The sequence below is a fragment of the Micromys minutus genome (genome assembly GCF_963924665.1).
Source record: "Micromys minutus genome assembly, chromosome: 1".
Lineage (NCBI taxonomy): Eukaryota > Metazoa > Chordata > Mammalia > Rodentia > Muridae > Micromys > Micromys minutus.
Window position 1 is genome coordinate 141,071,712 of NC_137969.1, and position 72,089 is coordinate 141,143,800.

The 72,089-nt window shown below is 37.0% G+C and overlaps 2 protein-coding genes across 3 annotated transcripts in view; both read right to left on the minus strand.

The window, feature by feature from the left end:
• Positions 1 to 10,046: 10,046 nt before the first annotated feature.
• LOC308420583 (UDP-glucuronosyltransferase 2A3) lies at positions 10,047 to 37,144 on the minus strand (the record flags this gene model as incomplete). The annotated part of the gene is made up of 6 exons (XM_080916674.1): positions 10,047 to 10,341; positions 12,649 to 12,868; positions 13,259 to 13,346; positions 14,747 to 14,878; positions 16,606 to 16,754; positions 36,424 to 37,144. The coding sequence occupies 6 exons, from the start codon at positions 37,142 to 37,144 to the stop codon at positions 10,047 to 10,049; spliced, it is 1,605 nt and encodes a 534-aa protein (XP_080772800.1).
• Positions 37,145 to 55,420: 18,276 nt separating this feature from the next.
• Positions 55,421 to 72,089, minus strand: part of LOC308432151 (UDP-glucuronosyltransferase 2A1) — a gene marked incomplete at both ends in the record, with an annotated part of 23,457 nt that continues 6,788 nt past the window's right edge. Inside the window, 6 exons of one of the 2 annotated variants that reach the window (XM_080931879.1) lie at positions 55,421 to 55,700; positions 57,637 to 57,856; positions 58,377 to 58,464; positions 59,509 to 59,640; positions 60,828 to 60,976; positions 68,399 to 69,028. In XM_080931879.1, the coding sequence (XP_080788005.1) occupies positions 55,421 to 55,700; positions 57,637 to 57,856; positions 58,377 to 58,464; positions 59,509 to 59,640; positions 60,828 to 60,976; positions 68,399 to 69,028 (1,499 nt within the window). The remainder of the gene's footprint in view (positions 55,701 to 57,636; positions 57,857 to 58,376; positions 58,465 to 59,508; positions 59,641 to 60,827; positions 60,977 to 68,398; positions 69,029 to 72,089) is intronic. The other variant, XM_080931880.1, reaches the window with a different exon arrangement.

Consider the following 72,089-nt stretch of genomic DNA (forward strand, 5'->3'; position numbering starts at 1 on the left):
AATATAATTAAATTTTTAAATAAAATTGAACTGAACGAGTAAAAACAGAACTGGAAACAATTCATGAATTTCCTGCTTTCCTTACTGAGACTTGATTGATAGATTGCCAATAGGCATTTTCTAAATATCCTTGAAGGAGCCCACAAATTGTATAATGGTAACAAGTTTTCTTAATACCCTCTATGAGGGGCCTCTTCATTCACAAACCGAGCTCAGTTCTTTTGTTCTTTCCTAATTTGCATTGACCCTCTGCTTATTAAGATAGATCCATTGTTATGAAATGATATCTTGTTAGACAAATAACTTTTGGTTAATTATTACCAGTTTATCTCACAGTCATTGACCTTAATTTTTCTCTAGTCATGGTGCTTCACTGTCATCATGACTCAGCATTCTAGCTCAAATACTTGAGTAATACAAAACTTACTCTATTTTTGCCTCCCAGGAAAACATGAGAAAACTCTGAGAGAAGACAGATGTAAATTAGATCAATGTTATACATTATATAATCTTACAGGTTGAGCTATCAAGGATAAGTATCTGAGGGTCTATATAGCTTCTTTTCTTAGTTCCTATTTGATAAAATATTGATACTTGATGGGAATTAATTGATTTCTTTATCCAACATTGACATAATTACTGCAGAAATGAAAAGAAACTATGCTATTGTATCAATTGTGAATATATTTCTGGAAAGCCTATAAATAACTATCAATGTTACATCAGAAAAATGTCCAACTCTAAGTTCATCTCAGAATTTTCATGTATCATACTCCTTTCTTCAAGAGTTGCCTTTCCAATAGGACTGCATGCTTCTCTGACCTACTGTGCAACCCTGCTCTCTGGCATTAGTTCCAGCACCAGCTCTGCTAGCTGGGAACTCCATTCCCATTCTCTGCTGCCACCCCATGGTCCCAAAGGTAGCAACCCTCCCACAATTCCCTTGGAGGGTTGTTACCACACCAGGTCCATGCATCCTAATTCTGTGGCCATCTTGGTGCATCCTGACACTGCACCTTCTCTTGAACTCAATTAAGTCACCACATGAAGGAAAACACCACACAATAAACTCTGATTCAATTGATATAAGTTTTGTATCTAGAAAGCATGAATCATTCTGTACACACCCATCTCTTATAAAATATTCATAATAACCTATATCCATGTCTGCCTTCATGTTCCTTCTAGATCCCCCCAGCTTTCTCTGACTCCTACCTCTCTTTCTAAAAATTTGTTTGCACTTAGCCTTTCTTCTCATACAATTACAGGTCTGTCCTCTTATAATTCCAACCACACATGTCTGTGATCCAGAGTAGCATATGTGTGCATGTATATATTATGGTACTCATTTTCTGTAAATAGCAGTCAGACAATTAATCTTAACAAGACAAAAATATCTTAAGTTATCAAAGTGTGGCTCTGGGTGTTGTTTTATGTCAATTGGTTCCAAATAGAGTAATTTCATTCTTTGTGAAACTCCATTAAGGTTTTCTGTAACAGTATTCCTAACCCTTTCATATGCCGTGTTTTATATTTTGTTCTAATATAGAACAAATTCCTTTGTAAGGGATAGGCAGGAAATGTGGGCAGGCAACAGGGGCAGACTCAGGTAAGATATGTAACAAGCAGGGCAAAGATCACAAACTATAGACACATTAAAAGTTTGGTAAGAATTGTAGAACATTCAAATTTGGGCTCCCTCTTGTTCTAAACTACAAGAGAAAGTCTCTCTCTCTCTCTCTCTCTCTCTCTCTCTCTCTCTCTCTGATATTGGCACAGGTATTGTATAAGGTAGTAGACTTACAACATTTGGGATGCTAATAAATGCAGTTTGAAATAATATTATATGGCTTACCTATTTCTATTTTTTGTTCTCAAAGTGTAAAGCAAAGGTAGACCCTCTATCAGTATAAACAAGTTATCAATCCATTATATGGAATTCTACTAAACACAAAAAATTTTGTATCAACTATTTAAGATTATGTGTTACATGAGAAATATATTTAACATACTCAAGGGAAAAATAATATACTGAGCCAAACAATTCCTCATAATTCAACGAGAAATGGATATTCTTTGAAACAAGAAATATCAAAGAAAGTCCTTTACTGAAGCATATTTCAGTAAATACAATCATAAAAATAATCAGATATATGCACCACAATGTTCATAGCAGCTCTATTTATAATAGCCAGAAGCTGGAAGGAACCCAGATGTCCTTCAGAAGATGAATGGATACAAAAATTGTGGTACATATACACAATGAAATACTACTCAGCCACCAGAAACAATGACTTAACCAAATTCTTAAGAAAATGGCTGCATCTAGAGAATATCATCCTGAGTGAGATAACCCAGTCACAAAAGAACAGACATAATATGCAGTCACTGATAGTGGGATGCTAACCCCAGAGGCTTGCACTCCCCCAGAAACATCTCACAGACTGTATGAAGTCCAAGAAATAAAGAAAACAAAACAAAACAAAAAAAATATTTACAAAACAAGAAAACTTTAACTATTTCCATGTTACATTTTGTTTTACATGTACTTTAGCTCATTGTAACTATTAAGTTTTCAAGGCATACTATCAAACCTTGAAAAAAATCAAGTACTGACTAAAAAATATATTCATATAGTTTTATGTAAAAATTATGTTAAATCTGAAAAAAGTACTGACAAAAATGTATAATTTTAAGCAAAAAATGTTTAAAATCTGTACATTTATCTTTGTTTTGTAAAATAAAGTTGTTAGAAAAATAATCTAAAACAAAATTTTGATAGTAGAGGAAGCAACACAAAGATAATGGAAAATAGCCTCAAAGTGTCCAATACAGAAAAGAAACAAATCACCAAGAAGAGAAATAAAAGAAATTAACAAACATATACAGGACAACAAAATGAAAAAATGACAACTGTATATATGTATTTATATACAAATAACCACACAGTGAGTAACAGATAAATTCTTTAAGGACTTTCCATTGTTTATATATAATTAGATGTGTAATGATGGGAGTGAATGGGTAAGTAATAAAATAAATAGCTACAGTACTGAAATCTGTGAATTTTCTCTTCTCTGATTGATAGTGTTAACCATTTGTAATTTTTTAATTTCCTAGAAATTGACAATTTACTGTATAACATTATTTTCAATACTTTAATTGAGGACATTTCTATCCTTGAATTATATCTAAATATGTCTAATTGTTTCTTTGAATATAACCATCTTTTTTGAATTATTTGTGAACCAATTCAATCTTATTGCTTAAATTGTATCTAGTTTTTTAATTTACATTCTATTTCTACTTATGTTTCAAATGTCATCAAATCATACTAAAAATTTTTAAGTTATTACTTTTTAATCTGCCATTGGTGGATATCATTTCTTTTCTGGTGTTGGTGAGCCATTATTCCTATGGCTCACAATCTTAGCATACTATGACAAAGATCATTTCAGTTCCTGTGAGAAAATATGTTCAGTAGAAAACTCAACAGAACAATTGGTAGATATAGAAATATAGAAATATTTCTGTCTGCCTGTGTATCTAATCTAAATCTATCTATACATATATGTATGTACAATAAATATTGTATATAATATTAGAGACTTATCACTTCAGTTCATAAGTTCTTTCTACTTTCAGTTCATAACTGAGACAGAAAACTTCCTTCCTCAGTTCCAATATGATACATGTGTACATAGAATGATGATTTTTTAAGAGAAAAATGACCTGTCAATATTGACTCTATAATAGACATTTACCTAATATTTCATAAACAAAATTCAAGCTTTGCTGATATTTCTAATTATCTATCTGGACAGCAAGTGAATGGTTACCCATGTGGCTGAAGAATGTGTCTAACTGTGAGCTCATCAGTCCCAGAATTTTCGCTGTTCTTTGTTTCAGTATTTCAATTTTAGAAACTCAGTGCTTCTTGCGTGTGTTTGCTGAAATGCCTTGATAGCAAGAGTAATAACAACACTGGTAACTTTAACTAGTGAGAATTTTGGAATACTATTTGCCATATTATATTATTTCATTCAGCTTTAAGAAGTGTTTTGATCAAAACAAGTGGGGGATTCTTGATCAAAAAGCCTGGTCTGACTTTTAAGTTGTGAATGATGTGCAAAATAGGAGGAAGATTAATGTTAAGTGGGACATCAGTGAACTTAGTTTATGAAGCATAAGATGATATAATTTGTCTCAGAATACATAAAATATAACTATTTCCTTAGAATAAGTTATATGCACAATATTTTGTCTTTTAAAATATATTAATAATATTAAAGGGTACTAGTATATTCTTGTTTCTGAAAAACCTATAAATATGAATTTTACACATATTTACTGAAAATATATTTTTAAAATTTTAGTAAAATGTAAAAAAATATTTTCTATTACTGATCAGAGTTGTTATTATTATTACTAAAAGTCATTCCAAGTGTATTCTTTCCCTTGAGAAGTTCAGTGGGTTTTTCTTCTGTAAACTCTTTTTTTAATTAATAATTTTATTTTTTTTACATTTTAAATGATATCCTCCCTTCCCTATTACCTCTCCCCAATTTCCTAATCCCATCCCCCTTCTTCCCTCTCCCATTTGCCTATTAGAATGCTCCTCCAACCATTCACCCACTCCTACTTCACTGCTCAAGCATCCTATTATGTGGACACATCGAGCCTTCACAGAACCAAGGGTCTATCCTCCCACTGATGTCAGATAAGGTAATCCACTGCTACATATGTAACTGGAGCTATGGGTCCCTTCATCTATATTCTTTGGTGGTTTAGCTCCTGTGAGCTCTGGGTGGATGGTTAGTTCATATTGTTCTTCTTGTGGGGTTACAAATTCCTTCAGGACTTTCAATCCTTCCCTTAGCTCTTCCATTGAGGTCCCCAGGCTCAGTCCGATGGTTATCAGTGAGTATCTGCATATGTATTGGTCAGGTACTGGTAGAACCTCTCAGAGAATAGAAATATCAGGCTCCTTTGCTCAGAGCATGTTCAGAAAATCTCAATTTCCTTCCTTCACTGGTAATTTTTCATTTACTAACTGATCAGTCCTCCCTGATTCCTAACTCAGCACTTAATTATTCAAAGAATCTATATTAGAATTGGTTAGTTATTAGTGTTTATGCAAAAGGAAAATGTGTATGTATGCTAAATACTTTTTTTAAAAATAGAATTACCTTGCAACAACTAATACACAGTGCAGGGATAAATAAAATTCTCTCACTTATCTTACACATCCTTAGATCATCCAGTAGCTCTTAAAAGAATCATTCATATTAGTGATTCCTCTGAGTCATCATTAATAGTTCTATCGGTCTCATATGAAGGAAAAAATAGTACTTCCCCTTGGAGTCCTTTAACCAAGAGTGAATAATATTTGGATTCTTTACGCTCCCTGGGTCTTCTCTCCTCTGTTGCATGAGTCTGAATCTCTTCCTACATGAATATTCTTTCTGTCCTCATGTCTATCTGTGTGTCTTTACTGAACAGCACAGCAGACATAAAATGAGAAGTAATGGGATACTTTAAAGAAATCTCTTAGTGTATTACAGGAGAGTAAATCACTGGCTCTAACTGATCTCAGCTGACTCTGACAACAAAGATTATCACGCAGATCATTAGTTATCAACTACTATCTATTTGTGATTACTTTTAATCTTTATGGTGAGTTTAGAAAATTGATTTTAACTGCTGTATTTACTTCTTTCAGCAAATGATACACATACACTGACAGGGTCAGAGAATCAGGGACTAGACAAGGCTGCCACTCTCCCAACACATATTCACTATAGTACTGGAAGTCCTGGCCAGAGCAATTAGACAACAAAAGGAAGTAAATGGGATACAAATCTGAAAGGAAGAAGTCAAAATATCACTCTTTGCAGATGACATGATAGTATGCTTAAGTAACCCCAAAATTCCACCAGAGAACTTTTGCAGCTAATAAACAAGTTCAGCAAAGTGGCTGGATATAAAATTAACTCAAACAAATCAGTTGCCTTCCTCTACTCTAAGGATAAACATGCTGAGAAAAAAATTAGGAAAAAGATACCTTCACAATAGTCACAAAAAACATGAAATACTTTGGTGTAACCCTAACTAAGCAAGTGAAGGACCTGTATGACAAGAACTTCAAATCTCTGAATAAGGAAATTGAAGAAGATCTCAGAAAATGGAGAGATCTCCCATGCTCATGGATAGAAAAAAATCAATAACGTAAAAATGGCCATTTACCAAAAGCACTCTACAGATTCAATGCAATCTCCATCAAAATTCCAACTCAATTCTTCATAGAATTGGAAAGAGTAATTTGCAAATTCATCTGGAATAACAAAAAAAAAAAAAAAAAAATTCAGGCAGTAAAATCTGTTTTGAACAACAAGAGTTCTTTTGCAATGAATCACCATCCCTGACCCCAAGCTATATTAAAAAGCAATTGTGTTAAAAACCACATGTTATTGGCACAGAGATAAGCAGGTAGATCAGTGGAACAGAACTGAAGACCCAGAAAGGAACCCTCACACATATGGTCACTTGATCTTTGACAAAGGAGCTAAAACCATTCGATGGAAAAAGAGAGGCCTCTTTAACAAATGCTGTTGGTTCAACTGACAGTCCGCATGCAGAAAAATGCAAATCAATCCTTTCTTGTCTCCTGGTACTAAGCTCAAGTGCAAGTGGATCAAAGATCTCCACATAAAACAAGGTACACTGAAACTATTAAAAGACAAAGTGGGAAAAAGCTTAGAACATACAGGCACAGGGGGAAATTTCCTGAACAGAGCACCAATGAACTATACTTTAAGATTAAGAATCAATAAATGGGACTTCATGAAATTTCAAAGTTTCTGTAAGTCTAAGAACACTGTCAAGAAAACAATATGACAAACAACACACTGGGAAAAGATATTTACTAACTCCACATCTGATAGAGGTCTAATATCCAATACATACAAATAACTCAATAAGTTAGATGCCAGAGAATCAAACAATTCTATTAAAAAATGGGCTACAGAGCTAAACAAGAATTCTCAACTGAGGAATACCCAATGGCATAGAAGCACCTTAGGAAATGTTCAATATCTCTAGTCATCAGGTAAATGCAAATCAAAACAACTCTGAGATTCCACCTCACACCAGTCAGAATTGCTAAGATCAAAAACTCAGATGACAGCTAATGCTGGTGAGGATGCAGAGAAAGAGGAATACTTCTCCACTGTTGGTGGGGTTGTAAGCTGGTACAACCACTCTGAAAATCAGTCTAGACATTTTTCAGAAAACTGAACATAGTACTGAAGACCTATCTATTCTACTTCTGAGCATATACCCCAAAGATATTCCAATATATAACAAGAACAAATGTGTCACTATGTTCATAGCAGCCTTATTTATAATACCTAGAAGCTGGAAAGAACCCAGGTGTCCTTCAGCAGAGGAATGGATACAAAAAGTTTGATACATTTACACAAAGGAGTACTCAGCTATCAGAAACAATTACTTTATGAAATTCATAGGCAAATGGATGGAACTAGAGAATATCATCCTGAGTGAGGTAACACAGTCACAAAAGAACACACATGATATGCAGTCACTGATAATTGAATACTAGTCCCAGAAAGCTCTGAATACCCAAGAAACAACTTGCAGACCATATGAATCTCAAAATAAAGGAGGGCTAAAATGTGGTAGCCTTAGTCCTTAGGAAATAAAAAAAAGAAAAAAAATGTGTATTCATTATATATTATTATGTGACAAATTTTGTGAGTTATAATATTTTGTAAAATAAATAAAATAATAAATAAAAATTATCTGCTTTAGAGGACAAAATGTAAGAGTAATAATTAATAAAGTGGATTACATAAAACATATAAACAAATTATTCTATCCACTCATAATTATAGATTTCTTAGTATGTAGGCTTAAACTAGAGGCCACAGAATGTACACACAAAATAACTACAGAAAATTATTTCTTCTTTTAAAATTGGATATATTCTTTACTTACATTTCAAATGTCATTCTCTTTTCCCTTTTCCCCTCTGGAATTGCCCATCCCAACCTCCTCCTCTGTCTCTATGAGAGTGCTTCCCATCCATATACTCCCTCCCATCTTCCTACCTTGGCATTCCCTGACACTGGTATATTGAGCTTTCACAGGGCCAAGGGCCTCTCCTCCCTTCCTGCTGTTGATGCCTGATAAGACCATGATCTGCTGCATGTGTTTCGGTAAACATGGGTCCCTCCATGTGTACTCTTTGGTTGGTGGTTTAGTCTCTGGGAGCTCTTGGGGATCTGGTTGGTTGATATTGTTGTTCTTACTATAGGGTTGCAGACCCTTTCAGCTCCTTTAGTCCTTTTTTCTAACTCCTCCATTGGGGTCCCCATTCTTAGTCCAATGGTTAGTTGAGATCATCCGATGCTGTATTTGTCAGGCTTTGGCAGAGCCTCTCAGGAGACAGCTACATCAGGCTTTTATCAGCATGGACTTCTTGGCATCAGCAATAGTGTGTGGGTTTGGTGATTGTATATGGAATGGATCCCTGCAGTCTCTGGATGGCCTTTCCTTCAGTCTCTGTATTTCCTTCTATGAAAATGTTTCCCTATTTTAACAAAGACTATAGTCTTCCAACTTCTTGAGCTTCATGTGGTTAACATTATCACTGGAAATGTGAATGGCCTGCATTGCTTAGAATAAGTATACAGGATTATGTCTTACTTACAAACAAAGTTATTTTTGTAGATATTTTTCAGTCATGGTAAACATTTTTTAAGAAGCAAAAAAGTTACTTGAGATGTCAATATTAATCTAGTTTTTTTTTTACCTAGCCAGATAGTTTGTAAGAAGCAACAGCCAAAAACAATAATAACAAATAATAACAATAATAACAAAATCAAAGATTTTTCTGACACTCCCTCATATTCTGATCTAACTCTGTCATTACTTTGGCCTTCACTCTTATTTCTAGTCTCTTTTCATTCAGGTAAGAACTACATAATAACAATTATCTAGCAAAGAGATAAGTGAATATATAAATAAATTAAATGACCTAGGGACAGAGCTCAGTGATAGAGTACTTGCCTATAATGTTAAAATCAAAAGGATAAACGAAAAAAAACCTCGGTTCAAACATTGGACAGATGAATAAATAGGTATGTAAATATTAAAATGATTATATTTACAAAGAATTTTCAATGAATAACTTTAAATCACTGAGAAAATCTGTACTAGACTGTGCTCTGACATCTAGTACTTGGTTATTCCTTTGACCACAGTGTAAGCAACATTATCACCTTGTTCCCAAAACAAAGGAATGCCAGCCATGAGGAGCCAAGGAGGATGGCTTCATGTGTGCCATTCGCTACACCATGAGTTATAAGTTTGGGTAGCCTAGGATCAGAATGAGGGTCTGGGTGTTAGCCAGACCCTGACAGTTTTTGTTGTATTTCCTTTTTGAACTTTTTGAGATAGAAAGTAAATTCTTAAGTGGGCTGTGGGATGAGGATCTAGGAGGTATTAGGGAAAAGGGAAAAATGACCAAAATGTGTTTCATAAAAATATTTTTAAAAGATAATAAAAAAAGAATTTATGCTCTAAGATCTGTAATACTAGAGAAATAGAGAAGCTCGTTTTTATTAGAAAACTATCATCTCACAAAACACTAAACTCCCTGGTTGACGATAGATAAACCTGTGACACTGACTGTAGGAGCTCCTGACATACTTCAATAATATGTTTGTCATGTGCCTTCCCGAGGTCTAGCAGCCCAGTGTTATTCATCACTCCAATTCTACAGATTACATTTAGAAGTCACAGTTCCCATGTCTGAGGAGAGTTGAAAGAAAATGACAAGACTGTCTACAAGACAGAAGAGAAGAATGGAACACATCAGGTTTAATTATCATGGTAAAGATTTACATTTATTTCCAGTCTAAAGCAAAATGGCTTATTTGAAAATAAGACTAAAGAAGGTTGCAGGCTTCTTGTGGTTAGAATTAATCTGTCACTCAGGATTTCCTCAAACCTAAAAAAAAGACTTAGTTCTTCTTCTTTCTGTTCCCCCTCTTCTTCCGTTCCCTCTTACAACATTTTCGGCATATAAACAAACAACATTTGATAGTGATGAATGTCAGAGTTACAACACAGGCTAGCAGGAACATGACCACATCTAGCGAGTGGTATTGAAACCAGCTGAGGTCATGGGCTGCCACACGAAGGTGCTTGGCTCCTTTGTGTCGCATGACAAATTCAATCCAGAAGACAGCTCGGTCCAGGGGTTTCACTGGCTGATCATGGTGGATTCTTGATAACCGCATGGCATTCTCTTTATAACTAAAAGATAAACACACAAAATCATTTTGTTGCTTGTTTATGGAATATCTGAAACCATAAGTAATATAAATTCAGGAATTGCTTAATACTTTTTTGGACTTTGTTGGCTTCAGGGATCTTCAGGATTTTAAAGGAAAAGTTGTAAAAGCAATCTGTTCTTAAGATAATGTGATCAAATCTTTTTGAAAGAATTGCAAAATCAAGAAACTGTAGTGCCCAAGACTGTTTAAAATAAATATGGGGACACAGACATGTATGTATACATGCCCACTAGCACTAGCATCTAGGTAGTTCGTGCTACTTGATACAGAGACGAGGCAGTCAGCATGTCAGTCATTTCAGAGTTCAGAGTCAGCATAAGTTCAGTCATTTCTTTCACTCCTTAATGTGTTAGGGGAATGTTAGTTACACAGGGGAACCTCCTTCAGAGAGAGCTAAAATCAAATATCTGAATTGCATCCAGAAAGCTGAGAGTGAAGGTTGCTTACAACAAGGCAACCATTTTGGCATCTGTGGTAGCCGATTTCATTTTAGTGCCTCAGAATGATTCTTTCTGACTCTGCTCTCCTTAGTCCGTCACTCCTTCTTAGGGTAGAAGTCACATATACATCATGGCTGGCTGTCTTCTATGCTACTGGCCAGAGACCACACTGGATTATAGGTGTTTTAGTTATAGAACCTACCCTCATTTCAGTCTCTTGTTCTTGGTTCAGTGTTAGAACAAAACTGAAAAAACAAAAACTAAAAAAAGTCTTGGTTTTGTTTTGTTTTTGTTGTTGTTGTTGTTGTCTTTTGTTTTTATTTCAATGAACTACAGACAGAGTTAAAAAATAGTTTTACAGGGTCATCCAGCTGAACATCAGGGAAACTTTATTGGTGATAAAATACTAATATTCTGAAGTTGTTTTTCCAACAAGATATTTTCACTTATACCTAGGAATTGCGTTTCAAATTTACATATATTTGGTAGAAGATGTTGTGACTCTAAACCTTAAGAGTTCCTAGTCTTATAAGCAAGGTAAGGCCATGTACAATTTATTTCACATTTTAGTCACTAAATAGGCGCAAAACTGTTTCCTGACTAATTAACGTAATTACCACTTATATGAACAGTTAGAATGTACCCACTTTCGCTGTATAGTGGACATGATGGGTGTGCAGTACACACACGGAGAGAAGGCCACTCACTAGGTCCTTTAATTCCACCTACTTCAGAAGGGTCTGTTGCTCACTACTGTGCACAGCAGCCTAGCTGGCCTGCTTTCCGGATTTTCCTGACTCTACTTTCACTCTAGAAGCTCGGAGATGACAGACAGAAGTTACAACACTGAGGATGCCAACAGCTCTACATACTTGCATAGCAAGAGCTCACCTCACAGTGTGCCCCCTTCCCAACTCTCTACTGAAACTTATAATTGTTTTTTAGCGTCAGATAATGGAATAAAACACTATGCCCTATGTTCTCAAGTTAAAAGTACTATTTGACTTAGTGTTAACACCAAGTTATTTTAAGTTAAATACTATTTTAGTTCATACATATTCAAACATACATACACACACACATACATAACATACACACACACAACCTTTCTAAAATTATTTACATCATAATTGCATTTGCACAATAATAGATTTAAAATGATAGAATAAATGACTATTCTATGTATTAATGTTTAAAAAAATCATAAAATTCAACTACTCTGATAGTTAATAAAAATGAATCAATTGCCATCAACTAAAAGCTTGCTAAGAGTCTAATTTAAAATATATGTTAACATTTATGCAAAAAATATCTTATTCTAAGATATATTGATATTCCTAATCCTAGTGTTATCTCCAGAAATATATCTTTCTAATAGCCAAAATGTTATGACATACTCAGAGATAACTTACATAATAGTAATTGTTAAACATAACACCACATATTATTTTTGAGAAATAATATTGAGCCTATCATCAGTTCCATTTTTGTACTTAAACAATGTATCTAAGTGCATATATATATAGTTTAAATTGAAACTGCAAGGGAATTTGCATAATCATACCATATTTTACAAACATAAAGGTTGGTATAATCTTCAAAGCAACTATTTTCCCAGTTTCAGGAAATGACTCCAATATATAGGAAAGAAGAAAAAAAAAATGTTCGTCTTCTTTTGTGTTTTTGCTTGTGCGTTTGTTTGGATTTGCCTTATATTATCATGTTTGAAAATAAGACAAATATAAAATCGAAAACATTGGGAAATGTCGAGAATGATGGCAAGGCTAACCAATGGCTGGCAGAGCCTTCCAGGCTGTAATACTTACAAAGGCTCGTTAATGACGGCTTTCACGGCACTGAGTAGATCTGCACTCGTCATCCTGTTGAAGGCGATTTTCACGGCTGCTCCCTTGGCCTCCAAGTGAGCGATGTTGTCAGGTTGATCACCAAACATGGGGACCCCCACCATAGGGACCCCATGGTAAATAGCTTCGTAAATCCCGTTTGCTCCCCCATGTGTGATGAAAGCTTTCACTTTAGGATGTCCTGTTTGAGGGATAGAGTGCCAAGTCAGTGTGGATTTCAAGCTATTATACTGGCAGAAATGCATAGTGTGAGTCACTGAGGAAGGTAATGCTTCCTCCAAAGGTTGGGAACATGAGACATTGGTTCCCTAGAATTAACCCCTTCTTCACTGAGTGAGAATCACTAGGGTGATGGTGTCTGATGAAGGCTGCTTCTCAGCCGTCTTAACTGAGCTCGCTCTTTCCTGAACCAGAGCAAGAAAAATCAAACAAAATTTACTTAATAGATAATTATTTCATTTTATTTGTCTCCACAGTGGGAGTGACATACGGAAATTTAAATTATTCAATATTGTCCTCTGATTTGATGTTGGTTGCCCGACTGTACAGCCTTTTTCACCCTATTACTTACCAAGGAGATCATTCTGTGGAATCCAATTAAAAAGCTGAGTATTGGATCCTAATGTAGCTGGCTTCTTGCCTGAGTATCTCCACAAAACCTGTTGATTTAGAGATATGGTAAACCTGTTCATCTCTGCAACAGCTGCTAGTAATAGTCTAATAAACATAACACCACCACCTTTACTTTTATTATAGGAAAGCTTGCGTAACAAGAATTTAAATAAAGAACTACCTTAATAAATCAGAATATTGGGCTCTGGACATGAATGTCTCACACGTTTGTATCACATGACCTAGTGAACCTAATCATCATGCTCAAAATGCATATTTTTCCAAAAAAGTATAACTAGGTTTAATGCTTGTGGTAAATTTATTTCTTAGCTATGTGATGACTTTCTTCTTTCACTTCATATGTTTTTTCTTATTTGACGCAGTGTCTTCCATTTTCTTAATGTTTCTGCTTCTGTTCTTTCCTATTCCTTTCTGCCCTCCCCCTCTCTTTCTCTGTTGCACTCTGTGTTTTTCTCTGTTTCTTTACTAGTTAGTTGACTAAAATTAACATTTTTTCTGCATAATATTTTCTGTGAATTGGAAAAAATTCATATTACTAAAAGGTAAAAATTTGTAGAAGAAAACTATAGAAACAAACCAAAGTTTTTAGAAGTATTGTTAGCATACTTCACATAAATTTATGCACTTAGTTTAGCACATAAAGAATCCTGTCATATCTCATAAGTAAAAGTATATAGAAAATAGAAATATAGAACTCTCATTATCAAATTTATTAAATATAAATTGAAAATTAATATTGTTGACAATATTAGAACTCTGTATTTGAAAGTATAGAATATTCAATGTGGAAAGAATTGGAGGCTCTAGGTTTCTACTTGTAATTAAGTACACTTTGGTAAAACACTACTAAAATTTATAGTTTTTATTTTTAAGTCTGCTATGTGTGTAACCTTTCCCTTCCTGTGGACCACTTGGCTAAATCATGATCAGAGTCTCTTTTTGCTAATATTCAGTGAAAGCCACAGGATTTCAAGTGGTGTTGGATCATTCTCTATGATCATTTGTGGCTAGTCTTACTGAAATTTGTTATGCCATATTCACTCAATATCCCTGGGGATATCCCTGGGAGGTCTGATCTCTGAGAGGAAGTGGGAAGGATGTGGGAGTGAGGGGAGGCGGTGAGTAGGTGAGTGGACTCCCTGGAGGGAGTGGAAACTGCAGTCAGGATGTCATGCATAAAAGAAATAAAACCCTGAAAGACCACAAAAGCATGATTTCCCCTAGTCTAAGAGTCTGTAGGCAAAAGACCAAGAGTAGCTAAAAAGCACCCTTTATATGTTCAATCAGTATTTACTGAAAGCTTGTATCAGCTGTGTCCATTGAGTAACACACTTCAGCGTCCATCTTAGAGAACTTTGTCAGCTCTTTTCTGGGGTCCATCATAATCTGCTTTGCTCCACGGGATCTCACAGGAGGCCATACCAACCTTCTGTGGAATCTGGGCAAGGGCCGATGCAATGAGGTTGGCTTTCTCTTCTGTCAGGTTTCTAACCATTGACCCCAGAGAAAACACTACAACACCGTGTTCTCCGGAGCTCTGAACAAATTCCTCCATTTCCTGCAAACATAATATTCTTTTTACTAAAAACATGTACAATCCTCACACATGGGTGCCTGTGTTTAGTCCCAGTACTCTAGAGTCAGAGGAAGACAAGTCTCTGAGTTCAAGGAAGGCCTAGTTCCAGGCACACATAGAAACGGATGTTAACAGATAGACACAGAGACAAACAGACACAGACACAACAGACACATGCACACATACTACCTAAATGATGTTAAACTTTTCCCTGAGTGATATTCTTTACTTATTTGGCATTCCCAACACCGGTGAGAGCCATGATTGACATTCATTTGGTCAAAGTTTATTTTGTTAGACTACATGGATTTGAATGAAAGCGCCCATACCTGATTCCTATGACATACAGGTAGGCAGTTTTGTAGAGTTTTGCATATGCAGAGACTCTACTCAGTGAAATATAACACTGTGCTATGGACTCACTTAGCAAACAATATATATAATGTGTATACATTGTATCTACCTATCATTTACATATTCATTCATAAAATCTTATACAGCAATATTCAGCTAAGCTTGGAGACAGCAGTAGCATACAAGAAAAGAATATTCAGATTACTCAATCACAAAAGAACACACATGACATGCACTCACTGAGAAGTGGACATTAGGAAAAGAAGCTTGGAATAGCCTGATATAACTCATAGACCATACGAAGCTCAAAAAGAAGCAAGACCAAAGTATGGATGCTTCCGTCCTTCTTCAAAGGGCGAACAAAATATTCATAGGAGGAAATACAGAGACAAATGTGGAACAGATTACTAAAATAAAGTTTAGGTTTAAATACATCCTTTACAGCTTTCATAAGAATCCAGAACTCTCCAGGAAACACCATTTAATCTTCAATTTTCTGATTTTGTGCTTGATAAATTAGTATTTGTCTCTTCTTTCTCAACTGATAGTTTCTTTCCTACTCTGATAACCTATTACATTCTATTTCTCAGTAACTTCCATTTCAACATACCTAACATTCATGTTTTTTTCTATACAAGGTCTAAGAAAATATATGTATTTATTTTCAGTTCCAAAGCTTCTGGCTTTACACTCATAGAGTCCCTGTATTTCATTGGAGTTTATCTGCTTTATTGCTTTTCCTTGACATTGAAGATCTTAATTTACACTCATCTTTAGGATCTCTCAAAGGTTTTCCACAGCAAAATAATAAATCTTTGGCCCTTTACCATATGTAGATGAAAGGCAAACTCATTATTGTCAACTCGGCCTATTACTTTTTTTTTTTTTTTTTTTACCAAGTATTACTACAGCACTAAAAGTCAGCACAATCATTAATGACTCAGAGTAAGGTCTGAGTTGCACTGATTGTAAAGGCTTTGTACACATACTTTCTCTGACTCATTAAATTCTAAAAAATTGGCAAGTTCTATCATAAAGGCATCTTCCGCTCTATCAATCTGTTGGGGACAAACTCCTGCTTACAAGTCTGTCAGGCACATGAAAAATGCTGTACGAAGGCTCTTTGGTGTTCTTCATGGCTCTTTTCCCCCACAATACAGGTACACAGATACTTTTAATACATCACCACAGCATTTTTTCTCACTCCTAAATTCTTTAGTAAAATCTGGAAAATCCAAAAAGTTTCATCTAAGAATGACTATGATGACAAGAGGAAAATCTACTATACAGAGAACACTAGTTAAAAATCAACTGTGTTATGAAATAATTAAGAGTTGTCTCTGTCATAAACGTACCTTAGGCAAAGGCTTGGCAGGTTTGCAGTGCAGTCCTCCCACAAACTCAAAATTTGGTAGATATGGACGAGGAAATTCAAGATCCCAATATGTTCGGATCAGCCAGATATCAGCTTTCCCCAAAGTCTTACAGAATGTGGTGGGTCTTCCTTGAAAACACAGAAGTTTGAGAGAACAAAATTGGCAATCAGGTTTGTTGTGCGGGGGGTAAAGGGGTAGTGTACGATAAAGAGCCTGGAGTTCAGTGTTTGGTTTCTCACAATTTGACACTGGGAAGAGGAAATCTTTATTGAGCAAATAACTGTCATCAAATTAGACTTTAGGAACACCTTCAGGATTTATTCTTGAGTGATGATTATTGTGTCAGAGTGCAGCTCACTGTGAAGGCACTGTCACTACTGGGAATGAAGACCTAGATGTATAAGGGAGTTGGCTGAGCAAGCCATTGGTAACAAGACATTAAGCACCATATAACATATCAGAAGAGTTAGAGGTGACACTTGATAGACTTGATCTAAATACAATAAAGTATCATATAAAATTCTCAAAATAAAAATAATTAAATTTAAAAATTAAGTAATAAATTTGTTCACTATAGTGTTGTATATGCAAAAAACAATTTTTGCTTAGTGATTATTAAGAATTACACTATATGAAATTATGACAAGCAAAAATTGATAATGCTTATCTGATATTTTCCTGTATTTTGAATTGCATTCTCCCCACTAAGAAAGAAACATATAATCTTGCCAAGTACAAGTCACAGAGCAGAATTGACTGAAAGGATGAAGCTTGAAGTAAGTCTGTGTCAGGTCCCCATTTGCTAGGGCTTGAATCGAAATCACCTTGCAGAAATGGACTGCAGATATGTTGTTACTTTTCTTTTTTTTCCTTTTCTCTATTCCTTTCTTACTTCCTTTTCTTTTCTTTTCCTGTCTTTTTTTTTTTTTTTTTTTTTTTTTTTTTTTTTTTTTTTTTTTTTTTTTAGTTACCTCCGAATTCCACCTGCACAACTCTTGATTCAGAAACCTATTATTATGAAGCCAGCCTGCAAATGTTCCCTCTGTGCAATCTTTGATGGCCCAGCTGCTTGTGAGTTTTCATCTTATGATGATGGTACCTTACACATGCTCTTTAAAGTTTTTGACCCTAAGACCTGTTAATCCAGAAGATCCCGTTGCAGCTTCCGTGTCTGTGCTAAATTCCAGGCTTGTCATTTTGCTGTTCAAATAAATAAATTTTCTCGGGTTAAGAAAATTTGGGACTCTTCCAGCCTACATCTGTGACCACAGCAGGTGCTGTCCTATGGCCCTCTGGACTCAAAATCTGACCCCAGAGAGCTGAGTGCCCAGGAGCACTCTCTCTCCTAAGCCAAGAGATCACAGGATCCCAGGCCTATAGGAGGGACAGGCTTGAGTCAGAGACAGAAAGACCTTCAAATATCAGAGATAAAAGGATGGCAAGACGCAAGTGCAAGGACTTAAGCAATAGAAACCAAGACAACTTGGCATCATTAGAACCCAATTCTCTCACCATAGCAGGTACTGGATAACACAACACACAAGAAAAGCAAGATTTGTATTTAAAATAACATCTCATGATAATGATAGAGGACTTTAAGAAGGACAAAATAACTCTCGTAAAGAAATTCAGGAGAACACAGATAAATAAGTAGAAGCTCTTAAAAAGGAAACAAAAAATTTCTTAAAGAGATTTTAAGGAAAACACAATAAAATAGGTGAAGGAATTGAACAAAACTATCTAAGACGTAAAAATGGAAATAGAAACAGTAAAGCACTCACAAGTGCAGACCCAACACTCAGACCATCTGCCACCAGAAGAGCAGAGATCCAGGGACACAGGCCTGGTGATACTGCACTGCAAGTAGCCTAGGCTCAGAGAGGTCTGGGTTGAGTGCACGGAATGATCCCCCGACACCCGATTGGTTTACAGGAGCAAGAAATCTGACATAGGGATTCAGTTTCCACCCGGAAGGCCTGTGCATGCCGACCAAACACTCAGGCCAGCTGTCACTAGGAAGAGCAGAGATCGAGGGATACAGGAAAGGTACACAGGAGAGATGGGAACCAATCACAGACAACAAGACCACTTATAATCACAGACAGCAAGATGGCAAGAGGAAAGTGAAAGAACTTACCAAATGGAAACCAAGACAACATAGCAACATCAGAACCCAGATCTCCCATCACAGCAAACAGCAGAATGGCAAACACTCCAGAAAAAGAAGACTCAGAATCGAAATCATACATCAAGATGATGATAGAGATCATTAAAAAAGAACTGGAGAAAAAGCATAAAGAAATAGGAGCTTTAAAAGGGAAAACAAGAAAAACACTCAAAGAAATAAAAGAACTAGAGGAAAACAGAACTAAAGAGTTGAAGGAATTGAAGAAGGAATTTAAAATGAAAATGGAAACATAAAGAAAACACTAAAAGAGACAAAGCTGGAGGTAGAAACCTTAAAAAAGGAATCAGTAGTCACGGATGCAAGCATCTCCAACAGACTACAAGAGATGAAAGAGAGAATCTTGGGGGAACAAAGAAATCATGGAAAACATAGACAAAAGTGTCAGAAAAGATGCAAAAGTCAAAAAGCTCCTAACCCAAAATATCCAGGAGATCCAGGACACAATGAGAAGACCTAATCTAAGGATAATAGGAATAGAAGAGGGTGAAGAATATCAAGTAAGAGGCACAGTAAATATCTTCATCAAAATCGTACAAGAAAACTTCCCTAGCCTTAAGAATGATATGACAGTGAGAATAAAAGAAGCCTACAGAACTCCAAATAGAGTGGACCAAAAAAGAAATTCCTCCCAACACATAATAGTCAAAATGCCAAGTGCCCAAAGCAAAGAAAGAATACTAAAAGCAGTAAGGGGAAAAGGTCATGAAACATATAAAGGCAGACCAATCAGAATCACACCTGACTTTTCAACAGAGACTATGAAAGCTAGTAGATCCTGGGCAGACTTCATGAAGACCGTAAGAGAAGATAAGTGGCAGCCCAAGCTACTATACCCAGAAAAACTCTCAATCACCATAGATGGAGAGACCAGGATATTCCAGGACAAAACTAAATTTACACAATATCTAACCACAAACCAAGCACCACAACAAATTATAGGTGGAAAATCCAATAGAAGGAGGGAATCTACATCCTAGTAAAACAAGAAAATACCTAAGCAAGAAAACCAAAAGAAGAAAGACACACAGGCAAAATTCTACCTCTAAAAGCAAAAATAGCAGGAAACAGCAACCACTATTCCTTAATATCTATTAACATAAATGGATTCAATTTTCCAGTAAAATGATATAGGCTATAAGACTGGATACATGAACAAAACTCAGCATTTTGCTGCATACAGAAAACTCATCTCAGAAACAAAGACAGACACTATCTCAGAGTAAAAGTGTAGGGAAAAAAACTTCCAAGCAAATGGCCCAAAGATGCAAGCTGGAGTTGCCACTCAAATATCGAATGAAGTAGATTTTCAATCAAAAATTATGACAAAAGTAAAGGAAGGACACTGTTTACTCAATACACGGAAAATTTGTCTGGAAAGTCTCTTAATCCTTAACATATATGCTCTAAACACAAGAGCACCCATATTCATAAAACAAACCCTACTAAAGCTCAAAAAATACATTGCACCCCATAAAATACTAGTAGAAGATCACAACAGCCGACTCTCAACAATGGATAGATCATGGAAACAGAAAATTAACAAGGATGCAGTGAAACTAGCAGAGGTTATGAACCAATTGGATTTAATAGACATCTACAAAACATTTCATCCTAAAAAAAAAAAAATACACCTTCTTCACAGCATCTCACGGTACCTTTTCCAATATTGACCATATAATAGGTCACAGAACAAGCTGCAATACATATAAGAAGATTGAAATACTCCCATGCATCCTATCAGATCACCATTGCCTAAGGCTGGTCTTTAATTAAAACAAACACAACAAAAACCCATGTAACATATGGAAACTAAACAATGCTCTATTAAATGATAGCAGGGCCAAAGAAGAAATAAAGAAAGAAATGAAGGATTTTCTAGAATTTAATGAAAATGAAAACAAAACATACCCAAACCTATGGGATGCAATGAAAGCAGTAATGAGAGGAAAACTCATAGCTCTGAGTGCTTCGAGAAAGAAACTGGAGAGAAAGCAAGCACTAAAACTTGACAATTCAGTTGAAAGCTCAAGAACACAAGAAAGCAGATACATCCAAGAGGAGTGGACAGCAAGAAATAATAAAATTCAGCACAGAAATTGACCAAATAGAAACAAAAAGAACCATTCAAAGAATCAACAAAACCAAGAGCTGGTTCATTGAGAAAATTAACAAGATTGATAAATCCTAAGCCAGACAAACTAGAGGGTAAAGAGAGAGTATCTAAATTAACAAAATCAGAAATAAAAGTGGAGACACAATAACTGAAACTGAGGAAATTCAAGAAATCATCAGATCCTACTACAAAAGCCTATACTCAAGAAAGCTGGAAAATCTCGAGAAAATGAATGAGTTCATAGACAAATAGCAGATACTAAAGTTAAACCAGCACCAGGTAAACCATATAAATAATCCCATAAAACCTAAAGAAATAGAAGCAGTTACAAAAATTCTCCCAATCAAAAAAGCACAGGTCCAGATGGGTTCAGTGCAGATTTTTCAGCCATTTATTGACAATCTGATACCAATACTCTCCAAAATATTCCACAAAATAGAATCAGATGGAAGACTACCTTACTCATTTTTTGAGACACAATAACTCTCATTCTTAAAACATACAAAGACCCAATAAGAAAAGAGAACTTCAGACCAATCTCACTTATGAACACTGATGCAAAAATACTCAACAAAATCCTTGCAAACTGAATCCAAGTACACATCAAAACGATAATTTAGCGTGATCAAGTAGTCTTCATCCCGGGGATGGAGGGATGGTTTAATATACAGAAATCCATCAACATAATCCACAATATATACAAACTAAAAAAAAAAAAAAAAAAAAAAAAAAAAAAAAAACAAACAAACACATGGTCATCCACTAGATGCTGAGAAAGCATTTGACAAAATTCAACACACCTTCATGTTAAAAGACTTGGAAAGAACAGGAATCCAAGGCCCATAACTAAACATATTAAAACAATGTACAGCAAAACAATTGCCAACATAAAACTTAACTGTGGGACACTTGAAGCAATCCTACTAAAATCAGGGACTATACAAGGCTGCCCACTCTCCCCCTACCTATTCTACATAGTACTGGAAGTCCTGGCCAGAGCAATTAGACAGCACAAGAAAGTCTAAGGGATACAAATTGGAAAGGAAGAATTAAAAATATCACTGTTTGCAGAGGACATGATAGTGTATGCAAGTGACCCCAAAAATACCAACAAAAAATTTCTGCAGCTGATAAACAAGTTCAGCAAATTGGCTGGATATAAAGGATATAAATTTAACTCAAATAATCAGTAGCCTTCCTCTACTCAAAGGACAAACATGTGGAGAAAGAAATTAAGGAAAAGATACCCTTCACAATAGTCACAAACAATATGAAATACCTTGGTGTGACTCTAACTAAGCAAGTGAAGCACCTGTATGACAAGAACTTCAAATCTCTAAAGAAGGAAACCGTGGAAGATATCAGAAAATGGAAAGGTCTCCCATGCTCAAGGATTGGAAGGATCAACTTTGTAAAAATAGCAATCTTACCAAAGGCAATATACAGATTCAATGCAATCCCCATCATAATTCTTCACAGAGTTAGAAAAAGTAATGTTCAATTTCATCTGGAATAACAAACAACCTATAATTGTAAAATCCGTCCTCAACCACAAGAAAACATCTGCTGGAATCACCATCCCTTACCTCAAGCTATATTACAAGGCAATTGTGTTAAAAACTGCATGGTACTGGTACAGAGATTGGCACGTGGATCAATGGGATAGAATAGAAGTTCCAGAAATGAGCCCTCACACATATGGTCACTTGATTTTTGACAAAGGAGCTGTAACGTTCAATGGAAAATGATAGCCTCTTCAACAAATGGTGTTGGTCCAACTGGCACTCAGCATGTGAAAGAATGAAAATAGACCTTTTCTTATCTCCTTGTACAAAGCTCAAGTGCAAGTGGACAAAGATCTCTACATTAAACCAGGTACAGTGAAACTATTAGAAGAGAAATTAGGGAAAACTTTAGAACATATAGGCACAGGAGAAAATTTTCTGAACAGAACACCAATTGTTGTGCTCTTAGTTCAAACAAATGGGACTTAATGAATTTGCAAGGTAATTCGGTAAGGCTATGGACACTGTCAAGAAACGTAACCATAGCCAACAGATTGGGAAAAGATCTTTAACAACCCCACATCTGATATAGGCCTAATATATAGGGCATATACCCCAGAGACACCTTAGTACACAACAAAGATATATGCACTACAATGTTCATAGCAGCTCTATTTATAATAGCCAGAAGCTGGAAAGAACCCACATGCACTTCAGAAGATGAATGGATACAAAAATTGTGGTACATTTACACAATGGAATACTACTCAGCCACCAGAAACAATAACTTGACCAAATTCTTAAGAAAATGGCTGCATCTAGAGAATATCATTCTGAGTGAGATAACCCAGTCACAAAAGAACAGACATAATATGCAGTCACTGAAAGTGGGATGCTAACCCCCAGAGGCTTGCACTGCCCCAGAAACAACTCACAGACTGTAGGAAGTCCAAGAAATAAAGAAAACAAAACAAAACAAAAAATCTTTATACAACAAGAAAACTTTGACTATTTTCATGTTACATTTTGTTTTGCATGTACTTTGTGTTCATCGTAACTATTGGGTTTTTGATGCATACTGTCAAACCTTTAAAAAGATCAAGTACTGACTATTCATATAGATTTATGTAAAAATTATTTTAAAATCTGAAAAAAAGTACTGACAAAAATGTATTGTATAATTTTACACAAAAATGCTTGAAATCTGTACATTTATTTTTGTTTTGTAAAATAAAGATGTTAAAATAAATAAATAAATAAAATTTTTAAAAAAAGGAAAAAAATAAATAAATAGGGCTGCTATGAACATTGTGGTACATTTGTCTTTTTTGTATGTTGGAGCTTCTCTGGGGTATATGCCCAGAAGTGGAATAACTGGGTCTTCGGGTAGTACTATGTCCAATGTTCTGAGAAATCACCAGACTGATTTCCAGAGTGGTTGTATTAGTTTGCAACCCCACCAACAGTGGAGAAGTGTTCCTCTTTCTCCGCAGCCTCGCCAGCATCTGCTGTCATCTGAGTTTTGGATCTTGGCCAATCTGACTGGTGGGAGGTGGAATCTCAGGGTTGTTTTGATTTGCATTTCCCTGATGGCTAAGGATGTTGAACACTTCCTCAGATATTTCTCAGCCATTCGATATTCCTCAACTGAGAACGTTTTGTTTAGTTCTGTACCCCATTTTTTAATAGGGTTATTTGATTCTCTGGTGTCTAGCTTTTTGAGTTCTTTGTATACCTTAGATATTAGGCCTCTATCTGATGTGGAGTTGGTAAAGATCTTTTCCCATTCTGTTGGAGCAGCCCTATTTATAATAGCCATAAGCTGGAAAGAACTCAGATGTACTTCAGTGGATTAATGGATACCAAATTTGTGGTATATTTACACATTGGAGTACTATTCAGCTGTCAGAAACAATGACTTTATGAAATTCTTAAGAAAATAGATGTGTCTAGAGAATATCATCCTGAGTGAGATAACCCAGTCACAAAAGAACAGACATAATATGCAGTCACTGATAATTGGATACCAACCCCGGGAAGCTCTGAACAACCCAGAAACAACTCATTTGACTACAGAAAGTTCAAGAAAAAAAAAAAAGGCCCTTCAAAAAGAAAATCAAAAACCATTATGTTTAATTTTTACACACCAAGAAAACTTTGACTATTTCCAGGTTACATCCTGTTTTACATGTACTTTATGCTCATTATAACTAGTATGATTTTCATGCATACTATAAAATCTTATAAAAAATCACATATTGACAAAAATGTATTTCTATACTTTTATTTAAAAATGCTTAAAATTTGTACAGTTATCTTTGTTTCTTAAAATAAAGTTTTTCAATTAAAAAAAAAAACTGAAAACAAAACATCAGCCAAAAGATTGGGAAAAGATCTTTACCAACCCCACATCTGGTAGAGGTATAATATCCAATGTATACAAAGAACTCAAGAAGTTAAACACCAGAGAATCAAACAACCCTATTAAAATGGGTTACAGAGCTAAACAAAAAGCTCTCAATTGAGAAATTTCGAATGGCAGAGAAGCATCTAAGAAACTGCTAGATATCCTTAGCCATCATAAAAATGCAAATCAAAACAAGCCTGAGATTCCACCTCACAACAGTCAGAATGTCTAAGATCAAAAATTCAGATGACAGCAGATGCTGGCCAGGATGCGGAGACAGAGGAACACTTCTCCACTGTTGGTGGGGTTGTAAACTGGTACCTCCACTCTGGAAATCAGTCTGGTGGTTCCTCAGAAAACTGGAATTAGTACTACCTGAAGACCCTGTTAGTCCACTTCTGTGCATATAGCCCAGAGAAGGTCCAACATAAAACAAAGACACATGCACCACAATGTTCATAGCAGCCCTATTTATAATAGCCAGAAGCTGGAGAAAACCCAGATGTCCTTCAGTAGATGAATGGATACAAAAATTTTGGTATATTGACATAATGGAGTACTACTCAGCTATCAGAAACAATGAATTTATGAATTTTTTAAGAAAACGGATGCATCTAGAGAATATCATTCTGAGTGAGATAACCCAGTCACAAAAACCAGACATAATATGCAGTCACTGATAATGGGATACTAACCCCAGAAATCTCTGAACACCCCAGAAACATCTAACTAAATATATGATATTCAAGATAAACAAAGGCCAAAAAAAAAAAGAAAAATAATTATTCTTAATCTTTACATACCAAGAAAACTTTGACTATGTCCAGGTTACATCTTGTTTTACATGTACTTTATGCTCATTGTAACTAGGAAGATTTAAGACATACTCTCAAACCTTTTAAAAAACCAAGTACTGACAAAAATGTATTCATATACTGTTATACAAAAACACTTTTAAAATCTGTACATTTATTTTTGTTTTTAAAAATAAAGTTGTTCAATGAAAAAAATAATGAATTCTCAAAAAGAGATAACCCTAGAGATAAAAATTCTAGGAAGGAGATCAGGAGTCATGTATGCAAGCATCATCAACAGAATACAGAGGTAGAAAAGAAAATCATGCTCTTGGCCTCTCCTGCCCTTGTGCTCTTGCAGCCTTGCTCTCCCATTTCCCTTCCCCCCTCTCTCCCATGTGCTCATGGCCCGCCTCTACTCCTCTACTTCTCTTTCTGCCTCTACCACCCTCTTAACTCTCCCATGACCTGAATAAACTATATCCCGTACTATATACTATTGTGTGGCTGGTCCCTCAGGGAAGGGATTCCCAACATGGGCCCCTCAGAGGCATCTCCCTCCCCCTCAGGCCTCGGCTGCACCTTCATGAGCCATATGCCCCCCACTCTCTTCATCCTTCCCCTAACATTGGTGCCTTGACTCGGATCGTCATCCTTTCACAACATTGGTGCCCTGTGACTCTTCCTTTCAGTGACTTTTCCTTTCATTGGTGCCTCGTCATCTTTTCCTTACATTGGTGCCCCGTGTGAGGAGGTTAGATTTCCTCACGACCAGATATCTCTTTCCTTTCTGTGACTTTTAACAACCTTGGATTGGTGCCAGCAAGCCTCAAGAAAAGACAGGTTCGCATCCCGATGCTCACTAGCTCAAGACCCGGTAAGCTCCCTCCCCACATCGGTCAGAGTAAGCATCCAAGAGGTCCCAGGGAAGTGTTCCTGAACTACCCCTGAGGACAGATGCTTTTACTGACCCTCATTCTAGGACTTTTGCCCTTGGGACCCCCCTCTTTACTAGACCCAGGCCAGGCCTGGATCTCATTCTGGAGCACCGCCTCCGAGGAGCGCTGCCTCCGCTTTAACCCGATATCCGACTCTCACCCATGGGCTGCCTCCATGGAGCACAGCCTCCGAGTTTTGCGCCCCCATGGCAGCTGTACCTACCCTCACCCATGGGATTGTTTTTGCCGCCTTTGTCCCTATTTCCTGAGATGCTTTAGCTTAATTTACAGTGATCAGAAACCAATAAACTCTACTCCCTTTCTAGCTATCTGTTCTGTGTGAAGGTCTGGCCCTGCTCCTAGCCTCTGCTTGAGACTGTTTGCTAGACCTAGCTGTTCCCATCCCACATGTGCTTTCTCCATCCTGGTCTCTGTCCCAGACTCTTTGTCCGCTGGGACCCAGTAGGCAGGCATCTGGTCCTGCGGAAGGCTCAGCCTTGGTTGCTTGGGCCTGCGGCAGGAATCCAGAGCTAGTAGAGCCTGCCAGTAGGTGGGCTTCCTGAAAGGAGCAGCAGCCAGCAACACGGCTCCCGCAGGAGCTTCAGAGCAGGCTGATGTGCTGTGGGCCTAGTGCCCCAGGCTCCGGCCGCTCCCTAGGGGCAGCGAGCAGAAGGGTGGCGATTGGGTTTCTGCAGGGACCCTGGCCCTGCTGGCAGTCCCTAGGGAAACTATGAAAGCAGTCCTCCTAGTAAGCAGTCGCCTGCCTAGCAGATCACACACATGGTCCCAAGACCTGCCGTGGTGGCAGCACAGGTACTCCCCGCCCACCGAGGGGCGGGATGGCCTGCCCCCTGGCTGGAACACCTAGCCTTGCCCTGCTGCCACAGTACCAAACCCCCTCCCTGTATGTGAGTGCCTCCAGTGCCCCAAATGCACTTTCTCACCTGTGTGCAATAGTGCCTGTCTCGTGCATGTTTTGTTTCCCTTTATTACTTTCAATCTTATTCTGCCTGCTAGATTAAAGCTTTATTTATTCTAAGCCAGATTTCTGACTGCATTGACAGCTAAGGTAATTGCAGTTTAACAACTAAAAAAAAAAAAAAAAAAAAAAAAAAAAAAAAAAAACAAAAAAAAAAAACAAAAAAAAAACACAGATTTTTATTTTCTACCAAGTAGCTCAGATATATGGTTACTTTCTAACATAAGCTCTGGTTCCATTAATGCTTCATGTTTCCTCTTGCTAAACTTCCTTTTTCACTACATATAATTCTTGCTCCTTCTGCTCCATAAAGGCTCATCTTAAAAATGTTTATGTTGTTAACTCATGTTGTTATTTCTCATAAGCTACAATCAGATCTACCTCCAATAGACCAAATAAGACTCCACCCAGATAAGTACATCTGCCTAAAGCTCACTACCTATTCTAAAAGGTGGGATTCCTCTAGATTTCAAATGTGGCTTTCAAATGTACATCTAAATTTTTTCTTTCTTTACTGAGATAGTTAAGCCAAACCCACATAGGGACCTAGATTTTCTTGCGACCAGTCCTTGCCGGCCACCCTGGCCCACCCCATCGGGCTCGGCATAACCTTGGCTGCATGGCTGGCGCTGAGGTTTCCTATTCTCTTAACGGACGCCACTGCCTCTAGTTCCCATACTGTCTCTTGTTACGCTGACTGCCGCAGTGACCATCTCCCGCCTCCATCTCCCTGCCGCTGCTTCTGCTGCCGCCGTCATGTGCCACAGCTGCCTCCCCATCTGCCGCCACGGCTGATCTGCCAACAGCTGCCCAACTCACAGACTTCCAACATGTGAGTTGTCGCCATTACTGAAGCTCTAGACACTTGCTGGCCACTGCTCCACCATGTGTGCCAGTAGCTCCCGCCACGTGGGCTGCTGAGATAGATCAGCCACACACCACGGTTTCACTTTTCCTGATACCAGATCATGGCTAAGATTCCCGCAAAAACATCGGCAAATTGGTAGAGATTGTCACTCCAGTTGGCAGAGAAAATCCCCGATTTCCCAAAAAAGTCCTGGCCAGCCTTTGCGGGCAAAAAGGGTTACTTCTCTATAGCCACAGTTTTGAGACAGACATTGACCATTGAGAAGGTCCCGTCGGGAGTGCCCTTCACTCTTTTTCCCTTCCCCAGGGCTCTTAGCAGCCGTTTCACTCAGCCGAAGTCCAGGCCTGGCGAGGGCACTCTCTGCCAGATCCGGGATCTGGCGAAGCCACCAGGAGTCCGAGTGACGACTCGCGACCCCTGCGCATAGGTGAAACTTTTCTACCGAGTTTCATCCACTGGGACGCTGGATTGGATGGCTCCATAGCCCCCTCCCTGTACCTTCCCAATGGACAACTCAATGTCTCAAAACGGGTCACCAGGCTCCCCACTGGGATGTCTCCTGGAAAATTCCAAATCTCTAACACTGACACCTCAGCTAAAGACATCTAAATTGATACACCTCTAAAACAATGTTTGGACTCAGTATCCACTAGATAATGACTCAAAATGGCACCCTAGACTCATTAATTTTATGAGACCTTCACTCATACTGCCAAAGATCTGGTAAATGGAAAGAGGTTCCCTGTGTACAGGCATTTATCTATCTCCGCTCTAATCCTTCTCTTGTGTTCTTATAACCCCACCCACCGCCTTTTAGCAATGAGGCAATAAGGCAGATGACACTACAGCTCTCGATCCAGCCAACGAGCCATCGCCGCAAAATCCAAACCTCTACCTCAGCTTCTACTCATGTTATTCTAAGCTTTTCAAAACTCCCCTCCACAGCCAGACTCACATGTGAACGTGGACATGCCACCCGGCCTCTAGCACCACTGCCGGTGCCCCTTTCCTCCCTTTCTGTCCTCTTCTGTGCCGCAATCTTATAGTCTGATGTTCCATGCTTTACTGTGAGTTTCACTAATAATTTACTTCCTGAGGAAAGCCAGTGAGTTTGGGAGCAGAAAAAATGCATGCAGACGAGATCCATCAAACAGATAGACACTAACTTAGACCCTGAAAACCCAAAAGGTAAACAACTTCTAATGACCTATTTCTTTTCCCAGAACTACCCCGACATAAGAGACTAGCTTAAAAGCTTGAGAGGGGACCCCTAACTCCACAGGCAGAAGTCTTGGTGCTGGCCTTTAAAGTGTACCATGGGAAAGGTAAAAAGGCTCACAAACAAATACCATATGCTGGCAAAGGCTTCCCGACCAGCCCCAGCCACTGCTACACAACCGGGCCCCTGCTACAGATGTGGTCAATAGGTCATTGGGTGAAAGCTTGCTCCAGCAACTCACAAGCCAAGGGGCCATGTCCTAAGTAAGATTCAGAGGATCACTGGGCTGTCGATTGCCCTGTGTCACGCAAGACAGAGGGACATCACGCCCAAATAACCCTCCAGCCTTCTAGGCTTGTCTATGGACAACTGAAGAGGCCCAGGCTCCCTTGACCTGACCACTGCCATCACGAACAGGGAGCCACGGGTAGCTATCATGGTATGTGAGCAGCCCATCTCCTTCTGCTTGGACACTGGGGCCACTTACTCGGTCCTGACAGAGTTTTGGGGACCTACTTCTCCCTCCCATTTTCCTATTGTCGGGTAAGAAGACACCTTCCTCACCAGATTCCAACACTTACTTACATTTTTAGGAGTGTACCTCTCAGTCATTCCTTTTGGCAGTTTAGTGCCAACATGTCCTGTCCCTTTATTAGAGAAGAGATCTAGCTAAGTTGGGAGCCTCTATTTCCTTTGCTCCCCCCATTTGCCTGAACCCAAGCTCGCTAGCAACCCCTCTGCTTCTTCTATCCAGTCAACCTAACACAAACATGTTTCCTTTACCAGCTTATCAGGTAGACCCCCGAGTCTGTTGCTAAACACTCTTCTGTTGTCATCCAATTACTAGACCCTACCAGGACCCTTTTAAGGTGATTCTTGAGACACCTGCAGCTTTTTTACCACATACAAAATCCATGAGATCCCAGGTGGGAGACAGAAGTTGTTGGTAAGCTCTACTGTAAAAAACCAGCCAAAGTCCCCCCTGTAAGTACTATTAACATTCAGCTGCCCTGACTCTGATGTTGCCATGACTCCACACCTTTCCCCTATCCCTCTTCATGGCATGGCAAGTCATTTTAAAATATCCGGGACACATTATAGTAATTTGCTCCAAACCTTATCAATCTTCTGTCTACTTCAACGACAGACAAAAAATTTCTAATCTATTAATTAGTTCCTGTTACAGGACTACCAGCCACTGTCCATAGAGGAGCCTGATGTGAACATCTGCCAGGTGGATCCCGATGGTGAAAGCCAGCTGCACCCCCTTACGACGCCCCAAGACAGCAGGAAGTAGCCAATGAGACTCGACGCCCCTATTCCCCTTTCACCATCGGCCTCCCCCTCCCGTTTTTTCTCCTTTTTATAATGAGAAAAGGGGAGGAATGGCAGCATTAGGACTTCTTCTGAAAAATCTTTCTTTCTTTCAAACCAAATGTACTCAGTCTTTACCTATAATGTATACATGTGTGTGTTCCAGCATCTTGTCAAGTCCAGGTGCTTATTACATCTAGAACGGCTCCAGAAAAGCAACCTACAGATGCTTCAGCCTTCTCTCTCAGACACAGATGCTTCCACTGGACCTGTTCCTTTTGACCTGTCCTCAGATGGTTCCACAGACCCTGGACAACAAGGAAACAGCCAACTCCTAAGACTAGACAAATATCCCTACCCCCGCTTTTCTGGACTCTCTAAAAACATCGCCCCAAAACAGCATGAAGCAGTCAAGAGATCACAACGACCCTATTCCTGGTCCACCATCGCCTCTAATTTTTCTTTTTTAATTAAACAAAAATGGGGGAATGTTGGGATTCTGTAAACCCCACCCCTCAGTTACCTAGCAACAGCCAGGTATACCCCACCCCTCAATTACCCAGCAGTGGCCAGGTATGCTCCGCCCCAGTGATAAAAGGAGCTGCTTGACCCCTCCTCTCTCTCTTGGCCTCTCCTGCCCTTGTGCTCTTGCAGCCTTGCTCTCCCATTTTCCTCCCCCCCCCTCTTTCCCACGTGCTCATGGCCGGCCTCTACTCCTCTACTTCTCTCTCTGCCTCTACCACCCTCTTAACTCTCCCATGACCTGAATAAACTATATTCCGTACTAAAAAAAAATAAAAAAAAAAAAATAAAAAGAAAAGAAAAAAAAAATCACAAGGGCAAAAGATACCATACAAAACACTGGCACAACAGTCAAAAAAAAAAAAAAAAAAAAAAAAAAAAAAAAAAAAAAAAAAAAAAAAGAAAAAAGAAAAGAAAAAAAAAAAGAAAAAAAAAAGAAAAAAATTAAAAATCTCCTATTCCAATACATACAGAAAATCCAGGACATACTGAGATACTGAGAAGACCAAGCATAAGGATAACAGGTGTAGAAGTAAGGGAAGATTCACAACTTAAAGGGTCAGAAAATATGTTCACCAAAGTTATAGAAGAAAATATCCCTAACCTTAAGAAAGAGATGCACATAAATATACAAGAACCCTACAGAACTCCAAATATATTGAACCAGAAAAGAAATTCCTTTCATCACATAATACTCAAAGTACCAAATGCGCAAAACCAAGAAAGTATATTAAAAACAATAAGGTAAAAAGGCAGACTGATCATAATTACACCAGACTTCTCAATAGAGACTATGAAAGCTAACAAATTTTGAACAGATGTCATATAAACCCTAAGTGAACACAAATACCACCCTAGGTTATTGTATCCAACAAAACTCTCAGTCACTCTATATGGAGAAACCAAGATATTATAGGACAAAACCAAATTTATACAAGATTGTTCCACAAATCCAGCCCTACAAGTGATAATAGAGTAAAACTACCAACACAAGGAGAGAATCTACACCCTAGGAAAAGCAAGAAAGTAATCTCCTTTCAACAAACATAAAAAAACATAGAATACAAACATAATTCTACCTCTAACAACAAAAATACCAAGAAAAAACAATCACTATTCCTTAATATCTCTTAACATCAACGGACTCAATTCCGCAATAAAAAGATGTAGACTAACAGACCCAGCATTTTGCTGCATACAGGAAAATCATCTCAGTGAAAAAGACAGAAGCCACCTCAGAGTAAAAGCCTGGAAAACAATTTTCCAAGAAAATGGTCCTAGGAAACAAGCTGGGGTTGCCTTACTAATATCGAATAAAATTGACTTTCAACCAAAAGTTATCAAAAAAGATGAGGAAGGACATTTCATACTCATCAAAGGAAAACTCTACCAAATGAACCCTAGTAGGGTGTAGCCATTTGTATTTTAATATAAATTTCACTTCCCTAAGTAGGGTTGCCTAGTCACATACTCATGAAGTTTACTTCATCTGAACCTTCCCCCTTTTAATTAGTAAATTAATGGTGAGATCCAGTGATTGGGCAGAGGAAGGGAGGTGGAGAGTGAGAATCAGAGGTGAGGGGTAGGGAGAGAAGAGGACCAAAGAGAAGAACCACCAAGATGGAGGTAGAGAAGGATGAATTGAATCCAGGTGGATGTTATTGCCGTTAAGTAGCTATAAACATTTAAGGATTCTTATAGGTCTTATATCTCATATAGAAGGGCAATTTGTATATTTATCTATTTGATATAATCTTATTATGTAGAGGGTTTGTGGATTGAGAGTTTGATATATAAACATGTATGAATAGTTATCAGGCCTTAGAATCATGTTTGTACTGGACATGTCAGCAATTTTACCTGGGTTGGAGGGAGTTGTGTGGGTGAAGTAAGATTGGGGACTGCTTGGACCAAGGGACAGATTTCCTGTGTCAGCTCCATATTAGAAGTGACATCCGAGGAGTGAGACTGTGGGGCCAATAAAGAGATAAGCCTTACCATTTTAATATTTACAGCAACAATAGGGGATTTCAACACCACACTCTTATCAATGGACAGATAATGGAAACAGAAACTAAACAGAGACATGGTGAAATTTAAAAAGGTTATGAACCAAATGAATTTAATGGCTATCTATAAAACGTTTTATCCTAAAACAAAAGAATATACCTTCTTCTCAGCCCCTCCTTGTACCTTATTCAAAACTGACCATATAATTGGTCTCGAAACAGGACTCAACAGATAAAAAAGATTGAAATAATCCCATGCATCCTATCACAAAAACATGCACTAAGACTGGTCTTCAATAAAAACAAAAACAAGAGAAAGATCACATTCACATGGAAGCTGAACAACATTCTACTCAATTAAAACTTGATCATGAAAGAAATAAAGGAAAAAATTAGAGCCTTTTTAGAATTTAATGAAAATGAAAACACAGCATAACCAAACTTATACAATTCAATGAAAGCAGTGCTAAGAGGAAAATTCAGAGCACTAAGGGCTTCCAAAAAAAAAAAAAAAAAAAAAAAAAAAAAAAAAAACTGGAGAGATCATCCACTAACAGCTTGACAGCACAGGTGAAGGCTCTAGAAGAAAAGGAAGCAAATACAACCAAGAGGAATATCGACAGCAGAAAATAATCAAACTCAGAGCTAAAATCAACCTGGAAGAAACAGAAAGGACTACACAAAAACATTCAACAAAATCAGGGTCTAATTCTATGAGAAAATCAACAAGCTCGATAAACCATTAGCCAGACTAACCAGAGGGTGCAGAGACATATCCAAAATTACAAGACCAGAAAGAAAAAGTGAGACATAACAACAGAAACTGAGGAAATTAAAATAAAAATTGCCAATTCTATTACAAAAGCCTATACTCAAAAAAAATGGCAAATCAGGAGGAAATGGACAATTTTCTAGACAAATAGCAGGTTCCAAATAAAATCAGGATAAGATAAATTATCTAAACATTTTCAAAACCAATAGAGAAATAGAAGTGGTCATTAAAAGCCTCCCCCAAAAAGCCCAGGATCAGATGGGTTTAGTACAGAATTCTATCAGACCTTCAAAGAACACCTACTACCAATACTCTTCAAATTATTTCACAAAATAGAAACAGAAGGAACACTACCAATTCATTCTTTGAAGCCACAATTATGCTTATACCTAAACCACACAAAGACTAAAAACAAAGAGAACTTCAGAACAATTTCCCTCATGAATACCCGTGCAAAAACACCGAATAAAATATTGCAAACTGAATCTAAGAACACATAAAAAGGATCATTCACTCCAATCGAGAAGGCATCATTCAAGGAATACAGGAATGCTTCAATATATGTAAATCCACCAATGTTATCCCCTATATAAAAAAACTAAAAATTAAAAAAAAAGCAAAAAACAAAAACCCTCAGCAAAACAAGAAATACGATCATCTAATAAGATGTTTAGAAAGCATTTGACAAAATTCACACCCTTCATCATAAAAGTCTTGGAAAGATCAGGATTTCAAGGCCCATAATTTAACTTAGCAAAAGCAATATACAGCAAACCAGTAGCCAACATCAAAGTAAATGGAAAGAAACTTGAAGCAATATCACTGAAATCAGGGACTGCACAAAGCTGACCACTCTCTCCTTACTTATTCAATATAGTACTGGAAGTCCTAGCCAGAGCAATTAGACAACAGAGGGAGATCAAAGGGACACAAATTATAAAGGAAAAAGTCAAAATATCACTATTTGCAGATGATATGATAGTATACTCAAGTGACCCCAAAAACTCAGAGAACTTTTAAATCTAAAAAACAACCTCAGTAAAGTGGCTGTATATAAAATTAACTCAAATGAGTAGCCTTTTTCTATTCAAAAGATAAACAGGATGGCAAAGAAATTATATGAACGACACCATTCACAATAGTCTCAAAGATCCCATTTTCTCTCTTCACACTGTCATAGTGAACACTTTGCTACAGTAGTTTATATTTCAAGTAGTGAAAATATGAAAACAGTATCAATAACAGAAAAGTGAAAACAGTACCAATCTCTAAAGTGCTATTTTTCCAGCAGTTAAAGTGCAGTAAAAGTTTTCAAGTCACCTGGTCAATTAATTTCTTATTGTTTTAAATTTCATTCTGTTTTCTTAGGAATGACTGGTTTTCACCTTTCAATCTGATGTTACTCTGGGACTGACTTTATCAGTTTCTATTCAGCTTTGTTTTCTCTCATCAAGAATCTTCTTTTTTCTTAGTGATATATTAAATACGAAAGAGAAAGACATGGTAATTGCGAGAAAATATTTAATAGTTCAATTCTTGTTTGCTAGATTGCCAAGGCTGCTTTAATCACCGTCTTCCATGACTCATCCTTAATTTGCAGCATGTATAAAAATATAAGTTACCTCAATTGTCAGAAGAATGGTATAAATTTTAGAGCAATTATTGGTGGCCTCAAAAATTGCAGAATAAAATTAAGAAGCAATGCATTACATACTGATTATTTCTCATAAAATTACTTTATATTTCACATTATTACTGGCATGAAGAGCTTTTTAAATTTTTGCAGCAGTTTACCGATAAGAGACTATCTTTAAAAACATATATTCTACATCCTAGAATTAATTGTCTCCTTTATCTAACAAATGAAAAACCATGTTGTAGTCAGTGATATTTATCTGTGTATAAGTTTTTTTTAGAACTGATAATGGGCTACTAAATTTCAAAATAATATTAAATAGTTTAATGATTATAATCACGTGGTAATAATAGCAAAATAACTTCATATGTCCTTTCAATTAATTATCAACAATCAATTTATCACTTTCACTTGTAGAGTTTTACATGAGAGTCAAAATTTTATAAAACATATGCATTTTATTGCTTTAAAACAACTATTAAGCCTTAAAATAAGATTTAACAACTACCTTAGCATGAAAACTAGACTCTTACCTAGAGTTTCACTGTAAAACTTATCCCAGAATGGAATGTCATATTGTTGGAGCCAAAAATCAAAAAACAGGGAAAGCATCATATTTTTCACCCTCTCTGTAAATGTCATACTGTCTGTTAGTCCACTCATGATAACTGGCACATATGAAAGTGGAACTGGAATCTGGCCACATTGTTTCTCCATGTAGTATCCCATGCTGAACCTCAGTGTGTTTACAAAAGGGACCTGAAGAACTTCTGCCACCAGCTCTCCACAGGGAAGGACAGGGTCTATAACCACTACATCATATTTTGCATCACGAAGCTTGTTCATGAAGGTCTGGTTGTGCACTACACTCCTACAGACATTTTCAAAAACTCCAGTCAGCCGAAGAAAGAAATCTTGCAGTGTACTCGCTGCTTTCCACAGAGACAGGTTTGGAATGACATTCACAATTAGATTTACCATTTCGTTTAGATAATCCTCAGCTATGTCATTTTCCTTCTGCATAGGAATATTCTCAAAGTGCAATACAGACAGTTTACTCTGATCGATGATGACACTGGGGTATTTCAGGACTGTCACCTCATGCCCTCTTGCTGTGAGCTCCTCAAGAATAGTCTTCAGATTCAGCCAGTGGCTCATATCACAGGGCCACACAAGGACCTTGCTGCAGAAGCCACAGCCACTCCAACAAAGCTGCAGCACAAGAACTGCCACGATCCATTTTTCCGACACCATGATGTGCTTCCCCAACCTGTTCTGCAAAGAATGAAGGTTTGTTCAGTTGTGTAACAATTTAGATATAAAAAAATTAAACATTAACTTTGAAAGTTGCAGAAACACCCAGGTCAAGAGAGGTCTTTCTAATAAAACATGATAGATTATAATTTTGCAAATTACAATTATTTGCTCATGAAGAACTGGATTTTTTTGTTTAATGATTTTACCTTAAGTTCACTAAAAACTGTGACAGAATGTGTTATTTTAAAATTAAGAATAGAAAAATAGCAGATGTACCAGCTGAGTGTCGGGAAGGAAGGTAGACAAAGTCTACTGAGGAACACAAAAGAAGAATGTATGCTAAAGAGAAATGATGTTGGAATTATGATCACTGGAGTCTAGGTTTCTCAGTTCAGTGTATGGATCACAGAATGTGCAAACCGAAACCCAGTTCAAACAGGAGGCTATGTAGAATGTTGAATTCTATGCTATGAGTGAGTTTATTTTAAACCTTTATGAACTTGTGTCAGAAAAATATAACCTTGGTCTGTGAATGGAACCATAGGGTCTGAATTCTTATGACTCATGAAATCTGAGTTAATTGGCATTTAAAAAAATAGTGCCACAGAAATTGTAGAAAATGCCAATGACTGGTTCAGTTTGAGACCCATGCCATGATAGGGACCACCATCACTGACAGTACCTGGAGATCCAGGAACCAGAAGCATGATAGTTTAGAGAACTTGGTTTAAAAAATAAAATAAAAATGTCAATAAAATGAATCCTAATAGCAATCTTTATTTATAGACGGTTGCCTAGCCCAATTGTCATCAGAGTGGCTCCACTCAGCAACTTATAAAAACAAATGCAGAGACCTACAGTGAAACATTGGAGGAAGCTTGGGGTATTTTCTGGAAGAGGGGGAGAAGGAATTGTAGGAGCCAGAGGTCATGAACACCATAAGAAAACCCACAGAATCAACTAATCAGGGCATATAGGAGCACACAGAGATGGAACCTCCAACCTGGGATCTTGCACAAGATTCACCTAGGTCCTCTACACATATGTCACAGGTTTATAGCTTTGTCTTCTTGTGGGACTCCTGACAGTGAGAGCAGAGGCCATCTCTAAAACTGCTGCCTGTCTTGGGGACATTTCTTTCTCTGGTTAGTCTTAATTTTAGTCTTAATAAGAGAGGAGGTGTCTACTCTTACTGCAACTAGATATACTGGTTAATATCCTTGGGATGCCCACACTTTTCTAAAGAGAAATGGAGAAGGAATGAAGGAGGCAGGGAAGGCATGTTTGGGAGAGGTATGGGAAACTGTGGTCATTTGTAAAAAAAAAAAAAGTTCAATATGTTCAGAACCTGGGCAATCAGATCGAGATAATATCTGTGGTAAAGGCATAAAAGGAAAGGAGGCAGTGTGATGGACGGTCCAGTAGCAAGTAAGGACGCAGTGATTCTTCAGCTAAATCTTTAAGGATGGATACTTTCTGAAGTAAAAGAGCACTATTTTATCTTAAAGAGAATAGTAATGCATATGTTACCATATAGTATGACCTTAAGATTTATGTTCAGTTACAATATTTGATGAGAACTGGTTTATTAAATTTTCAAATTTCTACATATGCGCTGGAGCCATGTGTAATCTTTTGTTGGTGGTTTAGTCTTTGGGAGCTCTGGAGGTTCTGGTTGGTTGATATTGTTCTTCCTATGGGGTTGAAAAGCTCTTCAGCTCCTTCAGTCCTTCTAACTCCTCTATTGGGGACCCTGTTCTCAGTCCAATGGTTGGATGAGAGTATCCAACTCTGTATTTCTCAGACTCTGGCAGAGTTTCTCAGGAAATAGCTATATCTGGATCTTTTCAGGAAGCACTTCATGGCATCAGCAATATTGTCTAGGTTTGGTGACTGTCTTTGGGATGGATCCCCATGTAGAGCTCTGGATGACCTTTCCTTCAGTCTCTGCTCCATACTTTGTCACTGCCAATTTCCTCCTGTGAATATTTTGTTCTCCCTTCTAAGAAGGACTGAAACATCTACTCTTTTCTTCTTGAGGTTCATGTGGTCTGTGGATTGTATCTTGGTTATTCTGAGCTTTTGAGCTAATATTCACTTAACAGTGAATGCATACCATGTGTGTTCTTTTGTGATTGGGTTATCTCACTCAGAATGATATTTTATATCCATTTGTCTAAGAATTTCATGAAGTCATTGTTTTTAATACCTGAGTAGTAGAGTATGGCCTTATTGGGCAGCAAGTAGAGGAGAGGCCCTTGGCCCTATGAAGGCTCAGTGCCCCAGTGTAGGGTAATGCCAGGACAGGGAGGTGAGAGGGATTGGGTGGGTGGGGGAAAACCTTCATAGAGGCAGGAGGAGGAGTGAGGAATAAGAGGATTCCAGAGGGAAAACCAGGAAAGGAGATAACATTTGAAATTTAAGTTTAAAAAATGCCTAAATAAATAAGTAAATAAATTCAAATTTCTGAAGCTGGAGGGAGGCTTAGAGGTAAATAGAGCTTAAGAATTTGCAGAGAACCCAAAGAAATTTCCTAGCACCATTGTCTAGCATCAGAAGGGTATCTGAAATATTAGCTAGAGGAGCACTGATAGCTCAAGTCTCTGAAGACATCACACTCACTTGTAGATACCTACCCACAGGCAGACAGACAGGCAGTCAGGCAGTCAGACAGACAGATAAGCACATACACACAGAGATAAAAATAAATCCTTTATGTTTATTTTTTAAATTGCTTTGGAAGTTTTGTTTTGCTAACATGATGTTCCAAATATATTCACTTATAACTCAAAGTCAAAGTAGCAGCAAAGTCAAAGAATTCTATGCAATTACAAAGGAATTGTTTGTGCAATGGTTAGTAGCTTCACACCCAAAGCCCTCTATAAAAGGTCAGAAAGAGTTCACAATATATGAGAGTGTTAACAAGTGTTTTAAGAAAATATTAACTTTGTTATCTTAGAGAGCAAAGTCTATAAAACAAAATGAATGCCACAGAGATTAAAAATCATTCTTTATAATCTTCCAAGTTTTGTGATATTATATAAATTTGAAGCAAAGAAGATAGTGTAGATAATATCACTTGTAGTTTTGGGAACTGATACCCAGAAATAGGTGTTACTAAAAAATTCAAGGTTGTCTGATTTTTTGAAAAAATATTAAAATCTAGTTCTGACTATGCAGTAAGATTTATTTAAATGAATTTAAAAATGTAAGTGCTGTGGTTGTTTGAAGGTGAATGGCTTCCCATAGGATCATGTATGTGAAACCTTGGTAACCAGGTGGTGGATGTTTTGGGGAGGTGTAGCTTTGTGGTTTTAAATTCCTTGCCTCTCAGTCATAGTTCTCTCTCTCTCATTCTCCTTTTCCTTCACTCCCTCTGCCTCTTTCCTCTCTCCCTCTCTCTCTCCCTCAATCTCTTTCCCCTTCTCTCTCTCCCCTTTCTCCCCTTCTCTAATAGAAGTTAAAGTGGGAAAGAACATCGAACACATTAGCACAGGAGAAAATTTCCTGAACAGCTTTATCAATGACTTATGCTCTAAAATCAAAAATTGATAAATGGGACATCATAAACTGAAAAGCTTCTGTATGGTGAAGGAAATCATCAATAGGACAAAACTGCAGTCCACATATTGGGAAAATTTTCTTTACAAACCTTACATCCAATACAGAGCTAATATGCAAAATATTCAAAGAACTCAAAAAGTTTTCCAGAGAACCAAATAACCCTATTAAAAATGAGGTGAGGAGATAAACAAAGAATTCTCAACTGAGGACTATGGCTGAGAATAACCTAAAGAAATACTGAATATCTCTATTTATCTGGGAAATGCAAATTAAAACAACCCTGAGATTCTACCTCACACCAGTCAGAATGGTTAAGATCAAAAGCTCAGGTGACAGTAGATTCTGGTGAGGATGTGGAGAAAGAGGAACACTTCTCCACTGTTGGTGGGATTGTAAGCTGGCACAACCCTCTGAAAATCAGTCTAGCCATTTCTCAGAAAATTGGAAATAGTTCTACCTGAGGACCCAGCTATACCACTCCTGGGCATACACCCAAAATATTCTCCAACATATAACAAGGAAGCATGTTCCACTATGGTCATAGCAGCCTTATTTATAATAGCCAGAAGCTGGAAAAATGTTGATATCCCTCAACAGAGGAATTGATACAGAAATATGGTATATTTATACAATGAAGTACTACTCAGCTATTAAAAACAATGATTTCATGAAATTCTTAGGCAAATGGTTGAAACTTGAAAATATCCTGAGTGAGGTAACTTAGTCTCAAAAGAACACACATGGGATGTACTCAATGATTAGTGGATATCACTCAAAAAAGAAACTGTAATACCCATGATACAACTCACAGATCATATGAAACTCAAAAAAACTCACAACAACATGTGGATACTACAGTACTATGCAATAGAAGAGAAGGATCTCTGAGAAGTAGGGAGAAAAACAAATCTGAGAGGGAGAAAAGAGAGAGAGGAAAAAAAAGTTCTTTTCAGATATGTGAGGAGATGGGTGAGAAGCACAGAGGGTCAGGCATTTGAAAATAGGTGTGTAGCAATGGGGGAGAGGGAACTGGGGTTATCCACTAGAAAGTCCTAGGTGGCAGGGACTCAAGAGTTTCCAAGGACCCAAAAGGAAGGACTTTAGCCCAAATAACCAACAAAGGGGAGACAGGACCTGTAGAGACCATATCCAGTCGATAGGAATGGCCCCCAGCCACCTCAAAAAATATTAATCCAAAATCCCTCCTGTCAAAAGAAAATGCAGGGACAAAGAGTGAAGCAGAAACTGAAGGAAAGGCCATCCAGAGACTGTCTCACCTAGGGATCTGTACCATTTGCTCACACCAAACCCAGACACTATTGCTGATGCCAAGAAGTGCTTACTATCAGGAGTCTGGTGTGTCTGTACCCTGAGAGGCTTTTCCAGAGCTGGACCAACACAGATGCAAATGTACAAAGCCAAAATTTGGACTGAGTGTGGGGATCCAAATGGGCACGTTAGGGCAAAGACTATAGAGCTGGAGGGGTTTGCAACCTCATAGGAAGAACAAAAATATTAACAAACCAAACTTCCCAAAGCTCATAGGGACTAAATCACCAACCAAAGAGTACACAGGGTGTGCCCAGCTAGATGTGTAGCAGAGGATTGCCTTATCTTGTATCACTTGGAGGGAAGGCCCTTGGTTCTGTGGAGGCTTGATGACCCATGAAAGGAGATGAGTGGAAAAACACACTCATAGAGGGGTGTGGGTGTGGAGGGGAAATTGGGACAGGGATAAAATTTGAAATGTAAATAAATAAAATAACCAATAAAATGATGCTTCACATACTAATTCACACCAAAGTTTGAATAAAATATTAACTTCGTGAGAATACCAGCAAGGGATCTTGTGGACTTTGCATGCTTTATGACCCTTAGCTCCCAAAGTGATGTATTCCTGTTGTCTCAGTGAACTGGACAAGAAACACCATGGCAGTAGTGAGGTACACTTTAGATCTTTTTCCCTGCGGGTAAACTTAGAAGAAGTGACACACCACACCATCAGTGTTGCTGGCAGTGTTCCATGAATGGGGTTCTTGACAAAAGAAAAAGAGAATAGAGTAAATCTACCTTTCCTTTCTCTCTGTTTTTTCTCTGTTAGATGTGAACAAACAATATGAGTTTCTGTGGACATAAACTACAAACTACTGATGTTAGACAGTGTACAAAAACTGCAGTCTAATCAGATGTTTCATCCCTTCAATTGCCTTGTCAGATGCTTTACCACTATGACAAGAAAAAGCCCCAATAAAGGAGGATCCTCACTTTAATCATGAGAACTTATAACACCAGTTAACAATATCCTAAATGTAATAACTGATCACAATTTGAAACATTTTTATTCAGTATTTATTGGTACAGCTTGAAGTAACAAATTTGATTCATTATACATATTCTGCTCAATTATTATCATTATTCTTACTCAAACTGGTATTTATTTTTTTCACATGGGCTCCTTCCTTATTTTACTCAACCCCACTGTGATTAGAATGGATGTGAACCAAACCTACAAGATCATCATGACACAGGACAGCAAAAGTTAATCTGAGAGGAGTTCCTGGGAGAATCCAGTATTGATGGTATAGCAGAAGCCAAAACGACCTTGAACTAGACCAAGGAATCACCGGAATGAACATGTGCAAGTGAGGGTGTTTCAGCAAAACGTTGTACTTAGGGTTACTATTTCTGTGATGAAACATCACGACCAAGTGTAACTCAGGAAGAAAAGTTTATTTTTCCCACAGATTCATATAACAGTTCATCAAAGGCAATGAGTACTTGAAACTGAAGTCAGGATCTAATTCAGAGGCCAAGGAGGAGTGCTGCTTACTTTGCTCCTCAGGGTTTTCTCAGCCTGCTTTATAGAACCCAGTAACACCAGCCTATTGATGGTACCACCCACAGTGGTCTGGACACTTCACTATAAATAATTCATTAAGAAAATGCCATATAGGCTTACCTAGAGAAGCTTTTATGGAGGCATTTTTTTTCAGATGAGGATCCCTTATCTGTGATGACTCTAGCTTGTGTCATATTGTCATGAAACACCGAAAGTTTCTGTTTGGTCCTTATCCTCAATATTTTCCTGAATCACCCATTGTTTTCTTTTTATGAAACACAGCTGCTCAGTGAAATTGTGCTATGATTTGATTGATTGTACTATCTTTCTTGAAGGAAGACCAAAGCTGGATGATCATTCAGTATAGAATATTCTCAAAGATTCTCAATAACATTTTCTCATAGACTTTGTGTTTTCCTTGTTCTCTGACCCTATAACTCCTCTTCATTTATCCTACATATTATCAAGCTCAGACTTTGGTTGTGGAAAGCATTACCTCTGGACTAATTCAGACTCAATTCTTTGAAGCCACTCTTGAGCATTGCACACTTTTGGCCTTTGAGCATCTTAATTCATGTTGCCCAAAGACAATCTTGGTTCTTTTACAAACCTACAGGAGACCTTATTTAACCTATTTGGTAAGAGACCAAGAACCTAAAAACACTCAGTCAGCAAATTCCAGAAGTTCAAATAAATCCAGTTCTAATTAGGAGGCACATTGTGACACAAATTCAATAATAGGTACTAAGAAGCTACTTGAAAGAATCACAAAAGATATTAAACAAATTAAAAAGCACCCCACAGAACCCAGTATCCATCAAAAAGTAACAAAATATAAGGAGTTATTTTTATTTAAACACTGAGAAAAATTCATTCAAATGGCTAAAACTTGAAGTAATCCTAAAGTTTTGCTAGTGTTTATGGGTACACAATTTGGCAGGGTATAAGTATGACATAATAAAACTGAAAAATAGTAGACGTAACTAAATTCTTGTTCAAAAATATTAGTATCTAGTTTGGACTACCAGTCTCTATTCATACTGATAGAAGTTTTTTTTTTTTTTAATTCATTCTTTTTATCTTTCTTTTCTTTTTCTTTTTTTAAACTTTATTTTAAAAAACAAAGAAAAACATTTAAAAAAATTTTTGCATGAATGTATACAAATACAATTGTGTCAGTGCTTGACCTTTTATTTTCTTCGTTTTCAAGAATTGATACTCTGCATTAAGGTCTTACTATTTACAATGAGCAAAAAGTACATGTAAAACAGGGTGTAACCCAAAATTAGTCAAAGTGTTCTTGGTGTGTAGGGATTGAGCATGACTTTTTTGTTATCTTATCTTTTCTTTTCTTTTATTCTTAAACTTTACACAGTCTGTGAGTTGTTTTTGGGGCAGTCCGAGCCTTTGGGGTTAGCATTCCACTATCATTGACTGCATATTTTGTATGTTCTTTTGTGACTGGGTTATCTCACTCAGGATGATATTCTCTAGATGCAACCATTTTCTTAAGAATTTGGTTAAGTCATTGTTTCTGATGGCTGAGTAGTATTCCATTGTGTAAATGTACCACAATTTTTGTATCCGTTTATCTACTGAAGGACATCTGGGTTCATTCCAGCTTCTGGCTATTATAAATAGAGCTGCTATGAACATTGTGGTGCATATAACTTTGTTGTATACTAAAGAGTTTCTGGGGTATATGCCCAGAAGTGGAATAGCTGGATCTTTAGGTAGTACTATGTCCAATTTTCTGAGGAATCACCAGACTGATTTCCAGAGTGGTTGTATCAGTTTACAACCCCACCAAAAGTGGAGAAGTGTTCCTCTTTCTCCGCAAACTCGTCAGCATCTGCTGTCATCTGAGTTTTGGATCTTGGCCAATCTGACTGGTGTAAGGTAGAATCTCAGGGTTGTTTAGATTGGTATTTCCCTGATGGCTAAGGATGTCGAGCACTTTCTTAGATGTTTCTCAGCCATTCCATATTGCTCAATTGAGAACGCTTTGTTTAGCTCTGTACCTCATTTTTTAATAGGGCTGTTTGATTCTCTGGTGTCTAGCTTTTTGAGTTCTTTGTATACCTTGAATATTAGGCCTCTATCTGACGTGGAATTGGTAAGTTCTTTTCCCATTCTGTTGGCTGTCCTTTTGTTTTCTTGACAATGTCCTTAACCTTACAGAACCTTTGCAATCTCATTAAGTCCCATTTGTTAATCATTGACCTTAGAGCTTGAGTCATTGGTGTTTTGTTCAGAAAATTTTCTCCTGTGCCTATGTGTGCTAAGGTTTTCCCTACTTTCTCATCTAATAGTTTCAGTGTATCTGGTTTAATGTGGAGATCTTTGGTCCACTTACACTTGAGCTTTGTACAAAGAGTTAAGTAAGGGTCTATTTTCCTTCTTTTGCATGCTGAGTGCCAGTTGGACAAGCACCATTTGTTGAATAGGCTGTCTTTTGCAATGAATGTTTGCAGCTCCTTTGTCAAAAATCAGGTGACCATATAAGTGAGGGCTCATTTCTGGATCTTCTATTCTGTTCCATTGATCCACGTGCCTATTTCGGTACCAATACCATGCAGTTTTCAGCACAATTGCCTTGTAATATAGCTTGAGGTCAGGGATAGTGATTCCCATAAATGTTTTCTTGTTGTTGAGGATGGATTTCGCTATTCTAGGTCTTTTGTTATTCCAGATGAAACTGCACATTGATCTTTCCAAGTCAATGAAGAACTGGGTTGGAATTTTGATGGGGATTGCATTGAATCTGTATATTGCTTTTGGTAGGATGGCTATTTTTAAAATGTTGATCCTTCCAATCCATGAGCATGGAAGATCTTTCCATTTTCTGAGATCTTCCTCGATTTCCTTCTTTAGAGTTTTGAAGTTCTTGTCATACAGGTCCTTCACTTGCTTAGTTAGAGTCACACGAAGGTATTTCATAGTTTTTATGACTATAGAGAAGGGTATCTTTTCCTTAATTTTTTTCTCCACATGTTTGTTCTTTGAATATAGGAAGGCTACTGATTTGTTTGAGAAAATTTTGTATCCAACCAGTTTGCTGAACTTGTTTATCAGCTGTAGGAGTTCTCTGGTGGAATATTTGGGGTCAGTTAAATACACTACCATGTCATCTGCAAAGAGTGATGTTTTTACCTCTTCCTTTCCAATTTTTAACCTCTTGATCTCCTTTTGCTGTCTAATTGCTCCAGCCAGGACTTCCAGTACTATGTTGAATAGGTAGGGGGAGAGTGGGGAGCCTTGTTGAGTCCCTGATTTTAGTGGGATTGCTTCAAGTTTCCCACCGTTACGTTTGATGTTGGCTGTTGGTTTGCTTTATTGCTTTTATTATGTTTAGGTATGGATCTTGGATTCCTGTTCTTTCCAGGATTTTTAACATGAAGGGGTATTGAATTTTGTCAAATACTTTCTCAGCATCTAGTGAGATGCCCATGTGATTTTGTTCTTTGAGTTTGTTTATAGGGTGGATTACATTGTTGGATTTCCTTATATTAAACCATACCTGCATCCCAGGGATGAAGCCTACTTGATCATGGTGAATGATCATTTTGATGTGATCCTGGATTCGGTTTGCAAGGATTTTTTGAGTATTTTTGCATCAATGTTCTTAAGTGAGATTGTTCTGAAGTTCTCTTTGCTTGTAGGGTCTTTGTGTGGCTTAAAAATGAGGGTTATTGTAGCCTCAAAAAATGAGTTAGGTGGTATTCCATCTGATTCTATCTTGTGGAATAGTTTGGAGAGTATTGGTGTTATGTCCACAATAAATGTCTGATAAAATTCTGTACTGAACCCATCTGGACCTGGACTATTTTTGTTTGGGAGGCTTTTAATGACTTTTTCTATTTCTTTAGGTGTTATGGTATTATTTAGATGGTTTACCTGGTGCTGGTTTAACTTTAGGATCTTGTATCTGTTTAGGATTTCATCCATTTCCTCCAGATTTTCCAGATTGTGGAGTTTTTGTAGTAGGATCTGATGATTTCTTGAATTTCCTCAGTTTCAGTTGTTATGTCTCCACTTTCCTTTCTGATTTTGTTAATTTGTATACTCTCTCTTTAGCCTCTAGTTAGTCTGGCTAGGGGTTTATCAATCTTGTTGATTTTTTCAAGAAACCAGCTCTAGGTTTTGTTGATTCTTTCAATGGTTCTTTTCCTTTCTATTTGGTTTATCTGCCCTAAGTTTGATTATTTCTTGTCATCTACTGCTCTTGGGTGTATCTGCTTCCTTCTGTTCTAGAGATTTTAGCTGTGCTGTCACGTTGCTGATGTATGCTCTCTCTATTTCTTTTTTTGAAGTGCTTAGGGCTATGAGTTTTCCTCTCAGTACTGCTTTCATTGCATCCCATAGTTTTGGGTATGTTGTGTTTTCATTTTTATAGAATTCTAGAAAATCCTTAATTTCTTTCTTTATTTCTTCTTTGATCCTGCTATCGTTTAACAGAGCGTTTTTAGTTTCCATGTTTATGTGGGCTTTTTGTTGTCTTTGTTGTTGTTAAAGACCAGTCGTAGACCATGGTAATCTGAGAGGATGCATGGGAGTATATCAACCTTCTTATATCGATTGAGGCTCATTCTGTATCCAATTATGTGGTGAATTTTCAAGCAGGTGACATGGGGTGCTGAGAAGAAGGTGTATTCTTTTACTTTATGATGATATGTTCTGTAGATATCTATTAATTCCAGTTGGTTCATAGTCTCTGCTAGTTTTACAGTGTTCTTGTTCAGTTTCTGTTTCCATGATCTGTCCATTGGAGAGAGTGGGGTATTAAAGTCTCCCACTATTATTGTGTGGGGTGAAATGTATTTTTTGAGCTTTAGTAGGGTTTCTTTTATGAATGTGGGTACTTTTGTATTTGGAGCATATATATTAAGGATTGAGAGTTCCTCCTGACAGATTTCCCCAGTATTGAGTAAAAAGTGTCCTTCCTTATCTTTTTTTGATAACTTTTGGTTGGAAATTTACTTTATTCGATATTAAAATAGCCACTCCAACTTGCTTCTTTTGGCTGTTTGCTTGGAAGTTTTTTTCCCACCCTTTTACTCTGAGGTAGAGTCTGTGTTTGTCTCTGAGATGAGTTTTCTGTATGCAGCATAATGCTGGATTTTGTTTATGTATCCAGTCTGATAGCCTATGTCTCTTTATTGAGGAGTTGAGTCCATTTATGTTAGTAGATATCTAGAAATAGTGGTTTATGTTTCCTGCTATTATTGCTTTTGTAAGTTGAGTTGTGTCTGTGTCTTTTTCTTCTTTTGGTTTTCTTGCTTAGGAGTTTTCTTATTTTTAGTAGGATGTAGTTCCCCTCATTATATTGGGTTTTACACCTATAATTTGTTGTGGTGCTTGGTTTGTGGTCAGATATTTTGTAAATTTAGATTTGTCTTGAAATATCTTCATCTCTCCATCTATGGTGATTGATAGTTTTGCTGGTTATAGCAGCTTGGGCTGGCACTTGTGCTCTCTTAGGGTCTGCATGATGTCTTTCCAGGCTCTTCTAGCTTTCATAGTCTCTGTTGAGAAATTGGGTGTGATTCTGATTGGTCTGTTTTTATATGATACCTGACCTTATTCCCTTACTGCTTTTAGTATTCTTTCTTTGCTTTGGGCACTTGGTGTTTTGACTATTATGTGTTGGGAGGTATTTCTTTTCTGGCCCAACCTATTTGGAGTTCTGAAGGCCTCTTTTATGCTTGTGGTCATCTCATTTTTGAGGGTAGGGAAGTTTTCTTCTACGATTTTGTTGAAGATATTTACTGTTCCTCTTAGTTGATACTCTTCTCCTTCTTCTATGCTTATTATCCTTATGTTTGGTCTTCTCATTTTGTCCTGAATTTCCCGGACATGTTGTGTTAGGAGCTTTTTGGTTTTTGCATCTTCTCTGGCTGTTTTGTCTATGTTTACAATGTTGTCTTCTGCCCCTGAGATTCTCTCTTCCATCTCTTGTAATCTAAGCTTGCTTCTGTGACTCCTGATTTCTTTTTTAGGTGTTCTACCTCTAGGGTTATCTCTTTTAGTATTTTCTTTATTGTGTCAATTTCCGTTTTAAATTCCTTCTTCCATTCCTTCATATCTTTGGTTCTATTTTCCTCTAGTTCTTTGAGTGTTTTTCTTTTTTTTCTTTTTAAAAGCTTCTGATTCTTTTTGCTTTTCCTCCCGTTCTTATTTATGGATCTCTATCAGCATCTTGACATATGTTTTTGGTCTGTCTTCTTTTTCTGGAGTGTTTGGCATTCCAATGTTTGCTGTTATGGGAGAGCTGGGTACTGCTGTTGCGAGGTTGTCTTGGTTTCCTTGGGATATACTCTTTTGCTTTCCTTTGCCATCTTGTTGTCAGCGATATGTTCTTGCCTCTCCCATGTATCTGGTCTGTGTCCCTGGATCTCTACTGGTCCAGGTGGCAGATGGTCTGAGCCATGTTCTGTGCCCCAAGCTGCCAGGTGGCAACAGAGGTCCCAGTGCTGGGTTCCTGGTCCCTGGATCAGGCATGGCAGGGGTGTGCTTTCCGTGTGCACTCGGCAAAGATCTTTCTTCTCCCTGGCTGCCCAGATCCCCTACTCACCAGTCTTTAAACCTTTGGGAGCTGCTGGTCCTGGTGGCAGATGGGCTGAGCCTTGTTCTGTGCCCCAAAGTCACCAGGTGGGAACAGAGGTCCCAATGCTGGGTTCCTGGTCCCTAGATCAGGCAGGGCAGGGGCGCACTTTTCATGCGCACTCAGCAGAGATCTCTCTGCTCCCTGGCTGCCCATATCTCCTTCTCACCAGTCTTTAAACCTTTGGGAACTCTCTTTTCTTTTCCTTATCCCCTCCCTCTCCCCTATCTTTCTGTTTTGCCAAATGCCTCTGAAATAACACAAAATATATTTCAAAAGGGATTGAATTGTTTACCTCTTGGGATGCTATCATAATTCAGAGTACCGTGAGATCTAAAATTTACCCTAGTTTAAAAAATTTAGTCACTGTTAGATATTATTTGTTTAAAATGTGATTTATTTGCAAACACCACAAAGATTGAGGTTCCCATGACACATGCTTATTCCAATATATATCTTTACTTTTATTTCTTTTTCCAATGTCAATGTTTTCTTATGATGGGTATTTTATCATGTGTGAGGCTCACTGTAAGGGCCGAACCCATCTACTGCCACCTCTACTTTTACATCTCCCTACTACAAACGTTGGCAAGGCACGTTCTTCAACCCCCCCTTTCTGTGTTAACATAGCAGGAAGACATTTGACTTGAGATGTGGTAATTCTTTTTCCTCCAAATCTATAATGAAGAGGAAGATTACGTGATTACCATCGTCTGAATGCTATTTTTCCAACTCTATTGGATTTCAGTTCAGTGTTACTGTATTAGTAAGGTTATTGATTAAGATCAAACTTCTTGAAATGTTTTTAATATGTACAGTGACACTAAATCATTCTCAAGGAAATGTCAGATTCTCTGGTTCTTTGCACTCTTGCTTGCAGTATCATATCAATGCTAACATGTTATACTGTACCCATAGTGATCCAATGCCTTTGTCAAAGTCATAGACAATAAAAATCATAATCTGTACAATTATAGTATCTGATACATTCATTTTTTGCTTTACACTTGCAAAATAAATGAATAATAACACAGGCACTATTTTTTTTCACAAAGGAGTTTCTCTCATCAGACCTTTACAGTCTTTAGTAGTTTGAGTAGAAGTGGGCTCACATGGGCACACTGTACTTGGCACTTTTTGGAAACCATGCAGAGGCTAATGCAAGTGTGTTGGACCTTTTCTGTCCTGTTACTAACCACTGAACCCAGAGAAAACACTACCGCATACATATGCTCTCTAGAGCTCTGAATAAATCCTTTCACTTTCTAGAAAGACAAGTTTTATTATATTGCAAAAGAGAAACAGCAGAGAAAGCAGGGATGCAATTGTTACAGAAACTAGAAGAAAATAATTATTGAGAATTTTCAGAGTGGCACTGGAAAAGAACATGTAATTTCTTCATGCTTGTACTCTTTTCTCACTCACAAAACAACTATTAGAGCTGCCAGCACATGTTCCTTATTGTTTCTATGTTGGCGTTCTCTGTTTGCTACCCAAATTCATTAAAATTGTTCCAGACAGAATTAGCAAGCAAATTTCCCAATCAGATAAAGCACATGTATACAATATTTTCTACTATTCACTGTAGTTCTACTTTGTCTATAAAATGATTAACTTTTTTAATTATTTTATTATAAAATAATTAATATTCCTGACAAACCATACTCACATGGTTTTACTAAAGCATTTGGACTCTCATCTAAGATTACCATCTTTTCAGTTTATGTCCATGTTCTTATTTTTTACTTAGCTCTGTTATCAACTGTTTACTGGGTGCCTAGGTCTCCTATGTGTGCTCTCTGTTTCAAAAGATTTTTGACTGTCCAGAAATTATACACAGGCTTTTAAAAATTACATTGTTAAATAGAATCAGTGTCTAACAAGCCAAAGAGAAAGGAATTTTTCACAAACACAATTTGCAAGACTCTTGTTTTCCATAATTTGACTTTCATACGTTGACAGTTGTATCTACAAAAATGCAGATTAGATAAATTATTTGCTTATTTGCTGTCAATCTCTCTTTTTTCTAATCTTTGAGAATATTGTATAATTCAAGTGCAATAGAGCTATGTTGGTCAGAACAGAGAATTTGCTTAATTCCACAACATTAGATTCATCTTACCAAGGCCAGTCTTGTCACTGAAACTGGTACACACTCACTGTGTTAATAGCAGCTACATCCAAGAAGCTCCCTAATATGACACTGATTCCTGAAGTAAGGCAGCCAAATATTTGATGATGCATTTTTTGGTTTATAAAATATAGCTATAATTTCCAATCATCTGCATAAAGCGTTCATCAAAATCACAATCTTGACCTTAACATTGAACACAGTGATATATTTACAGAAAAGAGATTACAACACTGTCAAGGTTTACATTTTTAAAGTTGCTTTATTTAATGCTGAGTGTTTAAGGTTTTGGTTAGTACACTATCAAAGACTAGTCTTTGCTTGGATAGGGGTTTCTGGGAAGGGATGTTTGGAAGAATGACTGGAAGTCAATCATGGCCACAAGCTGAAAGTTTTATGTTCTGCTTGAGCTAGTTCTTCAGCTGTGCAGATAGTTCAGTTCTTGCTTACAAAGACCAGTCTTTCATTTATTGATCTATTCAATCATTACCCCAGGTTTCTTTTTTTTATGATTCCACAAATCAGCATTTTATGTCCTTAGCCCCTGGATTCTGAGAAAGAGACAGCAAATACAATTTTTATTTTTAAAACAGAAAATGATCTCAGAGATTGTCCTGCTTTAGTCAGCATAAATAGTAAGATTAGCTACATGGTCCCATCCTGTGATTACCATTCCCACCATACCAGAACCTAAACTCACTCTCTTCTGGGATGAACATGAACTCAGGTGTCTGCCTGCCTGTGTCAGCACAAACAATAAATGTAGCTGGGCGAGATCTTGCCCTGAGACCACCATTCCCTAAATCTCTTGATCTCTTTCCTTAATATTCCTCTGACACTCTGGCTCATTACTACAGCTGCCACCTCTTTTGGGTTTTTGAAGACACTCAAAGAGTTTATATTCCATCCCTCTAATTTGCTTAGTTGAGAAACTATATATTCTTGAACTTGTGTTTTTAGAGTTCTTTACCCCAGCTATAAGGTTGTCCTTAGGTCAGTGTTTACCTTCTTGCTGAGGAACATATTCTTGCCTCCAAGACTCATCCTGTTTCTCATTATCATAGAACCATTAACCTTAACAGTGAAAGCATTCCGAAAAGGAAGAAAATGAATGTATGTGCATTATTTCAAAGGAGCCGCACACCCACAGCAACCACCAGCACTCATGAAAACCCATGTCCTGCTGTCTCTGCCCCAGGTGGGAAACCTCGTCATGCCGTCCCTTCCACGGCCATACAGGACTCAGTACAATCCCTCAGGCATGTGAGATGCTATCTTAAAAGATGTAGTACATCTTTAAATTTAGTGCTAAATATATGATGTCTTTTTATTTTCTTTTGTATGTACAGACCTAAACTCCAAAGGATTTAGAGTAAGACTGGGGCCTCTAAAAAGTATGCTTCTTTATTTCTTTCAGTTGTTTTTTTATATAATTAGTCCATGATCGGGTAATTTAGAGGTGATATTTTAAATGGGGTAGGCATACTGCTATGATTTGCTTTAATTGGAAACTATTAGGGTTCTGTTATCACACTTAGCTAGTAATTTTTACTTCAATAAGAAAAGGCAAAAATTCCCTTGTAGTTGTGTAACCAACTCAAATTTTAAGACAGGTTGAAAATTGGCAGAATTTATCAGTGAGAATCCATCATCTATCTAACTGAGCATACCCTCTACCATTCAACATCCATGCCAGGAGACAGTTGTGTGATATCATGAAGACATGTTATGTTAACATGCTGATTTGGAGTTGATAGAGTTTTGAACATTAACCAACTGATGAGCTCTTTGCTCTGAAGAGACTGAGAGAACATGGAGTACCTATGGACAATGTACTGGTTGTAAATCAGAGTTGTCTCCATTGTTACAGGAATAGAAACTAATTAACCTAATCATGGTGAGCAAATATTAGCCTCTAGCTTCCTAAATTTTGCTGGTTTCTATCAGCCTTGGTTAACACATCACTCATTCTTGGGATATTTTGGATGCAGAGCATTTTTAGATAAATTCTGGTTAGGGTTACTAAGTTACTTTTAAGCACATAGATGTGCTTTACGAATGGCATTTACCTTATGACATCAAATCTATCACTTCAGGCCTTCTCTAATCATGATAAATGTTCTGATCTTTAATTTAGGCACCTATTGTCATATTCTCAGGAAATCTGGTAAATTACTAAATACTTGTTACAACTAAATCCTGAGTTTAAATTTTTAGAAAATAAAGACTGGAATAGAGACACTGTGATCTCAATATAAGTATTTATTTTAGCAGAAAATTAAACATTTTATTATAAATAGTGATTATAGAGTATGAATGAACCACACAATTCTTAAGTATAATGGATTTACACAGAGCCAAAAAGAAGTCAGATAAAATTTTAAAAATTATTACAATATTTCAATATTTGATTTTTTCTAAAAATAACTTTCAAATATTGTTAGTAGTTGTTATCTGAGGAAATAATGGCTCCATTTATGTCTTCATTTCTTGGGAAAAGTAGCTAAAACTTTTGACTGGAGAGTGAGCATACAGATATATATTTTAGGAAAATAGGCCATCACAATTTAAATGTACTAACAATTTATGTATTTTCCTGCCATAATATGATGTTGCAGTTCTAAACTGATTCTGTAGTGGCTGTTACATTAGAGAAACACAATAGGTGGCTTTTCTTTAAAGAGAAATAATGAGTCTTCTCACCATACACTAATCCCTGTGGTCAGAGCTCTATTTGTGTGCTCCATGAACACCTGTTTATGTGACCCTTGTGTGAGCCTTAAATAAAATTCATTATACCTTATGTGCTTTCTCACATATTCAGAATGCCATCAGTTATTTCTTATACTAAAATGACATTCTGAAAAGAACATATTTAAATTAATAGTGCCCTCCATGCCAGGGATATAAGGAAATGTTCAGAATGTCATTGGAATTGCAAAGGAAAGATGAAATGCCCTCAGAAGAGTGTAATTAGATTGCATCCTACAATTTGCCTTCAGGCTAAGACAGGGATGGGACATATGAAAGTGATATGAGCATCAGTGAGTGGCAGCTCCCTGGGCTTCTAAGTACTACTGCTATTCCATTTGGTACATCACCAAACCCAGAGACCAGAGGTGTCTTTTCCTTCATCTAGTCTCTTTTTTTCTTTTTTCCTGTCTTACCAATTATTTGAAATACAAACAAACAACATTTTGCAACCAATAATATAGCAGATGCCATACAGGCCAGTAGGAACCCAATCACATCCAGAGAGTGGTATTGGACCCAACTGAGGTCATGCGCTGCCACACGAAGATGCTTGGCTCCTTTGTGTCGCATGACAAACTCAATCCAGAAGACAGCTCGGTCCAGGGGCTTCACTGGCTGATCATGGTGGATTCTTGATAGTCTCATGGCATTCTCTTTATAACTTGAAAAATACACAAACGGACATTTGATTTTATTTAAGGTAAGTATGTGACACATATTTAACTAATCAATTTGTTATTATAAGAGCATTTGCTGCAGAACTAACAGTTTTAACATTTTTATCAAACAGCATCCAGGGTCCAGCAGGCTAACCAGGGTTATATAGTGAGACACCATCTCAAAATATAACAACCAGAACAAAGCAAAACAAGAGCAGATAACGTCTAGCAGAGAGCTAAGTATTTGGAAGGCAAAGTATGTTTTCTCTATGAGTAAAGTAAGGAGAATTAATACATTTAACTTTGGTTTGGTCATAAGGTAAAGTACTCTATACAAACTATATTCATGTAGATGACAGAGGTATGTCCTGTTGCTTCCAAGACATCCATAGGACTAGGGGAAAGTGACACACACTCACTGGGGTCTTCAAGAGCCATGGTGTGGGCTTATTCACACGTGTCCTCTGTGCATGATAGTGCAGGACCCGTGGGCAGGTACTGACTGGTAGAGAACGGGGACGCAGTTCTTTAAAGTTTTTTTTTTAAGCTTTGGATCTTGGTGTGTTAACACTGCTTTAGTAGATAATCCAAACCTATGTGCTTTGGGCAGCACAAATCAGATTAAGTGGTTTATTTTTTAAAAATTAGACATGAAGTGGAAAGGAGTAAATCTGAGAGGAGTTTGGGATAGAGTAAGATGTAGGTTTGATCAAGATAATATATATATATATATATTATATATATGTATATATATATATGTAATTAAAGGGTAAAATATAGTTTATAAACTAAAATAAGAAAAATTTATAAAATAAAATAAATAAAAATGCTTTAATACAGATTAAACCACCTATTCATTTTCAATTGTATTGAGTTATAGTCACTTAAAAAATAATAATTTATATACTCATTCTAATGAATGTTAGCAAATAATTTTTATTTATAAATCAAATTTTTGGTTAAGATTTTCAATAGAAAATTTTAAGTTAAAATTTGCAAGTCTTGATTGAAAACATTTTATGAATACCAGTAAAATTTAAGTATGAGTAAGATAGCATAGTTAATAACCATATTCACATACCATTTCACATCATATGTAGCAATGAAGTATGACTGTAAAAATATTCTATACAGTTGAAATCACAGTCATTTGGATATATATAATATATTATATATAATATATTCATATATAATCTTTCGTACTGTCTAAAGGTTTTATGAAATTTGAGACAGTAATGCAAATATCACGTATTTGTGATTTCAGGTAATACCAACAATAGTTGTCTGCTTGGAGTTAACAGCATGTTGCTTCAAATGATATGCATTTTAGTGCATGGGTGGCGTTTCTGGCAGTAGTTGTGATTTTTTTTATTTTTTTGCATAAATGGTTTTAAAATCTAATATAATTTAATAAACATTCTGGGCAGTTGAGCTGAAAACAATCATACATTTTCCTACATTTAATAAAACGAATCAAATTTTCAGCAACTTATACCTTAGTAATGGTTTACTTTAATAGATTTCAAGGTCAATATTTATGGAAAATGAAAGCTCGTACTAAGAATTACTGATGTTCCTAACACATAATGCAGTTCCTAAATTGAGATTTTTATAATGTTTAGGCAATTAAAATACTTAGTAGTAACTTATCAATCTGTGGTAATACAGTGTTAATCGTTAATTGTGCATGATTATGTGCAAGAATATATATGCTAATGATATAATTGAAAATATGTTTACTGAATAATTAAATCTCATTTATTTTCAATTTTCTATTTTCAACTAATAGCTTCATTAGTTGAAAAGAAAACAAGAAATATTTACATCAGTCTTATGATATTTGTATTAAACCAAGTTCAAAAGTATGGAGCTTTAAAATACTCTAGAATGATGACTGCATAATCAGTCAGCCATGGCCGCACAAAATTCAGTACTTACGATGGCTCGTTGATGACTGTTCTCACAGCACTGAGCAGATCTGCACTTGACATTGTGTTCATGTTCACCTCCACGGCTGCTCCTTTGGCCTTCATGTGAGCGATGTTGTCAGGCTGATCAGCGAACATGGGGACTCCCACCATAGGGATCCCATGGTAAATGGCCTCATAGATTCCATTTGTACCACCATGGGTGATAAAAGCTCTGGTTTTGGGATGTCCTATTTTCAGGACAAAGGAAAGAGTGATTATAGTTCTCATGCTAATTTGTTGGCAGAATTTCAAAGGTAGAAGGAATAAATAGTTATAGTACAAGTTATCAGTGAAGGCAACCTTTTGTACAAATGTAGAGCATGAAACTTTGCTACTATAGGAAATTATACTACCAGAGTGGGGAAATGAATTATTTTTTGTTGTCTAGGAAGGTATTATTGAAGTAGAGATGTCTAACATCTAATGGGAACTGAAGATGCTAAAGATGCCTTTTTGGGCACAGGGCAACCATGGATGTGTACAATTCAATTATTTCTTCCTTAAACCTGAAGGTGACAGACTGTGCTGTAGCTCGGTGGAGGAGTATTTGCTTTGCATGCAAAATGTCCTAGATACCCAGTACTAACACAAAAGGAAGAAGTAAAATGTAAGCAACTTCTTAGCATTGAGACAGTTGAAAGTATACAAAGATTTTAAGTGTTAACTTGCATCGTGACTACACAGATTTTGCTGGCCCCAGAGTCTTACCAAGAAGATCATTCTGAGGAATCCAATCAAACAATCTCGTATTGGATCCTAATGTGCTTGGTATCTTTCCTTTGTATCGCCACAAAACCTGTGGAAGACAATGCTTTTATTTCGAAGGGAAAACACACCTTGTGATGGTGTCCTGAGGCAGCGCGTCACTGGGAGCAAACAGTACATACTTTAGGTCATATTTGAGAAGGGGATGATGGATATGGGTGTTTCCAACCACAGAATTACAGGGTAAGACTTCCCTCATCTAGCCACTCCTAATGGATTTTATTAGTGGTCAAATAATCATAGATTAGTACTTTGATATTTATTACTGAAAAGCCATTAGGAATAAACTAGAGTACATATAGGGATATTTTGCTTTATTTCTTTGGATTTTTTTTGTTTGTGTTGTTGATGGAGGACTATACAGGGCTTGCTTGTAGGTCATTTTGTAAAACCTTATTTTTGGAGTAATGAGACATGTTTTTAATTTCTAAATGAGAAAGACTGAAAGACAAAAGTATAGGTATAAAAGTCACAAGTTTTAAGATGCCTATGAATGTATTACCTTTATACAATTTTATAAAAACTAACTAATACATAGTGGACACTGGATTAGTCCATGAATAGGAATAGAGAATTAAATTGCAGAATAACAATGATAAAATACATTATATTTTCAAATAACATTCAAATTTTGTTTATAGAATTGTAGAATATTTCATTTAGAAAGAATAGTAGACTCTAGGGTTATTTTCATATAGTCTTAATGTGATTCAGAAAGTTGGAGTATAGCTTTTGCATGATTTTTTTTAAAGGTGTATAACATCTTTCTTTTTAAAATCATACTTGTAAACCAAACTTCAGAAATTTGGTGTCAGTCAATTCAAGCCAAATTATTTTAGAAGTGGCCTAATGTTTTCTTTTCTACCCTATTCATAGATTATGGAAGTCTGTTTTTTCATAGTAACTAGATTATAAGGAAAATAAACAAATATGTCAAAAAATAGCACTGAGTTTTAAAAACCATCATTAGTTGTGTTCAGCAGCTGACAGGTTTGAGCTTCTCCCAGCAAGTACCATCACCAGTCTCTCTACTGCCTGTTTGAAGCTGCTCTCAGGGATCAAGGGTTTTACTGACCTTCTGAGGAATCTGGGCAAGGGCCGAGGCAATGAGATTGGCCTTTTCATCTGTAAGGTTTTTGACCATTGATCCCAGAGAAAACACCACAATACCATGTTCCCCTGAGGTCTGGACAAATTCTTCCATTTCCTGCAAACATGACATTCTGTTGAAAATGTGTACACTCACTAGGGGAAAATTTAGTTCAGTTACAATTCTAGGCTAAAAAGAAATGAAAGTAAGGGTCAGAGAAAACTTTATAATTCTCTGTCCAATAACTTGTAAAATCCAGATAGTAACAGAAAATTTGTTTTCTAAAAAACAATGTTATAGAAATATTCATAAAATAAGGGCATCACTTCTGTTTGTAAGTAAACATGTTATTCACAAAATGTAACTGAAAGAAAGTAAAATGTCTTCTGATTTAGATGAACATTAGAGGAGCCAGCGAGCCAGACTTTTAGAATTATTACCATGGCTTGTGTATTGTGTAAAAGCACACAACTAATCCTAATATAATTATTATAGAACTAGTATAATATTTGAGTATACTCATGTTATTATTTTACTTGATGTAGATGAGTCCCAGTTTGCATCAAACATTCTTTGGTGAGTAAACCAATATTTCTTTAAAAGTTCGTCTAAAAGCATCGCCTTAATATTATGCTAAAACTTACAGTTATCTTCATTATCCATTCTTCATAGTGATTTCATGCCAATTGTGACTGTGAACATCCAGGTCCCCATTATGTCTGTTGACCCCACCCTAAATTCTGAGAGCTTTGCTGGAACCTGAAGGCTCTCAATATGTGCTTTTTCTTACTCATCAAATCCTAAATAATTCTTCGGGAGTTCTCATGAAGGCACCTTTCTCTATCAAACAATTAGGGAGGGTGTCCTTGTCCACAGCTCTGTCAGGCACATGAGAAAGAATTCAGCACCCCCTTGGTGATCCATGGTTCTGTTTTTCTACCCCTACTGTAGTATCCACACTATAGAAAAACAAACATTTTAATATACCTTTTATTTCACTTTTGTTGTTAAGTTTTTATTTTATTTTTCATTGAAAATAGATTTATCTCATAGAATACATTCTGACTAGAGCTAATCACTTCTTTCCTCTCTTCTCCAAACTCTTCTTCCCACTCCCCTCTCCACAGATCCATTCTGAACCTTAAATTCCTAAGTCCAAACGATCCACTATACTTCATTTTTAAAAAGTAAATTTTATGAGAGCAGAAATTCTCCAGGCAGAGTGGAGTTACTCAGCAATACTTCTTTGTTATTAAAGATTTTAGCTCATGAAATAATTAAGACGGTCTCTTTCATAAACATACCTTAGGCAAAGGCTTGGCAGGTTTGCAGTGCAGTCCTCCCACAAACTCAAAATTTGGTAGATATGGACGAGGAAATTCAAAATCCCAATATGTTCGCATTAGCCAAATCTCAGCTTTCCCCATAGTCTCACACAGTGTGGTGGGTCTGCCTGGGGAGTACACATAATATTGATTGGAAAAAATTAGTATTCTTATTTGCCAGGTAAAGAGGCATCATACAGTTCCTCATGAGCTCTTGGAAGAAGACAGAGATCTCCTGAGATGCTTATGATGACTGCATGATGAACGAGGAGGACAGCACACTGGAGAGTGAAAATGAGAGGATTCAAAGAGTGGAAGAGGGTAACATGCAACTATTAATAACCATTGCCTCCAAAGAAACCAACAAAAGTTTAAGTGCAGCCACAATAACTGATGAATTCCACAGTTTCTTCTCCCTAGCCAACGGTGGAAGACAGATTGTCTCTATCCTGTAAACAACTTGCCACCTTCCATTGCCCTCTAGTATTCAGCCAGGAAAAATTTCTATTGTACACTGTGTTATACTTAGTTTCAGAATTATGCTGAAGGGTTCCCATTATGTAGATGATCCATCATTATTTCATCGGGAGTGGGGACTGATTAATTCTCTGACCACAATACACTTTGGGATGTGAGATGCGAATGTAAGGATCACCAATACATGTCTTCACTCTTACCTGGAACTAAAAATTATTAAATGATACTTTCAAGAACTATTTAGAGAAGATGACTATATTGAAATACTAAGACAATTCTACACAAAAAAGAATATGTTGCAGGTGAGAAAAGAAGCATTCAATGTGGATCTTTTTGTGTAAAGCTGTTGGTCTTGTGCAGGCTGAGTAAATACCAGTTTTAAAGGCCATTGTTTAGTAGTTTTAAAAGTCATACAGCCTAATGGCACAGTTAGTTTCATTGCCTGATGATACTGAGCTCAGGGTTTCCAGGCAGAGCATTAAAACCTTCTCAAATCTACCCCACCAAAAATGTTTTTTCCCTTACTTGCTTTACATTATGTGGGCTTCTTCTAGACTTTAGACAAGTTTAGTAGATGAATTTCACAGTCATAGATTTTTAGATTTAACAAACAATTATTTGCAATAGTCATTGAATTATATGTTAAAGCAGCCATACATTAATCTTGAAGTTGACATAGAGGGTAACATGTTTGTCCTACATCAACAGGCCTTGAGATTTTATCCCTAGAAGTCTATAAATAGCTGGCACTGGTACATGCCTATAATTTTAGGATGGGGAATTTAAAGAGAATTGAATACCTGAAATTCATTTGCTAAACAGATTCGCCAAATTGGTGGGATCTAATCTCAGTGGCCCTCTCTTAGTAAGTAAGGCAAAACAATATTAAAAGACACATGATACTCTCTCTCCTCCACACAAATCAACACATAACATCAAGTACATGCACACATACCCTCACATACCCAAAGCATTGACTCGTGTTATAAATATGACATCCCTGTAAAGTAAAAAGAATTTGAACAAATATTCACACTTATTGGCAAATAATTTCTTAATGTATACTTTTGATGTATTCGATGCAGGGGGGATGATTGTAAACACGAGAAGATCAGGGAGTTTACTGTGAAATCGTGTCTACTAGCAATGCTAGAAGCTGCACCATGAGTCTCACCAATGTGAGTGCCCAGTCATGACCTGAGCTAGCACAACAACAGCAGACATATCAGAGTGGGAAGTGGAAAGATCTGGGGCCTCAACTGTAAACAACTGAAAATCATACTAAAAATGAGAGAAACAGTTGTTTCCAGTGAGAAGCACACCAATGGGCCATGCCTTGACCAAATGGTCAGCCCTAAAAACATATACTCAAGTAGTGTTATGCATACTAAGCAGATTGTATTCATGTATTATATAACACACATACATACATACATATATAGGTACATAAATACATACATACATATGTGTATATTATAATTAATGAAAAAGGAGGCCATCAAGTTGAAAGAGCTTAGGAGGGCATATATGGAAGAAATTTAATGAAAAATTAAACCAGGGAAATGATATAGTAATATATCAATCACAAAACAAGTAATACAATTTAACAGTCATAAGCTATACATTGAATTGATCCAGATGTATAAAGAACAGTTTACCACATACAAATTAAGAATTATGATATACAAAACTGACATTGAATAATTAAATATTGTGATAAAAAGCATTTTCTACCAGATTGTCATGCATTGTAGTTTTATTCTGGTGTGCTTTGACACACCAGAAAACCTATTCTGTTTCAAGTTATCACAGAGCAGTCTGATAGAACTTCATACTTCCCAGTTGCTAGAAGAAGGAATTGTGTTTGTCACGCTGCTTGCAAAGTGGCGGTGCTGTCATTGCATTCACAGATAGGTCTACGTTATAGATTCTGTCAGCTCACCTAGTGAATTCTCAGTGACCTCATCCTCACTAGGAACAATGATTCTTTCAAAGTTCAATACAGTGCATTTGAGGTGCTGTGATCTTGGAAGATACTCTGGTGTGGGAACTGTCAACCCAGCCCATTCTATGCAAACTCCTTGAAATAAAGCTTTAGGATGAAGCAATAGCCCATATCCTGGCTACACTCCAGGAATTGTCATGAAATCTGTGATTAGCACAGCAGAGCCACAGCGGGGAGTCATCATGGTCCTTTCTGAGAAATCACTTCTATGGCTCCCCACCATGCTCTGCAGAGGTTGAGAGTCTGTTTAGTGGAAGTGGCAATTTAAATATGAAGCAAGTCAAACACTAACTTCCAGAGTTATAAACCCACCAATGGGGAGAAATCTGTCAGTTAGTTTCTATGTACAGCAGCGATAGACCTTATAAACAGCTTTAGGCTCAGGAAATTAGACCAATAGACATTTAGATTTTTTTCTGTGACCTCATGGACCCAATTGTCTATACCTCCAGAACTCTGCTAGTCCCTGCAGAAGTGTCTGCTATTGTACCTTGTATTTTCATGTAGACTCTGGTGATCAGTGCAAACCCACATACTCTTTAAGCTAGACCATTCGTGACTAACCAATCTCACCGGCCCTATTGTGATCCATTATCATTTGTAGAAGGATTTTTAAGATAAGAAGTAAATTTGTTAGTCTATGATGTTAGTCCATGACTGGAATAAACTAGTTACTAGTCTCAGAAAATGCAAACACAATACGCAATCAATTTAAAGATATGATTTAAAGGACAGGATAAAAATTTTAATAATAAAATTGAAAAGATGACTTGGTTTCTTACCAAAAGTACGAACCCTTCCATATTAAAGTTATGCTTTATTTTGATTTCTGTTCCCATAACAAAGTTCATTTTGGCTAAAAAAATATATGACGTCACTCAGTTTAGTTGGCTCACTTTAGGAGGTTAAATCTGACATCAGGCAGTAACATGGGATTTGGGATGACGGACTTGTGGCTACATCAAAACACAGGAGATGTTTGGATGACTGAATGCTTGTGAATGTGAAAAAGCTGCCACTCTGAAAGATAGAGAGCAAAGGTAAGCACAGTGAAGAACAGTTGCTACATGCACTGCTGAATGGAATAGATATTGTCATATTCCTGAGCTTTCTGTTACATTGCCTGTTAGGTGGATAAAGGTGATTATCCCTTTCATCCATAAGACACAATCCTGATGATACAGGATATAGGATTTTGGATGAGCTCATTTGGATATAGCTTTATACTCACCTCTGTTCCTTTAAATCATGTATGGTAGTTTTTAATCACAGTGTAAGTCTACTTTTTCCATAAAAAAACAGAAGAAAAACATTGTAATGGGAACTCTGTAGGAAATGAGCACTTTATGAAATCTGTTATATTCAGAATAATACTATAAAAATAATGCATTTATCTTATTTCACTATTAGTTGACACACGCTGGGTATCTTTATCACTATAAAAATACATAATTCCCAGAAAAAAGCATTAGATATCACAAGTTTTGGGCATTGTACTTGCACTTAAAATATTTCCTATCAAAGATGTTTAGGGGCAAGTGAGCTGGCTCAGTGGGCACATACATTTGCCACCCACTTTACAGACATGAATTCAGTTCCAAGACTTACATGGCAGAGGGAAAGATACATCCCAATCTAATTTACAGCCTCCACCTGCACTCCATGGCATGTGTGTGTGTATGTCCATGTGCTCGCACACACACACACACACACACACACACACACTCACATACACACACAGAGAAAGAGAGACAGAGACAGAGACAGAGACACAGACCAAGAGATGATATTAATTAACATAGGGAACACAATGGACTTAATGATATAACAAACAACTTCTCAAATGGTAGGATTTGTAAGTCTAGATCCTTATCCTGCAATGTAAGAAGCTGGGAATATTTATTTACAAAGACATTCATGTTCACAGGCATTATATAAGAGGAAAGGTTTAGTACCTACTAGGGACCACAAACTTTGAAGGTTTTTTGTTTTGTTTTGTTTCGCTTTTAATTTTAACTCTTACCAAAATACAGGGCAATAGCAGTTTTGAGAAAGAGTTTTAATTATAGTTTTATTTGTCTATAAAACACGAAGTTATTCTAATCAAGGAAAATTACAACTTGCCAATTAACTACATTCAAACATATAAAAATTACATGGTTAACCTTCTTGGGCCCCCATGTGACCCCCCTCCTGCCTCCTGTATTTGTGCTTTGAAGGTTTCCTACAATGTTTTTGATCATATTTACTCCTTCCAGACATACGCTCTCCCATACTCACCTAACCTTTTGTTCTATTTTGGTTTTTTTTAAACCTTTAAGAGCACTTTGTGCTGCTATGATACTTTTAAGTGTCTGACCATCCAGCGGAGCTTGTAGAGTTACTACATCCTCCAGAAAAATGTCTTTCCCTTTCCTAGCAGCTAACAATTGCCCACTGCTTGGGTTATAGGTAGGATTTCATGACCTGCTCCCACCACCATGTTCAGATTTAGTTTAGTTTTTGCTTGCACGGGTTTTGCTAATACTTTTTGCAACCACTGTGAGTTCCTATGTGCAGGTGCCCTGAGGTGTCCAGAGGATGCTTTTCCTTGTAGTCATTCACATATCTCTGTGTATGTGCACATGAGGTTACCACTGCATCTGCATGCATCTCTGTATTTACATGTGAGTTCATACACATCCTCTGCATGTGTCTATGTATGCATAAATGAGGTCATCTTCAGCTGTTGTTTCCCAGATTATATGTAGTTTCTATTGCTGTTTTCTAAAGGGAATTTTCTAAAGGGACTAGGCTGAGTAACCAGCAAACTCCCTGGAACTGGTATTACAAGTAGACACACCGATGCCTAGCTGCATTTGTTGTTCGGTGGTTTGGTTTTGTTTGTGGTTTTGTTTTTCAAATATATGTACTTGGGATTGAACTCAAAATTCTATGCTTTTGAGGCAAACATTTTACCTATCAAGCTATAGTGCTACACCTTCTCTCGGAGATACTTATTAGCAATTTTTATACCTAGATCCTCACTGATCATGGCTCTGCCATTAAAGAATTAATGAGCAGTGCAGTGTAAGCAATATTTAACCTAACTTTTTATAAGTGACAGACTACTTTCAGACATACAATTCTAGGGTCCAGTGAAATTAGTAATCCAGTTTTATAGAGAATAAAGGACACTGACTGAAACCTTCACTAAATCATGTACCTGATCCCAGACTAAACAAGATGGCTCTCTACCCAAAAACCAACATAGTTTCCAGAGCCTTCACTGTCACACTGTTTAGATGTCTGCGTTAAGAGAGGTGCACAGCCACCTCCTTAGTATCTGTGTAACTTGGTGTGTGTGCAAAGATGACCAATGAATGACAGCTATTACAGAATGTGATTCCAAGACTGAGAAATGACCATGAAGACAATGCTTAAATCTAACTCAAAGTATGTGTTTGAGAAGCTTTAGAGATGGCTCAGCAGTTACTTACAATGATATTTCAGAGTACCAACATTCAGTTACCAGCACCCATGTCGGGCACCTCACAGTCACTGATAACTCCAAACCCAAGGGCACACTACCCTTCTAGCATCCATGGATACACACACACACACACACACACACACACACACACACAGAGAGAGAGAGAGAGAGAGAGAGAGAGAGAGACGAAATTTCGTGTGAAATTTTTAATTTGCCTTCAGATTTTACCTTATATACATGACATGTAGAATATCTTCTCTCTATGAAATTTTATGAAGAAATCAAAACAAAGTCCTGTGGAAATCTGGATAAAGGACTTCCAACACATACACACAAATGGCAAAACATAAATGATTTTATTTGTGACAGGAAGAGTTAAAGTGAAACAGAATTTCCGTGTTCCAGGACTTATGGCATGCTGTGATCAATCATTCCTTTTAAGCCTGAAACACTTTCGACACAGGAAAAACACTCAGCATCCTTGGAACCTTGTTTAATTGTTACTCTACATTTTGTTACCTCTCATAGTCTCTCTGAATAAATATGATTTCAAGAAAACATCAGTTTTGTTGTCCTACTACATAGCATATGTGACAGGCTAACATATACACTCATATAATATATAAATAAATATTTATGTGTTCTGTATAAATATGCATTATTATATATGTGGTAAATTATTAACTTCGAATGCAAGCCCTATGGGGTGACTCTGTCTGCTGAGCTCATTGTATTTTTTATATGCAGAAATATGCCACCTATTTTGTGTTCAGTAAAATATTCCTTCACACAAAGAAAACAGCAGGAAAGGAAGAAAATGAAAAGATAGAGGAGTTAGAAAGGAAAAAACTGAGGAAAATGTTTCAATCCCAACTCCTGCAAGAGAATCTCACTGACAGCTTCCAGTGTTATTCTGTGTGCTAATTAATCCCCCTGTGTGCCAACGAAGCTGAAGAAGAGCCATCCAGGAAAGGATAGAAATATGGAAGTAAAGCTCACAAGAGTCAGAAAGGGAAGCAATATAAACCATCATCCAGAACTGCCTCCTCTCTTAGCATTTTTATGTGACTGGTTCTCATAAGAGAGCTTTAAGGCTAGAAGGTTGCAGACAGATAGAAGACACAGAAGCATTGTGAGGAGAAAGGGTGAGCGGACAAAAGAGAGATCAGCAGAGTAAGACATAGATGCGAGTTTCTCAGTGATAACCCATTATGTTTTTCAATAAATTTTTGCAGATAAAGGCTGAAGGAGAGAGAGAATATGTATTATCACAGGACTATCCATTTGGTTCATACGGCTATATCATAATTTACCTTAGTGAGGTGGGTTTTACTGGTATTTGAAAGTTTATTTAAACATTGGAAAGCTACGAACTAAAATGAGAATAATTTTAGTTCTGGGTAATGATAACTGGATATCATTCAGTTTATAACGTCAAAACATTTTTGAAGGATTTTCTTAAACAAAAACTGTAACTAAAGGCTCGTGAAGATATAACAAGTATATTGAATCCGGTCTGGTTTGTCCAGTGGGACTTTAGCCGCACAACAGTGAACGTGTCAGTGGTCAACAGTGGGGAGAAATGCTTAGACTCACCTAGAGCTCTGCTGTAGTATGAATTCCATTCTCCCCAGTAGGTCTTAAATATATAGTCTTGCAGAGAATAAGAAATGGTATTCTTAACCCTTTCAGCAAAAGTCATCTGATCAGTGAGCTCTGACAGGGCTGCAGGTACGTACGAGACAGGGGCAGGAATTTTCCCACAATGCCTCTCCACTGTAAAAGCTGGAGAGAAGCGAAGTGTGTACACAAAGGGAATTCCCAATTTCAGAGCCACCAGCTCTCCACACATCGTTACTGGGTCGGATATTAACACATCGAAGCCACCCTTTTGAAGTCTTGCCATTAGAGTGAGATTGTTTAGCACACCGTCGCAGATTTGCTTATTGATTGTGTAGAAAGTAGCCAGGAGCTTTCCTAGTTCTTTGTAGAAAGTCCACATGGTGAGAGGCGTTGGCCTGTGATCCAGCCACAGTGCTATCATATGCTCAATTATTTCGTCTATCTTGCTTTTTGTGTAGGAAACCGGGATCTCTTCGAACCTTATAAGGGCATCGGGACTGGAGTTGATGAACAACGTTTCTGACGAAGCCAGGACAGTCACACTGTGATTTCTTTGAACCAACTCCTCAAGAAGGATCTTAATATTTAGCCAATGGCTGCCATCTGTAGGCCAAATTACCACATTCCCGCTGAACACAATTTTAGTCAGAGCCAAATAAAAAATAAGCAGCTGTAAAACCTTCTTAATCATGTTGACTTCCACTGTGAATGACTGGCTACTGTGGCTCTTTTAAGATGAAAAAAAAGAAAAATTCAATGTATTTAGGTAGACTTCAGGTAGAAATAATATAGAATATGATAGTCTAGTTACACCCATTAATTGTTATATAAGGCAAGAAGGAAACTTATAAACTTAATATATATCAACATGATTATAATTTGGGTAGAAATGAAATCTTGTCTGGATGTAATGAACACAGTATATGGAAGGTGTGTGTGGGTGGGTGTGTGTGTGCCTGTGTGTGTTCTGAGACACCAGATCCACTTTGTATTTTCCAATGCCGCATTGGAAGGCATTGCTGCAGATACTGTCTCATTAGACCCTTCAACATTGTGTGCCAGGTGTTACTTCTTTCATTTCATTGAGAACTACAGTTGAGTTTTGTTGCCTATCCTAAAACTAATATGTACAGTTGTTCAAATGGGTTATATTTTCAAATTTATTTGGCTCACCGATGAACCAGCATTATAGCTTACATTTAGTAAGAAAACTGGAAATGCTGTCCACACATTGTAGATCTCTTCCAACAACTACATTTAGAAGTTTTAGACTGAGTGGACTGTGGAACACATTACTATACATTATTAAGAGAACGGCCTTCTTATTCCAAGTGAGTCTTCTTTCTTCCAGCTTCCGTGTTATAGGCAATTCTTTTTCCTCCACGTGTCATCTTTTAAAACAATGCAGAACACAGTGCCTTGAAGGCTGTTGAAATAGGGTCTTTCTTACATAATCTGTCTGGAGACTGAGCATGATGAACCCAAGAGTACAAGAAGCCCCAACCAAACATATTGTACTCTTGGAAGGTTTTGAGATGCTGGAGAAAAGTCTGGGCCACCTTGGTCTCAGTCTTCTTTGGTGTAAATGAAAGACCTCAAAACCAAGATTAGATTGGTTTGTAGATTAGCCCTTCACTGCAGAGCCTGCCTCCCTCAAAGCAATGACATAACAGTTTTAGCAGCTTTACAGATTTGTCCAGTTAGGAGATTAAGATTTCCTGTGATTAATGATCTAGCTTTAAACACAGGTGAACGGAGTTTAGAGTTACCACCTGCAGCTCTGAACTTCTCTAAAGTGAGCGAAGGCAGTTACATAAGGATGAGATGTGAGACTCATCAAGCCACCACAAAGTAAGCTGTGATAACAAACAGGATGATAAAAAGGATAAAAACCAAAGTTAAAGAATTCAGAATCAGTTACTCCGGAATCAATTCCGGGCCCTTCCCTAACCAATGGATCAGGAACAGAGAGAAAGAGAAACTTGGGAATGTTTCAGGATTGTCATTTTTATACTCTCTGGGGAGAGACCTCCACCTTGGAGACAACTGGGGTGATTTCACAACCAGTTCAGCGTCTAAACAAAGAATCCAGAGGATAGTTTGAAGCATCTAGCATTGCTGGCCATAATGAATGTCATCTGCAGTGGGGCTAACATACTTGGGAGTTTAAAGTAGGGAATTTTCAAAGAGCTAGACTATAAAATAACTGTATTACTGTGTGAAGAAGAAGAAATGTTGCTTTTGGTTAACATTGGAAGCAGACATTTGGTTTGTTTTTTGTTTTTTGTTTTTTGTTTCTGTTTTTGTTTTGGACATCATACATGGGTGGTAAAGAGTTTATCTATATGGATGCTACTTTGGAAATTTGAGATATTTGGTCCATAATTTCAAATATTACCAAAATATTTAACAATATTGCATAATCAAAACATGCAAGTACATTATATTTGTGGAAGCTTATGAACTTAAATTTCCATAGTTGCCAAAAGAAGAGCACATCATATCTGTCTGATTTAATAATGACTGTGGCACTTGGCTAAGTAAAATTATTTACTAATATCTAATACCCTATTTTACATTAATTATTTAGTCTCTATGAGTACCTGGTTCAAATAAACATCTGAATAAAACATTTAGTTAAATTAGCCTATTATTTCAAATTTCTTAAGTAATTTACATATGTAATGTGCACTATATAATTATATAATACTATATAACCTTAATTATATAAAAGATGTTTCTTTAAATTTCTGCTTGTATTGTGGTGGTCAGAGAATAAAACTTATAATGGTACATAATAGATTTTAATACCCTATTGCCATGAAATTTTATATTATTACTTTTAAAATATTACAGTTTTGGTGGTGTTATAGAAAATATTATAAAAGTAAAAATTACCTGCTTTAAGTTTAAGCAATCATACTTGAAATGTGTAGATGCTTTTTCTAATATTCAGCTAGAAACTGTTCACAGAAGTCCCTTAAAGCCAGAAAAATATCACAGACAACAAACTCAGCCATCAGAGAGCCAAAGAGAGCTATGCCTTAAGGAATAATGAGTTACATAGCAACAGCACAGCCAATTAAACTCCATGCAGCAAACCAAGAATAGGCACAAAAAGAAATTACAAACGTAAAACAATGAAAAAATATACCTAAGAATCTTTAAATAAAACTATGTTAAATAACTGACAAATTTCTGTCTTAAGTTTAAGAAAGAAAAAAATACTGGAGTCAGGTAAAGACTCTTTTGTTTGGGAATATCTTAGCTATTCAGGTTTGTTTGTGATTTTATCTAAATTTTAGTTTTGTTTCTTTCTATTTTGGAGAAGAATTTTATGGGGATTTTGATGAGGATTGCATTGGATCTGTAATTTGCTCTTGGTGCCATGGCCCTTTACACTTCACACAATATTAACTCTGCCAGTGCACAAGATTAGGGAGTCTTTTCATCTTCCAGTGTCTTTCTTGATCGCAAAGTTTTATTGGAGAGTTATTTCAGTTATTAGGTTAAGTTTTTGTTTCTTTTTTGTTTTGTTTTGTTTTTTTGTTTTTGGGGGGTTTTGTTTTGTTTTGTTTGTTTGGTTTTTTTTTTTTTTTTTTTTTTTGGATACACTTTTGAAGCTACTATGAACTGCAGTTTTTCCATGATTCCTTTCACAGGA